Source organism: Panthera onca, chromosome B1 (assembly GCF_046562875.1).
Source record: "Panthera onca isolate mPanOnc1 chromosome B1, mPanOnc1 haplotype 2, whole genome shotgun sequence".
NCBI classification, from domain to species: domain Eukaryota; kingdom Metazoa; phylum Chordata; class Mammalia; order Carnivora; family Felidae; genus Panthera; species Panthera onca.
In genome coordinates this window covers 115,666,042-115,738,130 of record NC_138342.1, presented here as the reverse complement: position 1 = coordinate 115,738,130, position 72,089 = coordinate 115,666,042, and the positions used below count along the sequence as shown (strand labels likewise).

The 72,089-nt window shown below is 35.5% G+C and overlaps 1 long non-coding RNA gene across 1 annotated transcript; it reads right to left on the bottom strand.

Moving 5' to 3' along the window:
- Nucleotides 1–12,327: 12,327 nt before the first annotated feature.
- LOC132693258 (uncharacterized) lies at nucleotides 12,328–61,570 on the bottom strand. The gene is made up of 4 exons (XR_013554887.2): nucleotides 61,499–61,570; nucleotides 60,997–61,050; nucleotides 25,697–25,876; nucleotides 12,328–13,320 (listed from the first exon to the last, which is right to left on the bottom strand). It is a non-coding gene; the product is annotated as an uncharacterized LOC132693258 (long non-coding RNA).
- Between the last annotated feature and the right edge of the window lie 10,519 nt (nucleotides 61,571–72,089).

Here is a 72,089-nt window from a genome sequence, read left to right as displayed (position 1 = left end):
TTCTCCAATTTTCAATCTCTTCAAGTAAAGCAATTATTTTTATATAAATATGTGTTTGTGTATGAGAGTGAGGGAAAAGGATTACTACTTTTGAAACAGCATCTACTTTTAAGAATCAAAATGAAAACTGAAAAGAACTTTACTTTTTAATATTTTATTTCAGTGTTTGAAATCAATACTATTACACAGGTTGAATTACAGATTTGTATTTGAGGATATTTTGCTAAGTTTTATTTGCATCGTGATAACTTTAAATTTATTAGAAACTCTTTTATGCACTGGAGTAGTTTAAGAAGCATATTGATTACCTATTCCTGGCAGTTAAAGATCTATAAAAGATTTGACTATAGAGTCATCTAAAATTAACACTCAATGTATGAAATATTATTAGAAAGCTTTTTAGATATTATGCATTGTTATGTATATTTAACATACATAATATGTGATATACATAATATGTAATATTTATTGGTCTATCCTTCTCCCCCTCCCTAGTTATTCTCTCCCTCTCTCCCCATGTCTTCTTAGAGAATCTAATACTGTCTTTTCAGAACCTGTGCTCTGTTGGTCAAACCATATACCTTGGAATTAAGAATACACACCTTAGTTTCTTTTACACTGAAGACTGTTTTGGAGGCAGAGTGTGTAACAGTAAATGTTTAGAATCTATGTAACCAAGAGTGTAACAGTAAATGTTCAGAATCTATGCTTAAAATAGTATAACTTGAAGGTAAACCTGAGTCACTGAATTTATATCCTTTTAAAATAGAAATTTAGCGCTATCTTCATGGGCAAACAGCGTCAATTCTAGTCCCTTCTCATGTAAAGATAGGAGTGACAGACGAGAGGGAGAAATTTATTTTCTGTGGTTTGATTTGGGTGGTTGGTTGGTTGTTCTTTTAACATTCATTTTAGGGGCGCCTGGGTGGCGCAGTCGGTTGAGCGTCCGACTTCAGCCAGGTCACGATCTCGCGGTCCGTGAGTTCGAGCCCCGCGTCGGGCTCTGGGCTGATGGCTCGGAGCCTGGAGCCTGTTTCCGATTCTGTGTCTCCCTCTCTCTCTGCCCCTCCCCCGTTCATGCTCTGTCTCTCTCTGTCCCAAAAATAAATAAAAAACATTGAAAAAAAAAAACCAAAAAAAAAACATTCATTTTAAAGCTATAGTTTAGTTGTTTCCTCTTTTCATAATTTTCTTTATTAGGGGAAGTCTAACTTCAACTTTTGAGGTAAAGGAAAAAAAATAGAAGAAACTTACATTACTCCTCAGAGCCATAAGCATAGGTCTTTACTCAAAAGCTTTCTGTTAGAAGAAGAAGTTGAGGACTATCTCCTCAAAGCCTTTAAACAACAACTAGGATTACAACCTGGTATCCAGCTAGAGGAAAAGAAGGCAGTGTAGGGGTCGAGAGCAAGCCACCCCAAGGTGGGGCACTTTGGAAAGATGATTATTCTGAGTGGAAGGCAGTGAAGATGCTACAGGGCTCAAGAGAAACTTCTGACCCTCCTTAACCACATAGAAGAATTTAGAAGAGATAACTATTATCTGAGTAGCCCATTTGTATGTCAAGGTGAGCATCTAACTGCCCAACAATTCTTCTTATGGCCCTGTGAGTACATTTTTTTTTTCTTTCTTTCTTTCTTTCTTTCTTTCTTTCTTTCTTTCTTTCTTTCAAGTTTATTTATTCTTGAGAGAGAGAGAGATTGAGAGCACTAGTTGGGGAGGGGCAGAAAGAGGGGAGACAGAGAATCCCCAGCAGGATCTGCCTTGTCAGCACAGAGCCCCACATGGGGCTTGAACTCAGGAACCGTGAGATCATGATCTGACACAAAATCATTACCTGAGCCGAAATCAAGAGTCAGATCTTAACCAACTGATCCATCCAGGCACCCCAAGTGCATTCCTTTCCTCTGAAGTCCCAGACCCTTATCCCCCCGCTCCTTAGTTCAGAATGACATGTATACCTCATTTTGCCTAACTGCCTTTGGAATTCCCATGTCTGTGTGGATTCCCCATACCTATGCTATTAAAGTTGGTTTTCTCCTATTAATGTGTCTCATGTCAGTTTGATTCTTAGTCTAGCTACAAGAACATCACAGGGTACAAGACATTCTTGCTCCCGACAGCAGCAAGTTTGGTAGAATGTGTTCAGTGCCTGCTTTAGTGGCAACAGTTTAATCTCTGTCCCTAGAAGACTGGTGTCTGTTGTGTCTTTCTCCAGTCCCTATGAAGGTACTCAAGGAATTTACACTTTCATACACCAAACTGAGGTGGATAACTCAGATTATTAAGCTGGGAGAATCCTTAAGGATTCCTTAAAGCATAGCCTTGTACAATGCCACACAGCTACTGATTACTGGGAAACCTTAAACAGAGAAAACCAGATGTGCGACAAACACACATGGAGTAGATAATTTAGAATTGGGGCAAGGAATTCTAGTTGATGATTAACTTCATTTTATTCAAAACTCTTTGAATTTGTTTAAATTTCTGTCTCATACCCACTACTGCTTGATTTAAACTGTATTTTACACAATGAATGCTAAAGAACATTTTATTTGAAATGAGCATGTTGAGTAAATTTCCCAGGGAATATGTCTGTGGTGATAATGAGTGCTTGAAATTAGTCTTTTCTACCTACCATTACCTGACAATAATAGAGTACCAGTAATAAAGTTATTCGTTTTATGTTTGTCACCTGCTATTGTCAAAGCAAACAACATTGACATAATGCTTAATACTTATCCTAATCACTGTTTACCTTAAGCTGTCAAACAAGATTCGCTCCATTTCAACATCACTTTCTAGTATATTGTATTGTTTAATGTTCACATTTAAACATTTTATTTACTTTCTATACCCAAAGTCTCAGCTCTTTTAGTTTCAGTACATAAATTATAAATTTGAGTCTTGCCCTTGCTTTTTTCTTCTCTCTCACTCTCCGTTCCCAATCACTGTTCTTAAATTTATCTATTTTGCTCTACCTGTTTAATACTACTGGAGATAATTCTAGGATAAATCGCTTTCAAGTCAAATTTCTATTAATGCCAGAGTCGTCTGATTCCTTTTTCGTGCTTTTAGTTTTGTATTTTTCAAGTCTAGCTATCACACCTACACAAGAGCGATGGATGAATTTTAAAAATCCATTCAAGTGCTTTTTGTTTAGTCATTTGTAATTCAAGACAGGATCATTGACTTGCTATTTTATAGTTTTTGGAAGTATAATTCATTTATCAGGGGGCGGGGAAGATGGGTAATTCGACAAACAAATCAGATTTGATTAAAGCTGCTGACAATATGAAATTCCATTGCATCAAATTGGTCCATATCTTTCTCTTTTTGATTTGGTCTTCAAGATCTCTCCCCAACTTGTTCACCAGTGCCACTCCCAACATACACACAACCACCACCCTGTCCCAGGAAACACACGCACTAGAATTACTGATCTGCTTTATTTCCCTGAGCGCATCTTGTCATTTTTACCCACCATATGTCTGTTCTTGCTGTTCCCTCCTCAGTCTGTAATTCTTTCACTATCCCTCACCAGACTAATGCTTCTTGACTTTTAAGGTTCAGATAGATAGTCTCTGATCCAGAAAGCTTTCCTTAACCACTGGAGAGTATCTATCATTAAGAATGAGATTAAAGGGGCGCCTGGGTGGCTCAGTCGGTTGAGCGTCGGACTTCGGCTCAGGTCATGATCTCACGGTCCGTGAGTTCGAGCCCCATGTCAGGCTCTGTGCTGACAGCTCAGATCCTGGAGCCTGCTTGGGATTCTGTGTCTCCCTCTCTCTCTCTGACCCTCCCCCGTTCATGCTCTGTCTCTCTCTGTCTCAAAAATAAATAAACATTAAAAAAAAAAAAAAAAAAAAAGAATGAGATTAAAAGTCTTTTTTCGGGGTGCCTGGGTGGCTCAGTCGGTGGAACATCTGACTTTGGCTCAGGTCATGATCTCACAGCTCGTGGGTTCAAGCCCTGCATTGGGCTCTGTGCTGACAGCTTGGAGCCTGGAGCCTTGTTCGAATTCTGTGCCTCCCTCTCTCTCTGCCCCAGTCCACTCGCATTCTGTCACTGTCTCTCTCAAAAATAAACATTTTAAAAAAATTAAGTATTTTTCCAGTGTTCAAATAATTGTTAGGGCATTCTCTATCACTGCATTCACCATATATTATGAGTACAGTCCTCATGTGTCATTCCCACTAACTGCAAGCGTTTTGAAGATACAGATGATTACTATTCATCTTGTCTTCCCTGGCATTGGCACTGTGATTGGCACATGGCATATGATTAGGATTGAATAAACTTTCCCAATTAATATGTATATAATACATATTGTATATATATACATGTTGTGTATATATACATATATATTGTATATATATGATGTATATAATATGTTATATATTTGTGTATAATCATGTATATGATTTACATAATGAAAGAAAATGTATAAATTTCTGCAGTATTACTTTATTCCTAACACCTGGTGATAGGAAGACATTTCATACATTTTGAAGGCACTTCTTGACAGATGTATTTCTTTTTCTAAAAATGTTGGTTGATGAATCATCCTTGCTTATTTAACAGTTAAAATACAACATAGAATATTTTAAAGGATTAGGGACAAGGAGAATGATTTCTCAAGTAAATTAATATTGTCTTTGGAATTCTTTCAGACTTGAATGGGTTCCACTTGTCTCCCCACATCTATTTACTAATTTCTAATCAAATGCCTGATTTCTGATTTGTTAAATTCTTTCTGACAGGATTTCACTTCCATTCATCCCTGGTCATACGTTTGTTTGTTCTCAAAAATTAATGCATCTTGCAGCTCACGATAAAGAGTTCCACTCTTGGCAAATTGAGGAGTTTTTGTAACTAACACTCTGATACGTGTATAAATAATCATGATTTTTATATTATCATGATTTTTTTTTCTGGTGTTCCATGGCAAATCAAGCTTTTCTAATTATTTTCACATCCCAACATTATAAAATTCAAGCTTATTTACAGTTATGGATGTGATTTGTGTTTGCTTTTTAGTTCTTCCATATTAGTCTGTGTTTTAGTTTTTAGTTGCTCTATCTTTTGAAAGCAGTGATCGTTTTGTTAAGCCTTTAGTTTACTTTGAAAAATCAGGTTATTACACATTCTTCAGCTTTGTTGCTGTATTTTAATGGTGTATACTCATTCTCTCTTGAACAATTATTTATTTAATCACTTTTCATATCATAATTTATATGATATTAAACAAATTCTTTTAAATTTCCCATGTTTAAATGAGTTGGACATCTTTAGACTATTAGGAAAAGTAGTTAGGAGTATCCTCTTTCGGTTTCTTTGTGGGTTTTTTTTTTCCATGTGTACAATGTAATGATTTCCTTTCCTACTGTGTGTATTAGAAAATGATTGTGGGGTGCCTGGGTGGCTTAGTCAGTTAAACATCCAGCTCTTGGTTTCAGCTCAGATCATGATCTCGTGCTTTGTAGGTTTGAGCTCGGCATCGGGCTCCACACTGACAAATTGGATCCTGCTTGGGATTCTCTCTCTCCCTCTCTCTCTCTGTCCCTCCCCTGCTTGCTCTCTCTGACTCTTAAAATGAATAATCTTAAAAAAAAGTAAAAGAAAAAAAAGAAAGAAAAAACAAGAAAATGATTGCCACAATAAGCCCAGTAGATAAGCATCACTATACATAGTTACAAACTTTTTTTCTTATGAGAGCTTTCAATATCCACTCTCCCAGCAATATTCAAATACACAATATAGCATTATTAATTTTAATTACTATGCTGTACATTACATTCTCATAATTCATTTTATAACTGGAAATCTGTACACTTTGACCCTTTTCACCTGTCACCCCTCACCCACCTCCAGCAACCTCTATTCTCTATATTTATGAGCTTAGGGTTTTTTTTCTTTGTCGTATTTTTTTTTTTAATTTCACATTTAAGTGAGATCATATGGTATTTTATGTGTTTGTTTCAATTCCAGTTAGTTAACACACAGTGTAATATTAGTTTCAAGAGTACATTATAGTGATTCAGCATTTCCATACAGCATCCTGTGCTTATCATAAGTGGCCTTACTTCCCATCGCCTAGTCTACCCATCTTCTCACCCATATCCCTCTGGTAGCCATCAGTTTGTTCTCTGTAGTTAAGAGTGTTTCTTGGTTTGCATCGGTCTGTTTTTCCCCCTTTGTTTGTTTTGTTTCTTAACCACATAAGCATGAAATCGAATGATATTTGTCTTTTCTCTAACTCATTTACTTCACTTAGCATAATACTCTCTAGCTTGTTCCATGTCATTGTAAATGGCAAGATTTCATCCTTTTTTAAGGCTGCATGATATCCCATTGTGTATACATATACCTTCCTTTCTTTATCCATTCATCAGTGGATGGACACTTAGGCTGTTTCCATGATTGGGATAAAGTATATATTGCTGCTATAAACATCAAGGTGTATGTATCCCTTTGAATCAGTATTTTTGTATCCTTCGGATAAATACCCAGTAGTACAATTGCCGGATCGTAGGGTAGCTCCACTTTTAACTTTTTGAGGAGCCTCCATACTGTTCTCTGGAGTCATACAGTATCCACCTTCTGTCTCTGCTTTAAGTGTGGAGTGTTTTCTTGTTTTCTTTCTGTGCAGACTTTCCTCTCTCTGTCAGAAATCTCTGCCTTCCACCCAGTGTTCCAGTGTGATGGCTCTACAGGATTTGTGTTTCAAGATGGCACTCTCAGTGTTACATAATTTTGCTGGTAAAATACTTTATGAAATTGCCTTCCTGTGGATGTTACTGTCCAATATCAAAATATTTTTATTTAATTTTTTTTTGATTCCCAGTGTCCCTGCCCTGTTTATTTTTCTGTTTATGTGCAATGCCTTCAGGGTCATGCATCCTGGTCTGCAAGAATTCACATACCATATATTTCTGATGTTCTCAGAAGCTTACACTGTCAAAATTATACTTTATTTTCCCACAAAGCTCTTCTTTTTTTCAGTTTAGGCAGCACTTGAAGCTCATCAGGATTTTAGTAAGTCTCCACTCAGAATTTGCTTTGCTTTTGGAGTGTGTGTGTGTGTGTGTTTTGCTTTGTTCTGCTTGTTTTGTTTTTGGTTCCCCAGAGTATAGAGTACATTAGTAATTTCCTTTTACTCTTTATCTTGGTTCCATTAAAAATGTCTATTTTATAATGCTACGGCATTGTGCTTAACACCACCTGTACTATCAAGGGAATTCAAGGATGACATATTTAATTAGAATTACATTCCTTACACACTTAATTTTATGCCTTTAAAATTGCAACACAAGTAGCATAATGTCCTTGCCTTGATATCAGAACAGATTTATATGCATTTAATATATCTATTTGTTCCTTAAGTGAAAAGTGATGCGACATAAACATCATTAATATCAATAAGTACAGACTACATATTTATCCTCTGGTTAAAAAATGCTTTATAGTTTCTAAAAATTGTGAGGTGCAAAGAAATAACTAATGTTGTATTTTATTAGGGTAAAGCATTATTTTACAAAGTATGTTCTGTGAAATATCCATTCAGTGAATACCAGTGAAAATTTAAAGTATTTCTTCACATTCAGAGACTAGACAAGGTGTCTTCTATCACTGATTACATTCGACATCGTATGCTGGAGATACTAACCAGTACTAGAAGAACTGTAAAGAATGGAAAGAAAGAACATTGCTTTTTGCAGAAGACAAGACATATACAGAAAATTTAAAAATCCAGACAGACAATGTGAGCTAACAGATTTATTTAACAAGTGTATTGGACCCAAAACCAATATACATATATCAATAGTTTTCCATTATATTAGTTATAAAAATTAGACATGTAATAATATTAGTATGAAATTTTCATTTTTGAAATTAGTAAAAAAACTATAGTGTACCTAAGAAAATATTTAAAGTAAAATGATAGTAGATTCATGGGGAAACCTATTACTTCTTACTTAAGAAAACAAAATTAAGTATGCAAAGATACATACCATATAAAAGAAAAATTAAGTGTCATAAAAAGATCATTCCTTTTTATATTGATTTATAAATATAATGCAATTCAAGTTGTATAAAAATGATTTTTTATATTAATTGTCAAGTTATTCTTGAATTAGCAAGTTAATCAATAATATTTAAGACAATTTTGAAAACAAATTAAGGAAGACTAATCTGCCATACCAGATATTAAGGTTTACAGAACTATAGAACATAAAACTGTTATACACATTGACCACAGTGTTGAAATTTACAGTGGCCTTGTGACCCTGGTTAACGACCATGGTTAAAGAAATTCCCCTACCATTTTGTGTACCAGGAAATAGCTTACTGCAAAGAAACAGACTGCCCTATGAGGACTCATAGACGTCCTCATTGTTAACTCCAACAGGCCAGATCCTGAACCTCCAAATTTCCATTTTGGGCAGTATAAATGATTAATTGAACTGTATTGGCCCCAATCAGTTCAGACTAAATATTTGGTATCAAACTTTGGTTAAGTAACTATTCCTCCTAGACTTTCAACCAACGTGAACCAGTAGATACCTTATTAACAGCTTCTTCTAACAATAGGCTGGATCGCGGTAAAAGATTTTCTAATCTACTATCTGATTATACCACTTCATTCATATCACTTCCCCACCACTTGTTCTAGAAAGTCTTGTTTTATGCCTCATTATAAAAGCAAAACCTTTTTCTGCCTAATCTTTGAGATGCTTACAGAGCTTAAACTCAAAGTGTTCACTCTATTACAATCGTCCTTATTTGTCTATTCTATTAGCTCCTTCTCTGCTCTTGCAACAACTCTTTCAAATAGAATCTCTCCCTATCTACATCTGGAACTGTTTATTATTTAACATTGACCAATAGAACAAAAAGGCAACCCAAAGACAGACTCAAGAATTTATACATTTTTTTTTATTATAAGGAAGAAGGGATTACAAGTCAATGGAGAAAATAATAATTACTTAATAAATTATGATGGGAAAATGGACTAGTTACATGGAAAAAGTAAAATGGAAGCCTAGCTCATTATACATACAAATTACTACCAGATGTGTTGAAAGATGTAAACATGAAATGGAAAATTGTGAAGTCATGAGAAGAAAATACTGAATACATTTATAGCCACAGTTAAAGAAAAATTGCTTTAGACAAGTTCCAAAAAGTACAAATTATATGATAAAGGTATATATCTGACTTCATTAGAATGCATTTTTTTTCTGGGAGACGGGGAAAGATATATTAAAGAAATTTAAAAAGCAAGAACCAGTCTAGGACAAAACATTTGTAATGTATAAAGCAAGAACAGGTGGAATATTCAGAACATATGGAAAATCTACTTATTCTAGTCCTCTTGCCTTCTCCAAAATTTTCTAAATAATCCAGTCTAAAAGTCATTCAATCCTGGGGTGTCTGGATGGCTCAGTCAGTTGATTGTCTGATTCTTGATTTCAGCTGGAGTAATGATCCCAGGGTCATGGTATGACCCAGTTGAGTTGCCTACTGGGCATGGAGCCTGCTTGGAATTTTCTTTCTATTCCTCCGACCCACAGCCCACTTGCACTCTTTCTCTCTTTAAAAAAATAATAGTAATAGTAATAATTAATAATAATAGGGGGACCTGGGTGACTCAGTTGGCTAAGCACCCAACTCTTGATTTTGGTCGGCTCAGGTCATGATCTCACAGTTTGTGAAATCAAGCCCCATGTCAGGCTCTGTGCTGACATTGTAGAGCCTGCTTGACATTCTCTCTCTCTCTCTCTCTCTCTCTCTCTGCCCCACCCCCCTCTCTCTAAATAAATAAACTTAAAAAAATAAAAAAGGAAATAAATTAAAAAAATAATTAAATATATATATGTATATATATGTATGTGTGTACATATATGTATTTTAAAGGCATTCAGTACATAATTAAGGAGGACAGAACCTTGGTGACACAAGTAGAGCATTGGAGCCTGAGCACAAGATGGAAGGAGAATGTCCATGGTGGGGATGGGGAGGGGGGGTATATGGCAGTGGAAAGGAGCTGACAAAGTGGAAATGGGCTAGCAGAAATCAGTCTGGGCATATTGAAGTATGACCCCCAAAAAAGTGAAACCCAAAAGATGGCCTTGGAGGGAACAGACACATTTGTCATTGGGATAGAAGGAAATATGTCCAAAATAATGTAACAATTTAATAATCATGTGTAACAAACCACTTTACAGAAGCTTGCAATAGTACACATTTATTTCTCAATGACAAGTATGTGGGAAGGTTGTGTCTATGCCTCTTCTTCTGGGATTGGCTGAGATTTATTCTAAGCTCTTTGCTGGGCTCAGGTCAAATCCAATCATCTCCTATTGGCTAGTGAGGACAATTTGTATCATGCTGAATGGAATGGCTGAAGAGCAAGAGGCAAAGCAAAACAAGGGAAATTATTTAAAACGCTGCTTAACATGGGTTTGCTATATCATATTGCCCAAAGCAAGTCAGTACCTGGGCCCAAAACAATGGCTTAGAGAATATTACTCCTTTTACTCTACAGGGAGATACAGCAAACTGATACATGTATCAAATGGTGTGGATTTATTCTACTGAAATTTGTTCAGGGGAGAGAATTAGATCAGTAATACAGTCTACCAAAATTAGGTACACACTAAATTTTGACTTTTTAGGTAAGGGGCAAAAAGATGAGCCTTATTTTTTTTTTTTTTATAAAAGGTAAAGATACAAGACTTAGATGTATCTTTATAAAAGATACCTTTTATAAAAGGTAAAGATTACCTTTTATAAGAGGTAAAGATACAAGATTTGTCTGTATTCACTAGAAGTAGTGAGGTAGTGAGGTAAATTATTTGAGGAAAATAGTGAAAGCTTTAAATATATGATGAAAGGAATGAAGACGTGCACATAAAGATGCCCAAGCAATTTTGAGTCCCTGGTAGAGGTTGAAGACCATGCATTTGATAATGCCACCAACTCAACGAGGTTGGGACCATGGCTGTAAGAGTGGTTGCTGAAGGAGAATACAGGTAATGATGACTGCACTTGGAAACAAAAGAGGTTGAAATTAGGGTACTGATGGTAGTGCCTACATAGCAAAACTGGTGACAGTATTTTCATGAGTAAATAGCTTATGACCCAAGTATAAACGTTATGTTGTGAAATGATAATATCAGTGGAAAAAGAAAGCTTGAGAGCTTCAAAATAATGGGTGAATCTTATGAAATTGCCTTTTGTATAGGAGAAGCACAGTTAAATATTTTCTATTTCATATGCTGCAACCTATAGTTAGCTTCTTCCAGACAGGGAGAAATAATGGTTTGGAGCTACAAGAATCCATTACACTTCCATCTCTACTCTTCCTTTCTGATTATGTTAAGTTTGTGGAAAGTGGTGGAGAATGAGGAATTTCCACTAAAGACAAATGGGAAAAAAAGAAAAAAGGAAAGAAAAGAAAAGAAAAGAAAAGAAAAGAAAAGAAAAGGGAAGGGAAGGGAAGGGAAGGGAAGGGAAGGGAAGGGAAGGGAAGGGAAGGGAAAGGAAGAAAAGAATAAAGAAAAGAAAAGAAAAAAGAAAAGAGAAGAAAAGAAAAGAAAAGAGAAAAGAAAAGAAAAGAAAAGAAAGAAAAGAAAAGAAAAGAAAAGAAAAGAAAAGAAAAGAAAAGAAAAGAAAAAAGAAAAGAAAAAAGAAAGAAAAAGATCCTTTGGAGAATTACAGACCTCAAATAAAGAAGCTGCCAGGTTCATCTTTGGGCAGTTTTAATTTTCCACCTAATAGGGGCACCTGGGTGGCTCAGTCTGTAAAGCATCCAACATCAACTCAGGTCATGATCTCATGGCTTGTGAGTTTGAGCCCTGCTTCAGGCTCTGAGCTGACAGCTCAGAGCCAGGATTCTACTTTGGATTCTGTGTCTCCCTCCTTCTCTGCCCCTCCCCTGCTCATGCTCTGTCTCTCTTAAAAATAAATAAACAATAGAAAAAATTTTAATTTTCCATACAATAAAAGCTAAAATTCTTGGTCTGATATGGAACTATATTCAAAAGGTGATATTTCCATAATCTGCATGCCAAGTCTCATGATACCACTTTAAGTGATTTGAAACTGTGCTTGGGCATTGGGAGTGGGAATCTTGTGCTGATTGTCTCTTCACCTACTCCAGAACTCGCATTATCCACTAGTTACATGTATACTGAAGGAATCAATCACTGTATGAATATTTTTTTAATCTTTAATCTTTATTCATTTTTGAGAGCGAGAGGGAGTGAAAGTGAGGAAGGGTCAGGGAGAGAGAGACACGGAATCTGAAACAGGCACCTTGGGGCTCAAACCAATGATCCAAGAGATGGTGACCTGAGCTGCAGTTGGACGCTCAACCAACTGGGCCACACAGTTGCCCCACTGCATGAATATTTAATAACACAAATTAGTTAGCATAACTCACTAATAGTGAGCATATTTAATGACATAAAATAATGAGCATAACTAATTGAGAGAATTACTCCAGAAAAGGTACTTTTACTGAAGTTCTTTTGAGGGATAAGTTTGACAATTATTTGAAAGAGATACATCTACATGGCCGTCAAATTGGAAGAATAGGCCTTAAGAAGAAACTCTTAGTCTCTGTTGTTTTGTTTTCCATTTGAAATGGTATAAGATACAGATTTATCTGGTGCAACTCTGAAAACTGTATCCATTAACTACTGTTTAGAATAAACATTCTTAATACTTCTTACCAAAATATTTGTAGGTGAGAAAAAATAATTTCCCTCTATCCTTCAAAATAGTGGGGCCCAGAGAGACAGATTAACAGGACACACACACACACACGTTTATTAACATGTATGCCTCATGCATGAATGGGAAACACCCAGTGAAAAATGAGTAAATCAAACTGAGGGTTTAGAACTCTGGTTTAGGTAGCATTTTCAACAAAAAAGCAATACATTTTTTGGAAAAATGATGTAACAAAGGAAAGCAGTCTTAGGCTTCTAAGAGCAGGGAACTGCAGGAAGATAAATATGTGCAGAGAAACTAATGGGTGATAAAAGCTAGCTAGTGAAGTTTGTGATTTAGATTCCACGGTGCCTTCTGCAGGCTGACAAGGTCCACAGTTGACTTCGGTGATTGATTAGCTTTTGTCTTTCCTGGTGGAGAGGGGAAGCAGGGCACCTTTGGAAATTTATGTCCTGCTTTTGGGCAAATACGGGAGGGCAGGTTTGCATTTGTCTTCAGCTCAAAAATAATCCTTAGGCCAAAGTCGTATATTTTGGGGTGGCATATTTTACTACACTTCTTGCTGGAACATGAATTCTAAGAAAAAAAAAGAAAAGAAAAGAAAACACTTAGCATAAGACACTCTAGTTCTGTACACGTTGTTGTAAATATCAAAACTTCCTTCTTTTTGATCACCACATAGTATTCCATTGTGTGTGTGTGTGTGTGTGTGTGTGTGTGTGTGTGTGTGTGTGTATACACCACATCTTCTCTATCCATCCATCAGTTAATGGACATTTGGGATCTAGACCGTGTGCTAGAGTGTATTATGCTATGTGAAATATGTCAGTCAGAGAAAGACAAATATCATATGATTTCAGTCATATGTGGAATTTAAGAAACACAACAGATGAACATAGGGGAAGGGAAGCAAAAATAAGAAAAACACAGAGGAAGGCAAACCATAAGAGACTCTTTTTTTAAAATTTTTTTTAACGTTTATTTATTTTTGAGACAGAGAGAGACAGAGCATGAACGGGGGAGGGTCAGAGAGAGGGAGACACAGAATCCGAAACAGGCTCCAGGCTCTGAGCTGTCAGCACACAGCCCGACGCGGGGCTCGAACTCACGGACCGCGAGATCATGACCTGAGCCGAAGTCGGCCGCCCAACCGACTGAGCCACCCAGGCGCCCCAAGAGACTCTTAAATACAGAGAACAAACAGGGTTGCTGGAGGGGAGGTGGGTGGGACGATGGGTTAAATGGGTGATGGGCATTAAGGAGGGCACTTGTTGGGATGAGCACTGGGTGTTACATGTAAGTGATGAATCACTGGGTTCTACTCCTGAAACCAATATTATACTGTATGTTAATTAATGTGAAATTAATTTAATTCATTAAAAATTATAATAAAAATTTTAAAAAGAAAAAAAACAAAACACTTAAAGTACTGTGATATTTGAAACACCATAAAGTGCCTTACCTCCTAAGATTTAAAAGCACTCCACTATTATATTCTTTTTTTTTCTATTTGAAAATTAACTACAATGTTAATGTAATAATTAGAAAAATACCATTAAAGAAATGATAAAAAATTATTCTGAGTTTGCTAATGTAAAATGAAATATTAATGAGTTCAAACCAGATTATGAACTGAAAGGATATCCAACTGAATTTTTTTTATTATTTTGTGACTTTTAATGCATAACAATTCATTCAAAGGCATTATGTATTCACATTTATAAATCATTTTTAATAAAGCAAAAGCTATTTTAGTTTTTTAATTGAACATTTACAAAGTAGACTTTGATGCTTCATGTGATATAATCCCAAATACAAAACGATTGCATGGCTTATACATATATTTGAATGCTAATTTCTTATATCTAATGTCTTTAGCTGGTTTAAAGTTTTGCAGTATCTTTTATCCTGTTAATATGTTTGGTTGATATCTTTAAAACTTCAAAGATAATATTTTGTCGATATTTGTAGAGCATCTCAAATTGTAGTATGATATTTAATGATAGATTTAGATTGATTCTTGACATATTTATGACTCCAATCAGCTTAAATTTTATCTGCTTTTCTGGGATAAAGTCATTTAGCTACAAAATATTCAAGTGGTTTGAAGATTATCAAACAGTATGTGTTCTTTTAGTTATATAGCTTAAAGTATTCCTATTTAGGGGAAAAAATCCTTGAGATGTAACAAGCCATCAAACAAAATACATAAAGTGCCTTATGTTTCATTTATTTTGTTGCATTGGTTTGTATCCTTCTTTAAGTTTTTATTGTAGCCCTTAGCATAAAAAAGTTAATATTAAGAAGGAAGAGATTAAAAATAATTTTGGATCATGATCTTCTCAGTTTCATGATTTCTGAACATCCTTTAAAATTGATATGCTGTGTTATTCTCACGATTTCCATTAAATAAGATATGTAAAGAATAGAAGTAGGTTTTTCAGGTATTTGAGAGGAATTTTTTATATAAATCACTGTGAAAACAACCTGCATTTACACAGGCAAATCATATTCTTTAAAAACTTGTAATAAATATTAAGAAAATTGTGCTCTTTTTTCATACTGAAAATTTTATCACTTTCCAAACATCAGAATTTTACATTCTGAAGGAGAGAGAGAAATGAATATCAAAGATGAGGTTGTGCATGCAAAAGTTTTGTCTGGTGGAACTTGATTCACGTTATTTGAAGTCTTTAAACTCATTGTAGACAGTGGATATAAAAAAAAAGAGCAACATGAAAAGAAAGTCACCTTTGGAAATTCAAGTTTGAGAAAGTAAAATATTTGTAATATTGTAATGTATAAAATAAATTCTTTTTATCAATCCATACACTTCTGGTGGCTTTTTTTTTTTTTCCACTAAAGAATTAGCAAGTTCATGAGTTAGGACTCTCCACATTATGCCACAGGGACATAACAAAAGCTTGCTTTTTTATTCTGCCACATGTCCATTGAAGACAGGCAAGAGGTTCTGCTCCCTCCATCCTCAATATGGGAAAGTAAGTGTGGCCAACCACATGCTGTTGTTTTCAAAGTGTCACTCCATAAGTGACACAAGCCTGTCTCGCTCACATTTCATTGCTCAAAATGAGTCACATGGACACATTCAACTTCAAATGCAATGAAAACACAGTGGCATGGCAGACTAGATGTTAAATACTTGTGAAAGAACATGCATATGCTATTGAATATGAAACTGTGGAAATATATGACAGAATAAATATCAGTGATGTAAGTGATCCATGAAAAAGCTTTAAAAAAAGTAGATAAACAGCATAGAATCTCAAACAGGTAGTTCTTCCACCATAAAGATAGCTTCAAAAAAAAAGGAAATCTTTAAAATAATAAAATTCTATCTTAAATACATGGTTTGGATTGGGCTTCTAGTTTTTGGTCACGGGCTGCACTCTATGAATACAACTGTCATGTGAAAATAGTTTCAACAAAGTTAAACACTAATATACAGCTAAGTTATCATTTAGACATGTACTCTCCTTTGCTAGAATGAGAAGGGAAATTTTGGTTTCTAGGCTTAATACTATAGGGTGTAGGCAGTGGAATCTCTTGTTTGTTAATGTAGATTATTTGAGTCAGCAAAATGAAGTCAGCAAAATACAATGAAGCCAGATGTATTTTGACTTCTAAATAGACTGTAAAATTAAGTCTGGCATGAATTATTGCAAAAACTGTCTTCTCCCACATCAATAAAGGAAACAATCTCAATGTTTTAGTGAAGTCATTCTTATGCTTTCAGTATTTTTAGCATTGATAGAAAAATGCAGTTAATTGCTTTTAAATTATTCAGTTGTTGTCTTTTTAATACTTTATTTAAGAAAATTAAGTTTAGGGTACCTAGGTGGCTCAGTTAGTTAAGCTTGACTTTCAGTTTCGGCTCAGGTCATGATTTTGCAGTTTGTGATTTCCAGCCCCACACTGAGCTCTGCACTGACAGTGGGGAGCCTGATTGGGATTCTCTCTCTCTCTCTCTCTCTCTCTCTCTCACTCTTTCTCTACCCCTCCCCTCCTCGTACTCTCTCTCCCTCTCTCCATCTCTCAAAATAAATAAATAAACTTAAAAAAAACCCAAATGTATAAACAGTCCAACATAAAGCTGTTTTCTTAGAGTTCTTGAATGAAAATTATAAAAGAATGCAGAGCTGAAGAATGTTTGAAGTTTGTTTTCAAATAAAGTCTTAAATACTTTTAGTTATCTCAAACTATCATTATGAGCATTATTTTTGTTTCCAAACATCAAATAAATAGGTTTCTCTCTTTTAAAAATATATATGGCTTAGAATACCTTCACAGGCTTGGCAGGGGTAAATTATGTTATTTTCCCAAAAAAAGTAAACTTTTCTTGGATGTCACTGTGTAGAATTCTGAGCACAGTTGTTCATGCTGGGTTTTCTAAGCTGAAAGATGTCACTGCCGGGTCTTAAACACATGGGGCGCAGTGCCAATAAGAACAACTTGCCCAGTATCTGTCAAGCCAGGCCGAGTATGGGGCAGTGCCCAGAATCCATGAAGAATACTCTGAAGGTCAGGACATCAGCTAACTGAAAAGAGTTCAGAATGAACTTTTAAAGGGTATAAAATGCCTTTATGGTTTTTAACATGCAGAACAAGAATCAGGATTTCTTGGCTATCAGAAATCAAAATGAATATCAATGGCTTGGTTAGAAGTCATACCCTTTAGGTAGTATTATGGCTCAAACATAATGCTACCCATAATTAAAGAAGTAATATAATCAATTGTTTCTTCAGAATGACTGGAAAATTCTTCCAGTATTTAAAATCTAGAAGAATATTATTATTTAAAAATGCAGAGTTAATGAATCTTAGCTTATTGAATACATGGGAGATTACTTATTTAGCATTATAATCAAAAGAGAACAGGTACACCATGATTCAGAACAAGAATTTAAGTAAGGGGAATTTAATTTCCAATCTCTAGAACGGGCAAAGACGTAGTGATCATTTTTTTTTCTTTTTTTCTCTGCAACATAAGCAAGGAATAAATGAGAGATATTTTTAAGCTGCATATTTAAAAGGAAAGTAATAGACACGATTAAAGTGTTTATTTTTGAGTAGGTTTTCTCAACTGGATACTAGCAAACAAGAAACAAGACAAGGAGGCAGCTAACATAAAAAATATATACAGGACAAAGTAAGAAAAGTCAGTAAGGAAATCTCAAATAAATATATCAACTCAAACCAACTGAAATATACCGTCATGTAACACACATTGGGATTTTCTTCTGTTTCTTAATTTTCAATTGTTTTAAGTAACAACTTCTTTATAATAGATCGAGGACTTGGAACCATTTTTTAAATGATATTTCCCCTTTAACAAATTCTCCAACTACTATTATATTTTTAATGCCTGGCTAGCATTTGATTTATCCTCTATTCCCATGGGGACCAAGTTGCAATAAAATGTTGTCCATTGGATTTGCTAACATGTTTGACCTAGAGCATAAACTACTCATATTACACAGTTGAAGGAATATACTGGATAACTATAAATACAGAATGACAAAATCAAGAGATTGTGTCCTTTGATTGAAAAAAGAACATATGTGGTTTATATATTTTCTTATTTGAATTTCTAGAAATTATTAAAAAGTACCTTTATCATGAGAGCAATGGAAGTTGTCAAAAATTAATATATAGCTGAAAAAAGTGTTAAGTGATTAGTGTTCAGATATCTTAAAAATGTTAGCAGTTGCACAACAACCTTATATATGTATTTTTTTCATTAAGAAAAAGGTATGCTCACGTCTAGAGTAGTTGTGAAACTACAACTCTATTCTTGGAGAGGTCTTTAGGTAATTTCTCTGTAAGCTTCTTGTTAATTAAAAATAGTTTCTAATAAATAAATCAGATTTTGTCATATCAGTCAGTAAACAAGATAACATCTTTATTGACTAAGTGACTTACATTTTGTAAATGTGGAGAGGAATTGGCTTCAAATTTTAGAACTAAATTTGAAAATTAAAATTTTATATTGGAAACTTTAAATAACATGACATTAAGATTTGTTCTAATAAAAGATTTCCTTTTTTTAAGATTGCACCTTTTATTTTTTTAAGTTTATTTTTTTATTTTTTTAAATTTACATCCAAATTAGTTAGCATATATTGCAACAATGATTTCAGGAGTAGATCCCTTAGTGCCCCTTACCCACTTAGCCCCCAACTCCACACAAGCCCTCCAGTAACCCTCAGTTTGTTCTCCATATTTATGAGTCTCTTCTGTTTTGTCCCTCTCCCTGTTTTTATATTATTTTTGCTTCCCTTCCCTTATGTTCATCTGTTTTGTCTCTTAAAATCCTCATATGAGTAAAGTCATATGATTTTTGTCTTTCTCTGACTGAATAATTTCACTTAGCATAATACCCTCCAGTTCATCCACGTAGTTGCAAATGACAAGTTTTCATTCTTATTAATTGCCGAGTAATAATCCGTTGTATATAGATACCACAACGTCTTTATTCATTCATCCATCGATGGACATTTGGGTTTTTTCCATACTTTGGCTATTGTTGATAGTGCTGCTATAAACATGGGGGGTGCACGTGTCCCTTCGAAACAGCACACCTGTATCCCGTGGATAAATGCCTAGTAGTGCAATTGCTGGGTCATAGGGTAGTTCTATTTTTAGTTTTTTGATGAACCTCCATACTGTTTTCCAGAGTGGCTGCACCAGCTTGCATTCCAGCAGCGATGCAAAAGAGATCCTCTTTCTCCGCATCCTCACCAACATCTCTTGTTGCCTGAGTTGTTCATGTTAGCCATTCTGACAGGTGTGAGGTGATATATCACTGTGGTTTCGATTTGTATTTCCCTGATGATGAGTGATGTGGAACATTTTTTCATGTGTTGGTTGGCCATCTGGATGTCTTCTTTGGAGAAGTGTCTATTCATGTCTTTTGCCCAATTTTTCACTGGATTATTTGTTTTTTGGGTGTTGAGTTGGATAAGTTCTTTATAGATTTTGGATACTAACCCTTATCTGCTATGTCGTTTGCAAATATCTTCTCCCATTCTGTCGGCTGCCTTTTAGTTTTTCTGATTTTTTCCTTCGCTGTGCAGAAGCTTTTTATTTTGATGAGGTCCTAGTAGTTCATTTTTGCTTTTGTTTCCCATACCTCCGGAGACCTGTTGAGTAAGAAGTTGCTGTGGCCAATAACAAAGAGGTTTTGCGGGCTGTCTCCTCGAGGATTTTGATGGTTTTCTGTCTTATATTTAGGTCTTTCATCCATTTTGAGTTTATTTTTGTGCATGGTGTAAGAAAGTGGTCTAGGTTCGTTCTTCTACATGTCGCTGTCCAGTTTCCCCAGCACCACTTGCTGAAGAGACTGTCTTTATTCCATCGGATAGTCTTTCCTGGTTTGTCAAAGATTAGTTGACGATAGGTTTGTGGGTCCATTTCTGGGTTCTCTATTCTGTTCTATTGATCTGAGTGTCTGTTCTTGTGCCAGTACCATACTGTCTTGATGATTACAGCTTTGTAATATAGCTTGAAGTCCAGGATTGTGATGCCTCCTGCTTTGATTTTCTTTCTCAAGATTGCTTTGGATATTCTGGGTCTTTTCTCATTCCGTACAAATTTTAGGATTATTTGTTCTAGCTCTGTGAAGAATGCTGGTGTTATTTTGATAGGGATTGCATTGAATATGTAGATTGCTTTGGGCAGTATTGACATTTTAACAATATTTGTTCTTCCTATCCAGGAGCATGGAATCTTTTTCCATTGTGTGTGTGTGTGTGTGTGTGTGTGTGTGTGTGTGTGTGTGTGTTCTTCAATTCCTTTCATAAGCTTTCTATAGTTTTCAGTGTATAGATTTTTCACCTCTTTGGTTAGATTTATTCCTAGGTATTTTATGGGTTTTGGCACAACTGAAAATGGGATCGATTCCTTGATTTCTTTTTGTGTCACTTCATTGTTGGTGTATAGGAATGCAACTGATTTCTGTGGATTGATTTTATATCCTGCAATATTGCTGAATTCATGAATCAATTCTAGCACTATTTTGGTCGAATTTTTTGGGTTTTCCATATAGAGTATCATGTCATCTGCGAAGAGTGAAAGTTAGACCTCCTCCTGGCCAGTTTGGAGGCCTTTTATTTCCTTGTGTTGTCTGATGGCAGAGGCTAAAACTTCCAATACTATGCTGAATAACAGTGGCAAGATTGGACATCCCTGTCTTGTTCCTGACCTTAGGGAGAAAGCTCTCAGTTTTTCCCCATTGAGGAGATATTAGCATTGGGTTGCTTATATATGGCTTTTATGATCTCAAGGTATGATAATTCTATCCCTACTTTCTTGAGGGTTTTTATCAAGAAAGGATTCTGTATTTTGTCAAATGCTTTCTCTGCATCTATTGAGAGGATCATATGGTTCTTGTCCTTTCTTTTATTCATGTGATGAATCATGTTAATTGTTTTGCAGATATTGAACCAGCCCTGCATCCCAGGTATAAATCCCACTTGGTCGTGGTGAATAATTTTTTTAATGTATTGTTGGATCCAGTTCACTAATATCTTGTTGAGGATTTTTGCATCCATGTTCATCAGGGAAATTGGTCTGTAGTTCTCCTTTTTAGTGGGGTCTCAGTCTGGTTTTGGAGTCCAGGTAATGCTGGCTTCATGGAAAGAATTTGGAATTTTTCCTTCCATTCCTATTTTTTGGAACAGCTTCAAGAGAATAGGTGTTCACTGTTAAATGTTTGGTAGAATTCCCCTGGAAAGCCATCTGGCCCTGGACTCTTGTTGTTTGGCAGGTTTTTGCTTACTAATTCGATTTCCTTACTGGTTATGGGTCCGTTCAAATTTTCCGTTTCTTCCTGTTTCAGTTTTGGTAGTGTATATGTATCTAGGAGTTTGTCCATTTCTTCTAGATTGCCCATTTTATTGGCATATAATTGCTCAAAATATTCTCTTATCATTGTTTTTATCTCTGCTGTGTTGGTTGGGATCACTCCTCTTTCATTCTTGATTTTGTTTATTTGGGTCATTTACTTTTTCTTCTTGATCAAACTGGCTGGTGGTTTATCAATTTTGTTAATTCTTTCAAAGAACCAGCTTCTGGTTTCATTGATCTGTTCTACTGTTTTTTGTTTTGTTTTGGTTTGGTTTGGTTTGGTTTCGATAGCATTAATTTCTGTTCTAATCTTTATTATTTCCTGTCTTCTTCTCGTTTTGGGTTTTATTTGCTGCTCTTTTTCCAGCTCCTTAAGGCTTATGGTGAGGTTGTGTATCTGAGGTCTTTCTTCCTTCTTTAGGAAGGCCTGGATTGCTATATACTTTCTTCTTATGACCGCCTTTGCTGCATCTCAGAGGTTTGGGGTTGTGGCATTATCATTTTTATTGGCTGCCATATACTTTTTAATTTCCTCTTTAACTTCTTGATTGGCCCATTCATTTTTTAGTAGGATGTTCTTCAGTCTCCAAGTATTTGTTACCTTTCCAAATTTTTTCTTGTGGTTGATTTCAACTTTCATTGCATTGTGGTCTGAAAATATGCATGGTATGATCTAGATTTTTTGTACTTACTTAGGGCTGATTTGTGTCCCAGTATATGGTCTATTCTGGAGAATGTTCCATGTGCACTGGAGAAGAATTTATATTCCACTGCTTTAGATGAAATGTTCTGAATATATCTGTTAAGTCCATCTGGTCCAATGTGTCATTCAAAGCCATTGTTTCTTGTTGATTTTTCTGATTAGATTATCTGTCCATTGCTGTGAGTGGGGTGTTGAAGTCTCCTAATATTATGGTATTACTATCAATGAGTTTCTTTATGTTTCTGATTAATTGATTTATATATTTGTGTACTTTCACATTGGTTCATAAATGTTTACAATTGTTAGGTCTTCTTGATGGATAGACCCCTTGATTATGATATAATGCCCTTCTGCATCTCTTGATACAGTCTTTATTGTAAAGTCTAGATTGTCTGATAAAAATATGGTCCTCTGGCTTTCTTTTGTTGACCGTTAGCATGATAGATGGTTCTCTACCCCCTTATTTTCAATCTGAAAGTGTCTTAGGTATAAAGTGGGTTTCTTATATACAGAATATAGATGGATCTTGTTTTCTTATCCATTCTGTTACCCTATGTTTTTTGATTGGAGCATTGAGTCCATTGACATTTAGAGTGAGTACTGAAAGATATGAATTTATTGCCATTATGATGCTTGTAGAATTGGAGTATCTGGTGGTGTTCTCTGGACCTTTCTAATCTTTGTTTCTTTTTGTCTTTCTTTCTTTCTTTCTTTCATTCATTTTCATCATTTCTCCCCTCAGAGAGTCCCCCTTAAAATTTCTTGCAGGGCTGGTTTAGTGGTCACAAACTCCTTTAGTTTTTCTTTGTCTGGGGAAACTTTTTTTCTCCTATTTTGAATTACAGCCTTGCTGGATAAAGAATTCTTCACTGCATATTTTTCTGATTCAGCACACTGAATATATCCTGACACTCCTTTCTGGCCTGCCAAGTTTCTGTGGATAGGTCTGCTGCAAACCTGATATGTCTTCCCTTGTAGGTTAGGGATTTTTTTTTTTTCCCTTGCTGCTTTCATGATTCTCTCCTTGCCTGAGTATTTTGTGAATTTGACTATGATATGCCTTGTTGATGATTGGTTTTTGTTGAATATACTGGGGGGTCCTCTGTGCTTTCTGGATTTTGATGTCTGTGTCTTTCCTCAGGGTAGGAAAGTTTTCTGCTATGATTTGCTCACATAACCCTTCTACCCCCCTTTCTCTCTCTTCCTCTTCTGGGACCCCTATGATTCTGGTGTTGTTCCTTTCTAATGAGTCACTGATTTCTCTAATTATTAAATCATATTCTTTTGCCTTCATCTCCCTCTCTTTTTTTCTTATTCATTATTCTCCATAAGTTTGTCCTCTATATTTTGTTGATTCTCTGTTCTGCCTCATCCATCCTTGCTGCTGCGGCACCCATCCATGATTGCAGCTCAGTTATAGCATTTTTTATTTCATCCTGACTAGTTTTTACTTCTTTTATCTCAACAGAAAAGGATTCTACTCTATTTTCGACTCCAGCTAGTATTCTTATTATCGTGATTCTAAATTCTGGTTCAGACATCTTGCTTATATCTCTGTTGGTTAAATCCTTGGCTGTTGTTTCTTCGTGCTCTTTCTTTTGGGGTGAATTCCTTCGTTTCATCATTTTGAGGGAAGAAAAAGAATTAATGAGGTAGAAAGATTAAAAAAATAAAATTAAAAAATATTAAAATTAAAAAATTAAACAAACACACACACACACACACACACACACACACACACACAATTGAATAAATGATGCTAGATCCTAGGTGTGTTTTGTTCTGGGTATTGAAAGTGGTTTGATAGATTAGAGAAAAAAAATGGGAAAGAAAAGGAAATCATTTGAAAAAATGAATACACTGAAGTAGAATAAAATGAAATGATGGGAGTAAAATAGAATTTGAAAAAATGTACATGAAAGTAAATAATGTAGTAGAAAAAATTAAATAAAAATATTTTTAATAGAAATTGAAAGTAAAAATGAAATCTTTCTCTTTCTGTATTCAAGAAAAAGAAAAGGAATGAAAAAGAGAAAACAGGGAAAAAAAAGGAAATCATTTGAAAATTTGAAAAAGTGAATACACTGAAGTAGACTGTAATAAAATGATGGACGTAAAATAGAATTTGAAGAAAATTACAAAAAATTAAAAAAATAGTAAAAAAATTAAGAAAAATATTTTTAATAAAAATTTAAAATAAAAAGGAATTTTTTCTTTCGGTATTCAAAAAAAGAAAAGGAGTGAAAAAGAGAAAAAAGGGAAAGAATGAAAATTGAATAGATGGACCGGCTAACAGATTTAAATAGGACTGAAATTACTTCATTTTCCCCTAGAAGTCAGACTATGACGCAATCTATAGTCCACAAACTAATCAAAGGGTGAGACTTGTGTTCTTGAAGAGCGAGGTTGGCCCAGTTGGGTGGGACTCAGTGTAATGTCTCTGTTCTCCACTAGATGGCACTGATAGCCTACTGGGGTGAAGTGTTGCGCTTGTAGGTGCGTATGCACATCAGTGGGAGCTGTGAAAATGGCATCACCCAGCTACCCAGTCTCTAGTATCCAAACTCTGTTCTCCCCCATCAGCAATCACGCTGTCCTGTCCTCTGTCTTCAGCTTTCATCTACTCCCCACTTTTTCACTGTGACCAAGCCCCAGTACCTCTCTCCCAAGTTTTGTCTCAGATGCGGCTGTTTTCCCTGGCCCCTTACTTCTGAAGGACTGTGGCTTTGATCTGCTCTGCCCCTCTGTGGAAGGGTCTCCCTGAGCAATGGCCAAATGTTGGCTGCACCCTGGAATGCTTGCTGGACCCTGCTGCTGCCGGTGCCCCAAGACTGCGGCCAAGTGCCAGCCCACCCCAGAAAAAGTTCATGAGATAATGTAGCAGCAGCGTTTCAGGGATTATGGAAAATCACAACACACATCTGGCACCAGGCATCACCTTTAACGACTCTGTTCCAGCACCAGCAAATGTGCCCATTCTCTGGGGTCTGCTGGGACCAGGTGGCTTCAACAGTCCCTACCAAATATCCTTCCAGCAGTGGAACCACTTTTCCCCGTGAAGCCCAAGAACCTCCTGGACCCCACTCTGCTCCTGGGATTCGCCTTTCCCACCAGAGCACCGCCAGGTATCAAGCTGTGGAGTTGCAGCCTTTACGCTCCCCTTGTTTACAGTCTTAATGGAATATAAACCCTCTCCTTTCTCCTTTCTCCTTTCTCCCTTTTTAGTTCAGTCCCTGTGGCTGTTACCATTGTTCCACTTTCTCTCCAGCTGCTTTTGGGGAGGGGTGCTTTTCCCGTATTCTCCCTGCCCCCACCGTATCCATCCTCTCTCTGTCCGCAAAAATGGCTACCTGCCTGCTGTGGCTTCTCGCTCCCCAAGTTCACCTCTCTGCACTGTGTGCCTCCTGAATTCTGTGATTCAGGTTGTGCAGATTGCTGTGTTAATCCTCCAATCAGTTTTCCAGGTATACAAGATGGTTTAGTGTTGGTCTGGCTGTATTTCATGGATGCAAGACACACAAAAAACCTCCATGCTGTTCCACCATCTTGGCTCCTCCTGTTCTACTAAAAGATTTTTATGGGAGAGAAATGTGCCTGGATCAAACATTACTGCATTAGGCTTTTTTTTTTCCTAAACATATTTAAATGACTTTAAAATCACATTTGTTCATGTCTTCTGGTCATTATTTTCAATGTTAAAAAGAACAATTTCTACATTTAGAATTTCCCCAGAACAAGATTAATAAACTAAAAAGACAGCACCACTTTGTAACATTCAAAGTAGCCTAGTAGTAATAATAGAAATTTACTAATTTCTAGGTTAAATTAGTTTAAGTTTTTAAAAATGCTTACAGTAATTATCCTAATTAATCTGACCATGTTTTCTTTTGGTGAATTTATAAGATTTTAAAACTCCATTTAACCCTAAAGAAAAGCCTTTTTTCTTAAAGCTCTTATTTCTTTTCAATTATACTTCCAATTATGTTAATAAATCAGACTTAGCTTCATAAATTAATACAGCTAAAGAAAATTTTCAGTAATGCATTGACATATTCTCAGTAATTTTAAATAAAAGTAACGTACTATTTAAGGATGATAGATTGAGCTTTGATGATGTAATGAATATACATATATATTAAAAAGAATCACACAAAAGCTTTTTTTTTGTTCTTCTATGGTTACATGTCAATATCAAAATGTTAGTCTGCATTTTTCTAACTACTTTTATTAGAAGTATCAAAATATTTGTGAGGGGTGACATAATCTAATTTCAGTCAGTTGAATGATGAAACTACTTACATGCTTTACATCTTCAGTAAAAAATTTTTTAAAAAAGTCAAAATTGGAAGAAATTGAAACAGGAACACTGCAAACTATAAAATATTCATTTCAGGTTTTACTCATCAAACTACTCATTGTGTATGCTTTTCATGATTTTTCAAAGTATTTGAATTTTTTTAAATTATTTTTAAGCAAAATTTGCATTTATGAACACTTTCAAAATGTACTAAAACAATCAGCTTCCCCTCTCCTGCACAAATAGGTAATCACTGTATTATTCTGGGTATGCGGGAGGCTATCTGTAACATATCACTTAATTTCTCCCTTTTGAATGGTATTCTCTTTGCAGCTCTCTGGTCAAGGAGAATATCTGATTTTACACCATCAGTGTAACAAGAAATTTCCCCATCTCTATTTTTGCTGTTGACTGATGTACGATCACCGTAAATCAACTTGCTGCCTCTAATTGCAGATTGCTCTGTAGTAAAATAAGGAAGTCTGACTAAATCATCTTTAAGATCTATTCAGGAACTCATATTATATATAATCTCCATCCTCTGAAATGAAAACATGTCAGTTTCCATGCTCTTAGTGTCTCACCTTTCTTCCTCTTCATTTAGTTTTATTTATTTTGTTTTCAGTGTCTAGGTCTCTAGTGGAATAGGATATATGGGTATTATATTTTGAATGTGGAAGCCTAGTTTTGGGGCTTTGTCAACCCATATGGTATTATAGTAAATATCTTCTTGTATCCCTATTTTTAGCTAATGTCTAAGATACCATTTGTCAAGTAGTATAAATATGTGGTTTGAAAAATCAAATAGTGCTGTAAATTTATAATAATACGAGCCTTGTCCTATCCTTTTCTTACCTTCCTGGTGTATACCTTCAACTCTTAAGTTGTGTCTTTTGGAATTTAACTCCTAAGTTAATTAATTAACTAATTAAGTAAATATTAACTGAAAAATAGTCATGTATTTATCTTTTCATCTTGGAAAATATCTACCAAATTCCTATTCTCAAAGATAAAAGAGTTTTACTTTCTTACTATTGACCCTTTTTTTTTTCCTATTGAAACATGATTCATGCTAAATTTCAAGTGAGAGGAAGTAATTGTTAACAAAATGTGTGTAATTAAACGAAACTACAAGTCATGTTAAGGCTCCGTCAGTGTCCAGAATAGTGTAAAACTGGAATATGGTGTGCACTAACAACTTAACTGTAGTATGAAGTTTAAAGGACAAAGGCATTAAAATAGCTATAGGTTTAATATGAATATAAAACTGATGATGTTCTGATACCGTTAACAGCAGTCATTTGGCAAGATAAAATATCACCAAATAAGAACAGTAAAAGCCTACTTTAAGGGAATAAAAGACATGTGTAGTATTCTATGTAGCGGAATGAAAATAACAAGGAACATGGATGTAAGAAGTAGAGCACCATGACCATCATCGTAAGCCTGTTCTGAAAAATAGATATGAATTACAGGGGGAGATAGGAGATCGCTGTGCATTTAAGAGATAAGTTCACTGCTAAAGATAAGGTGAGTGCTGGGACGCGTGGGTGGCTCAGTCGGTTAAGTGGTCACCTTCAGCTCAGGTCATGAACTCTCATGGTTCATGAGTTCAAGCCCCGCGTTGGGCTCTGTGCTGACAGCATGGAGCCTGGAGCCTGCTTCCGATTCTGTGTCTCCCTCTTTCTCTGCCCCTTCCCCATTCGCACTCTGTCTCTCTCTGCCTTTCAAAAAAAAAAATGAATAAATGCTAAAAAAAAGATAAGGTGAGTGCTGACTTCTGTCTTATGATCATTTATATCAGAAAAAAATGGTTATTTATAAATATTCCTTTACAAGCTCTAAAATCTGCTTTCATGCTGTTTTTTTAATGCCTACATAAGGTAGGTATGATTTTATTTTTAACACCACCCTGCAGTCTCAGAAAGTATTTATATGAAAACAATCACTACATGTTTGAGACAAATGCTCTTGAAAAGATGAAGTGTTTGGATTAATCAACTCCTTATTCCCTTTAATATTTGTATGGTTACTTTCATTAATTAGGCTGTTTCAAAATATCCCTTCTTTTTTCTTGGTGTAAAGAAATGATAACTATTGACTGAAAGTTTCATGGGAATAGGTCTGCCTGAAACGGTACGCGTATTACCCACAGTCCTTTCTGCAGTGAGCACATGTGGGGCTATTGTTCCCATTTGTGGCCACTGCAGTGTGGCCTCTGAGACGTTGCCTCTTAAATGTGTGGCTTTAATGAATTTTAAATTTAATCTTAGTAGAAAAAATCATACACAAAATAGAAAACAGAGTTCCAAGTAAGATCAACTTTGGTTTGAAAATTAGCTTATAAGTCAAGTTAAAAAATACGTGCAAATCTGATTTCCCTTTTAAATTTTTTTTAACGTTTATTTATTTTTGAGACAGGGAGAGACAGAGCATGAACTGGGGAGGGTCAGAGAGAGGGAGACACAGAATCTGAAACAGGCTCCAGGCTCTGAGATGTCAGCACAGAGCCCGACACGGGGCTCGAACTCACAGACCGCGAGATCATGACCTGAGCCGAAGTCGGCCACTTAACCTACTGAGCCACCCAGGCACCCCTGATTTCCTTTCTAAATAATAAGTATGTATACATAGCTGTCTAATGGTTAGCATGGAATATGTTCATATGAAAGCAATCACATATATTTAAACATGAGAAGTCTTTGTTTTAGCATTTGTTGCATAAAAGAACGCCATGTTTGAGATAATATGCTTTTTGCCCAAAGTGCCTATTTTCTGACTTAGGGTTTTTCTAATTTAGGTTTTTCTCACTTAGGATTTGCATGTGAGTGTGTTGGAAAAGAAAATACAATAGTACACAGAGTGTGTGCATATGATTAATGCACTTTACTTTCATCCTTTAGTGTGTTTATTAATTCCAACCCTCTGTTATGAACACCTGTTACATACGGTTTGTCTTTGGTTAAAGCACTCTGTATATGTGTTGAAGACACAGAGATGATCAAATCTTCATCAAAACACTCAGAGGCTGACGTAGAGACTGACACTTATATGTGCTAATGAGGGAAACACAAGTGAAACAACACTTAACCTCAGGGATTGAGGTGCTGATTACAAATGAGTATACAAATGTCATGAAATCACAACAAAGGAGCAGCAGCTCCCTCGGCACCATCTGTGACTGCTTCTGTCTCTGGTTCTTCGATTCATGGAAAAGCTGCAGTCGTCTATTCACTCCTAACCACTCTTCAGCTGGCCCATTTCTTTCTGTTGCTTAACAGCAGTTCATATTTATATCAGTTAAAGGATAAAATAGAAGTCTGGACTTGAGGCACCTGGGCGGCTCTGTTGGTTACCCATCTGACTTTGGCTCAGGTCATGATCTCACGTTTTGTGAGTTCTAGCCCTGAATTGGTCTCTCTGCTGTCATCGCAGGGCCTACTTCAGATTCTCTCTCTTCCCCTCTCTGCCCCTCTCCCACTAGTGTTATCTCTCTCTCTCTCTCTCTCTCAAAAATAAATAAACTTAAAAAAAAGAAACATCAGTATGATTGATGGAAATAAAGCCCGTTTTTTAAATACATATATATGTTTGAACTCAAAGGCTCAAGGTATTTATGTATAGGAAATACTTAGTCTATCCCAATTTGGCCTGTTAAATTCATCACAGCAGACTTGTGCATGTACTAATTTTTTTTAAAGGATAGATAAAAATAAAAGCAAACTATGCAGGATTCTTGAAATACTTCTTATCTTTCTATTAAAATGCAAGATTAAAAAGCTACTCTTAATAGAGATTTTTATTCAAGAATACTTATGTTGTCAGATTTAAAATTACATTATTTTCTACAATTACTACTAATCATAAATATAAAGTTTTTTGGGGTAAAAATCACATATGCAGAGTTTATATTAATGTCCTAAAATTGTTAAATATAGGTCTATGTTTTGAATAAGGTGTTTAAATATGTTTTTTAGCTAAGTAAAAGAGGTTTTGAATCTTTAAAACACACTTTAAATGTGCATGATTTAGGAATAAGGTTGGAGTTTGGAGCTTAGAAAATAAAAATCTATGAGAAATCATGAGGTCAGTTAATTTAATTAAACTTAATTAATTTTCTGAAAACCCAAAATAAGTATTATAAACATGCTGAAGAAAGTGAATTAGAAGAGGATTAATAACAGGACTTTTAACAGTTGACATTTTCTTCTCATCTTTATTGCATGAAGTGACAAGGATTATGCTTTTGTCTCTGGCTTACATAGCTGGATGGGCAGTACTACCTTTTACTTAGATGTATAACTGGAGAGGGGCAAATTTGGGGGTATGAAATCATGAGTTCAGTTTGGTCAAGCAGAGCGTGAAGTGTTTTGAAGTTCTCAAGAAAGATGTAAAGCACACTGTTGTGGACAGTGGTCTGAATCTGAGAAGAGACATTTCCTATCTTTTTGATGAAGAATCTTCTGCATCAGCTTAGCACTCACATATATCTCCTTTAACCATACTTAATCCCCAGTGACGATAACAAAGCCATACTTCTGCCTAGCAGAAGACAACTATTCAGTGTACAAACAAAAATGCACAAACCCTCCCCCAGTGGAGGATACAAAGTCCTTGGGTGATGTTACTCTTTTTGATATCCTGAAACTTAAATATTACCATGTAAAGTTCATAGGCTGTAAATATTATGATATAAAGTCAACATATCTTATATATCATGTAGGCAGAATTATGACCTTGTTATTATCTTTATTTAGGGATTAAATATAGCTTAAGGAGATGTGTATGGGTACCAAGTTGACAAAAGGGGAGGCTTGTGATAGTGAATTTTGTGAGTCAACTCGGTTAGGGTGTGGTACCCACATATTTAGTCAAATATTTTTCTAGATGTTCTATGAAGGTGTTTTTTTAGATGAGATTAGCATTCAAATCAATAGACTTTGAGTAAAGAATATTACCCACTGTAATGTGGATAAACTTCATCCAATTACTCGAAGACCTTAAGAGAAAAAGTTAACTTCCTCCAAGGAAGAGAGAATTCTGTCTGCAAACTATCTTTGGACTTGAGCTACATTGTAAACTTTTCCCTAGGGTTCCAGCCTGCCAGTGTACCCTGAGGATTTTGGACTTACTAGCCTCCATAATTCTGTGAGCCAATTCCTTAAGATAAATACTGCTCCTCTCCTCTCTGTTTTATATTTTGTATTTCTGTGTGTGGGTATGCATGTGTGTGTGTGTGTGTGTGTGTGTGTGTGTGTGTGTACTTCTGTATATATACATACACATTCTATTTCCTATTCTTTTTCTCTAGGGAACCCTAATCCATCCTTTTCTCATTGATTTGCAACCCCACTTCCTCTATAGATCCTGTGGCATATGTGCTTGGAGGAGTATGAACTTTGAGTTCTATTTCATCTAGCCTAGTTTTAACTACTATGGCTTGATAATAGCCTTTTTTTTTTTTTCAAAAGTGCCCTCACTATTTTTGACTTTTACAGTCCTATTCGGATTATGGTATCAGCTTCTCAAGTTATGCTAAAATTCCTGGGGAGATTTTCATTAGAATGCCAATGGATTTTTTTTACTTGGAGAGGAAACTGTCCCATTTCTTCCATCTGTTAGCTTCTTCTTATTGCAGGTCTCCCCAATGTGGTTTGTAAGCATTGACTATGCCTTCATCCTCAGGGTAGTTTTCATGAGGGACCCAAGTGTCTTGGGCTTGGGAAATATCTATAAAGGAAGGTTTTATGTTTTCCCCAGTATGGGACCTATAGTGCTCTCAGTTTTCAAAATCATAGGTTTGCATACTAATTTCTCAACTTATTCAACAAATATCACAGCGGCTTGAATTTAATACCCATATCTGTCTAAGGTTCCTGGCTTCTCAGGGGTCTTAAAATAGGGATACCTGGGTGGCTCAGTTGGTTGAGCGTCCGACTTCAGCTCAGGTCATGATCTCCAGGTTTGTGAGTTTGAGCCCTGCATCGGGCTCTGTGCTGACAGCTCGGAGCCTGGAGCCTGCTTCAGATTCTGTTTCCTTCTCTCTCTGTCCCTCCCCTGTTCACACTCTGTCTCTCAAAAATAAATAAGCATAAAAAAACTAAAGGGCCTTAAGTAAATAAGTAGGCAAATAAGTAAATGGTCTTTCTTATTTTAACCTAGCCCCATAAAGAAGTGCAAGATTCCTGTAGTTTCCTAAACCAGTGACCAGATTTATTTCAGATTCCTTTTAACATATTCTCTCTGACGTCTGATTTTTTTGTAGGTAGCTCAGCTTCAAATTCCTTTTTATTTGGCTTCTGATTCTTAGAATCCCTGGTCTATGTATATACCAAAAACATAGCTTCCTGCCATTACCTGGTTCTGACAGTCTCCAAATACATCCAGCATACTAGATTTCCTTATTTTTTCTTTGATTTCACTGATCATAATTACTAACGATATACTTACCTTTTCAGTTTTGATTTTCCAAAATCAAGTTGGTTATTGGATTAATTATCAATTCCAAGGCTTTTGGAGCAGTAACTTGGCAGTGAAATGATCACGTGGACTACATAAAATGTCTGCACTCTAGTGAGGGAATATTATGCTATATCGTTGACCTGCATTTTTTTCATTCATGAAACAAATAATGAAATAACAACAGTTATGAGCATTGTTTTAGATACCATTTGTGGTACCTTCCAACTATTTATAATACAAACTTAACAAACAGGAAGCATTATAATATTTTACTTAATTCAACTATATATGCATGCAAGAGGGGAAGAGAACAGAAAAAATTAAAAATAATAAAGAGTACAGGTAATTTTGCTGACGTTTCAATCATGGTGCTCATTCCCAAAATGTAGTTGAGATGACAGACATGAATCAAGTAAGCTCTTCTAAAGTAAACACACAGACATTCACACGCGCACACACACACACACACACACACACACACACACACACACAGAAAATGGCAACTAAAAGCAAATCACACGTGTTTTTTTTTTCTCATACTTAGCTGAGAATACTGATTTCTTACAATGCCAGAAAAAAAGAACAAAAAGAAAAGAGAAAAAAAGAAAACAACAGAGAAACTGTTGCGTCAGCACATGTCTATGGGAAGTTCAGATATATTTTAAACATGTCTGATATTCCCTTTATGTTATTCCACTTCGAACAGGTTATTCCATTTTCAAAAACCCAAAACTGAGGCCCTACATCTTTACCTATAAGCATTAATTCTTTCTGAAAATTTGAATAGTTCATTCTATTTGATAAGTTCATTCTAAATAAACACTGAGATGATTAGATTAGATACATACAAAATTTGGACTATTGTGTCAACTGTGCTTTATTTTCTTTTTGTGTGTGTTATTTAAATCAGTTTTCTCTCCATAAATTACTAAGAAGAGGATTCTATGAATCCAAGGATTTCTTTCTTCCCCTCTCCCTCTCTCTTGTTCTCTTTGACTTTTTCTCTCACTTCATTTTGAATATCAGATAGTATCAAATACAGGTATATCTATATCTCTTTTTTTATGTATGTTGGCACTTTATTCAGTTTATAGTTTTTTGTTTTTTTTTTTTACTTTTAAGTTTCTAACTTGATGAGTTTATTTATTTCTTTATTTATTCATTTCTTTATTTGTACATTTATTTATTTTTGAGAGACAGAGAAAGACACAGCACTAGTTGGAGAGGGATAGAGAGAGAGGGAGACACAGAATCTGAGGCTGGCTTCAGGCTCTGAGCCATCAGCTCAGAGCCTGACGTGAGGCTTGAACTCATGAACTGTGAAATCGTGACCTGAGCCGAAGCAGAAGCTTAACTGACTGAGCCACCCAGGCACCCCTCTAACTAGATGAGTTTAAATCTTACATCTTTTTTTTTTTTCTTTAAACAAATAGCCATGTAAAACTACTGAATACAAATTCATCTATATTATAAAGTTTGGAAATTTTGTGATTTTATGATTTTTATTTTGCTAATAGTTAATAAAATTCATTTCTTATTTTAATCACAAATTGTGTTTAAAACAATATTTTCTCTTGGTTTGGTTGTTGTCGTTGTTATTTCTTTATTTTTAATAATGATATCTTTTTATATTTTTATCAAGTACTTTGCTTCTTTTTCAATCTCAACTTGAGAAAATAACTGTCTCGTGTCTCTATGCCACCTTTTTAAAAACTAGCTTGTGAAGTGATCCATAAACTTATAAAATAATAAGATACATTCTCTCTTTGTAATGCTCAATTTTCAATATGTAGTAATAAAATCAGTCATATAATACCTTCTTATCAACTTTTCTATGTTCCTAACAGTAGATTCATAGATCTAAGGTGGTTGTTAAAGATGGAAATTACTGATCCCTCTTATATTCCTACTAAATTAAAATCCATAAATGCTAGTATGCTGTTTGTTCAGCTATTTTGTTTTTTGAATTCCACATAAGTAAAATATATAGAACACATCTTTCTCTGTCTAACTTATTTTACTTATTATAGTACCCTGTAGGTCCATCCAAATTGTCACAAATGGCCAGATTTGATTCTTTTTGGTGGCCAAGGAACATTCCATTATATTGGAATGTGTGTGTGTGTGTGTGTGTGTGTGTGTGTGTGTGTGTATTCTCTATATATACCACATTTTCTCTATATATACCACATCTATTGGTGGACACTTAGGTTGTTTCCATATCTTGGGTATTATAATTAATGCTGAAATCAATGTAACAGTGCATATTATCTTTTCAAATTACTGTTTTCATTTTCCTTGGATAAATACCTCTAAGTAGAATTACTGGATCATATGGTAGTTCTATTTTTAACTTCTTGAGGAACTTCCACACTATTTTCCATAGTGACTGTACCATTTTGCATTCCCATCAACAGTGCATGAGGGCTTTCTTTTTTCTGTATTCTCACCAACACTTTGTATTTCCTGTCTTTTTGATGATAGCTATTCTGACAGGTATGAGGTGATGGTAGTTCTCATTTTCCTGATCATTAGTGATTTTGAGCACCTTCTCATGCATCTGTTGGCCATCTGTACATCTTCTTTGGATACATATCTATTCAGGTTCTCTGCCAATTTTAATTTCATTGTTTTTTTTTTTTTTGAGAGTTTTGTTTTTTTTTTTTTTTTTTGGCTGAGTTCTGTGAGATTTTCTCTCTATTTTGGATATTATCCCCTTATTCGATATATCATTTGCAACTATCTTCTGTCATTCAGTGGGTTGACTTTTCATTTTGTTGGTCTTTTCCTTCACTGTAGAAAGCTTTTTAGTTTGAGGTAGTCCCATTTGCTTATTTTTTTGCTTTTGTTGCCCTTGTCTGAGGTTCTGAGGTGACAGATTAAAATATATATATATATATATATATATATATATATATATATAGTTAAAACCAAAGTCCAAGAATTTACCACCTACGTGCCTATGTTTTCTTCTAGCTTTAGGGTTCTTACACTTATGTCTGATTTCCTTTTGAGTTTGTTTTTGTACATGCTGTAAGAAAGTGGTCCAGTTTCATTCTTTTATATGTAGTTGTTCAATTTCACAACACCGTTTATTGAAGAGATTGAAGAGACTGCCTTTTTCCCCATTGTATATTCTTGCCTCCTTTGTCAAAGATTAATTAGGGGCGCCTGGGTGGCTCAGTCGGCTAAGCGTCCGACTTCAGCTCAGGTAATGATCTCGCAGTCCATGAGTTCGAGCCCCGCGTCGGGCTCTCTGCTGACCGCTCAGAGCCTGGAGCCTGTTTCAGAGTCTGTGTCTCCCTCTCTCTCTGACCCTCCCCCGTTCATGCTTTGTCTCTGTCTCAAAAATAAATAAACGTTAAAAAAATTTAAAAAAAAAGATTAATTCACCATATAAGTGCAGGTTTGTTTCTGGACTCTATTCTGTTCCATCAACTATGTGTCTACTTTTATGCTAGTACCATACTGTTTTGATTACTGTAGCTTTGTAGTATAGTTTGAAATCAGGACATGTGATACCTAGAGCTTTGTTATTCTTTCTCAAGATTGCTTTGGCTATTTGGGGTCTTTTGTGGTTCCATATAAATTTTAGGATTATTTGCCTTACTTTTGTGAAAAATGTCATCGGCATTTTGAAAAGGATTGCATTGAATTTGTGGATTGCTCTGGGTAGTATGAGCATGCAGCAATATTCATTTTTCCAATCCATGAGTATGGTATATGTTTCCATATAATTTGTGTTATCTTCTGTTCCATTCATCAATAATTTCAGAATACATGTCTTTTACCTCCTTGATTAAATTTAGTCCTAGACTAAAATTTTAGACAAAATTTAGTATTTATGATGCAATGGAATTGTTTACCTAATTTCTTTTTCTCATAGTTCATTATTGGCATATAAAATGATTATATTAGCATATAAAAACAGGATTTTGCATATAAATCTTATATCTTACAAATATACTGAACTCATTTACTGAAAATTCTGGTTCTTTATATCTCTTTTATATTTTACAATCAATCAATCAATCTGTTATTTAAACCCTAATAATTAAACAAGACCAAGGCAGTAGTAGACACAGTAGATGTATTTTATTCAGTTTCCACAATAATCCTATTGTGGTATTGTTATTAAGAATTAGGGTGCTGAAGGGGCGCCTGAGTGTCTCAGTTGGTTAAGTGTCTAACTTCAGCTCAGGTCACCATCTTATGGTTCATGAGTTTGAGTCCTGCATCAGGCTCTGTGCTGATAGCTCATAGCCTGGAGCCTGTTGCAGATTCTGTGTCTCCTTCTCCCTCTGTCTCTCTCTCTCTCTCTCTCTCAAAAATAAATAAACATTAAAAAAAAAAAAACAAACAAACAAAAAGAATTAGGGTGCTGAAGCAATTTACATATGGTCATAATTTCAGTAAACTGAAGGTTCAGTTGAATCTCAGGTCATCCGGCTCCGGCACCCTTGATCTTAACCACTATGTGTAAGACTCCCATTTGAATAGAGGCACATTAACCATGCCTCTAGTAAAATTGCATAGAGAGCTATGAATTTGTCCTATGAAGATGTTCCTAATTTTAAAACAGATATAGAAGCTCACGACTACAAAATATTCATTGTTAAGTGTGTGCTCAATTAAAATAACATAATCTCTTTTGCTCCATTTTATTCATTCCACACTATAGTGAGTATTTTATGTTACAATTTCTGCTATTTTGCCATTTGCTTTTGACTGATCTATATTCGCTCAAATTTCATTTGAGGATTTTTATTTCACTGTCTTGTAAAAAGAATATTTCAGTTTGGCTTCCTTTCCTGTGGTTTGCCAAAAAATGCATACTTTTAGGTATTTACATCTAGAGATTAGATTAGTGGAGAAAATAGAAAGTATCTTAGTTTCTTTCGTACGGAATTTTCTAGAGTTTTGCCTTCAAGATTGAAGTACAATTTGAACGTGTCCTATTGTATCCAAGAGATGATTAGTCAATAACTTTTGTTAACAATACTCTTGAAATTTTATCTCTTTAGTGTTTGGGCTTTCATGACTTTATTAACAGGAAAATGAGAGAGAATAAATCAGAAACACAAATAGTATTATTTAAAGTGGTCTTAATAGATAGCTGAAAGTTTAATTTTGTCTGTTTTTAGCATAAAAATCACAATAGAGATTTAGTATTGGAGGGATATTTTACTAAGTAATAAATTTCCATCTCAAAATAAATTTAATTTTGAATGTAAGGGGGAGAGGGAATAGCTACTTCCAGTTCATAGGTAATGTAGAAACAATATGTAAATTGGGGAGTGAAGCAATAACAAGTTCAATTTTTAAATTATAGTATAAGGGGAAGCAGATCTCACTTCTCTGATGTAACATTATTGTCACCATTTCAGAAAAGTGAACCAAACTGACTGTGGAGGTTTCCTTTTTGTATGTATAGCCCTTTAGCTGATTAGGCAGATCCAGTACATTGTTAAAGTCTTTTAAGTAGAGATGTTTGCATTTTGGGAGCTTGTTCCTTTTTTTCATAAAAGCTTAGATAATATAAACACGAAATTCTTCATGTATTGATTTTTTTATCTATACCACAGAAGGTCATGTATACATTTTCTCTTTCCTGGCAGATTTAAATGACCTGGTTCCATTTGGTGTATGTAGCTTTCAAGTTACATCATGCGTCAACACAGAGCTGGATTTTAAGTCCAAAATCAGAATTTTAAACAATTGATTCAAATCAACTGCAAAACCACGAGCCAATTATTTTACCTCTATCTGGCTCTTATTGACGGAATTCTTCCTGTTCAGTGTTTAAAGCTACGTACTTCAGCCTCACCCATTTGATATCAGGAACACCAGCGTAAATACCATTCCATAACCTAGCTTTTAGAAAAGCTACTAAGATAATACACTCTGTTATTCCATTAGAAAGACATTTATTTTTTTCAAACAAGTATATTTTGTTTATTTATTTTTATTTGAGAGAGAGAAAGAGTGTATACGTGAGCAGGGGAGGGGCGGAGAGAGACAGAGAGAGCCCCAGCACAGAGCCCAGTGAGGGGCTCCATTTCACAAACCATGAGATCATGACCTGAGCCGAGATCAAGAGCTGCTCAACCAACTGAGCCACCCAGGAGCCCCTAGAAATACATTTCTATCATCTTACTGCATTTTATTCATGAGGTAAGAAGTCAGTTCTGTCATTTAATAGATGCACACAAAATAATTTTATCCCATAACATCTCACCATTTCTTTAATTTTAATTTTAACCATCTTCCACACCTCTGTGAATTCTCAGACCACTAAATGAGACCAAAAAGAAAAAAAAAAAAGGTCCCAACCTTATAGTTGGTATTATTTTATACATAAAATAACATGTTTTCTTTAGTACAGCTGCAAACTAGTATTAATCTGCCATTTGCAAGCACAGTGAACTCTCTGAGTAACAACAAATGTAACAAGTTAGATTGGGTCCTAATCTTTTCACTCTGATGAAGTGAAGATCTATTAAAAATAATGACACTATGATAACACTAATTTGGCTGGTACCGCTGTCCCAAATCAGAGCTGTAGCTGGAGGCAGCTGGAGGTATTTTATTGAAAGCCAAAGTAAATTGGGGCAGTTCCCCTAGCAGTATAAATTAGTCAGAACCTTGGAGACATAGGTATATTTTCGGAGTGAAGTACTGAACTCTTTTTCTGAGAATTATGTCACCTTAATTCAGTAATTTGGTATGCCTCAGGGTTTGCATGTATTTTAGAGATACTGTAATGAAGCGTGTGAGTATTCATTTAAACACAGAAGTCCCCCAAGAATAAAAGGCATGCCTAATTCACTGGAAATGCTATCATTCTCAGAATGTTTCCAGGAGTAATGCAAACTTGTACTAGCTAGGTTAGATAAGTTATTAGGAGCATATGGGGATGAAATGGGTAAAATGTGCTAAAGAGATCATTGAAAATTAGGTCATCCTCAAATGAATTAATAAAAACTCAGAGTTTACAAACTGAAAGACTATTGAGGGGTTTGCCTCTTTTTCTTTTCTTTTTTTTCCTTAATTTCTCCCCTATCTTTTACCTTCTGGCCTCTGGTTTGGATGGACTTACATTCACCATTTCATTGACTTCAAACCTTTTGTTTTTAGGAACCCAACTTAAGTGCTATGCAGAAAAATGGAATTTTACAATTCAAAGTAATTTTTTGTCTTATATAGTGGATTTGAGAATTAGCAAAAATACTGTATGTTACAAAATTAAAACTGAATAAGCAGAGAACTATTGGTATAGAACAAAATATTTTTTCTTTTTCTTTTTTTTTTTTTTTTGTAACTACATTTTACTGGAAAACAGTGCCAGATGGATTTTAAAAACTCTATAAGTTGCTTGAGTTACCTTTGCTCATTCTAGGATATGCTTCTTTTTATCCTTCACGTGACCCTTACACCACTCCAAGTGTTAAAATAATTGCATATAACTTTGGATTTTTCTTCTGCTTATTAAAATTTAAAGTAACAAATAGAAATGTGATGTAACTGAAAATCGTAAGTTTGGGAATTAGATGGCTCTATATTGAAACCTTGGCTTGTCTTTTTGTGTTGTTGTTGTGTAGACCTGGATATTTTTCTTTTTTTTTTTAATTTTTTTAATATGTATTTATTTTTGAGAGAGAGAGAGAGAGAGGAGCAGACAGAGCATGAGAGGGGAGGGGCAGAGCTCAGAGAGGGAGACACAGATTCTGAAGCAGGCTGTGAGCACAGAGCCCAATGGATATTTTTCTTAATCTTCATGAGCTTTATTTTTCTCCTTTCAGACATAAATATTACACATATTATTACTATATATTTTTATAAATTAAATCTGGAAAATAAAATCTCTTCTAATAATGTATACCAGCATATTTAATGAGAGAAAAACATATTTTTGTCTCATTCTCATTATTTATATTTATGCTAAATACACATAGGTCCATCCTTTATAAACAATGTATACACTTTCCTCATCAGTTTTCTAAGTATGTTTTTATTAGAATCCAAACCTCATATTATCAAATGGATGTTAAATTGTGCTTTTGAAGCTCAGCTCAAAATGATTCCCGTTCTATGGTTTAGACAATAAAGATGAGGAAAAACATAATTTTGGGAAGAAAATCAATGACCATGTGTGTCACATTTACACATAGAAAACTGTCAACAGCAAGCATTTGCATCAGTGCCAAAATGATCCCTGATAGTCTGATATTTATGCTGGAAAGAAATGTATAATGCTGCTGGTAGAGAAACTTCAGTCTACATCCATACAATATAAACATTTAAGTAGTTGAAGTGCAAGAATATAAGACTAGCATTTTGATTTCCACTTAAATGACATGATAGTTGATTAATATACTTTCACTAATGTCATTGCTATTTGCATTATGTAGACACAGCATAAGCTAGGCAGGAAAAAATAATCAGAGGGTTTTACTAGAAGCTTCTTCCATCCATTTTAATATGTTAGTTGGTTATAGAATATTTTTTCCTATGAGAATATATTATTAAACAGTACTAGAATGAGATCAGAAAAAATTTACATTTCTTAGGAACTTCTCCAAATAATACAGTGGCCATGAATAAATTAATTACGGTAGAGAGATGTTATTATGTTGGCCTCAAGTGACACAATCAAGGTCATGGTTTTATTGTAGAAGGCAAATAGTAATCTGTGTTCATTGGAATACAGTGATCCATCAAAATCTTGATAGATTGGTGTGAGGAAGAATATCTCAAGTGTTTGAGTACAACTCTGTTTATCTAAATTGTTTAGTACATATTTCTACAATCTAAAATTATATTTTATAAACTAAAGTTTAGCCAGTTATTTGTATAAACCAAATGTTCTACAGTGACACTTTTTAAACTAAAAAGACACATGCATATGTTAATATGATAAAATATATTTTTCAACATTATCATTATTATTATTATTATTATTATCATTATTTCTTATTCTACCAGAGTTTCCTCTTGCTGTACATAGTAGGACATTTGTGATATGCTGATGTTATTATTCTTCAATGATGGGAACAAAAACATGAAAATAAAAATACGCCACTGGAGAGAAAATTATTTTCAATCTCAGTGAATGACACAAAATATTAATAAATAATCCTTAAAAACCATTTCAGTTTTCTTTAATCATGTATATGTATTCAAAGGCAAATAAAGATTAGATTTATAAATATAATGCCATGTCCTCAGAGTAGGAAAATAATACATTCACATTTTTTTTAGTTCATGTACATGAATCTTAATCAATTTATTTAGGAAATGATCTTTGAACAAATGAAGAGAATTTTAGTTACTTTTAACTGCATATGTAATTACATGAAATTATGGGGAATTTATTTGGAATAAAATCCAATTTGGAATATCCTTTGTTGCCGCAAATAGTTTCATAGACTGAACTATTAAAAATCAATATCACTAAATGCAGGTATTTCAAAGGCATCACATTAAAACAAGCTCACTATATTCTATCAGTATGCTTTTAAACATGAGTTTAATTCTGATTATTTCAAAAGTTCTGAATCATATCCTGTGTATGTTAGGAGTAAGATTACTAAAATAAAGTAAAGGGAAATAAAACTATATCTATGCCTATGATTGTTCATTTAAACACATTTTTACTCCAATTCTTTGATAAACATTGCAACCAAGATGTCCCTCAGTTGGTTAGTGGATAGCAAAACTGTGATGCATCCATTCAATGCAAAATTCTTCAATTACAAAAACAAATGCACAACCAAGCCACAAAATGATATGGAGGGACCTTGGATCATATTGCTAAGTGAAATAAGCCAGTCTGAAGAAACTATATGATGTATGATTCTAATTTTCTGACATTCAGGAAAAGGCAAAACTATAACAACTGTATAAGGGTCAGTGGTTGCTAGGAGTAGTGGGGGCTGGTTGAATGGGTGAAACACACAAGATTTGCTTAGAGCAATGAGACTATTCTGTATGATATCACAATGTTGGATACACGCCATCATGCATTTGTCAAAATTCGTAGTACTTTATAGCACAAAGTATGAACCTTAATATTTGCAAATTTTAGAAATATCACTTAGGAGGTCAGGGGATCCCAGGATGCCAGGATGGAATGAAGAAAACTGGTAATACTATCTAACCTCGTGAAACAACCTCACTAAAGGGTGAGGGATAAAATACTGACCTACCTAATTTTGTAAATGAAGTCTGTATGACGAAAGCAAAGGCACTGTACATAAACGCTGTACTCTAGTTGACAGAGTGGTTTCCTATAAGGGTATAGGTTAACAGTACTGATACTACTTTATATGTATAGTAGAATTGAACAATTAAGTAAATGGAAGATGGACGGGATGAGCCAGGTTTCCCACTGTTGGAGAGGGAGTCTGTAAAGAAACAAGGAAAGGAAGCTAGAATGATCCACATGGTAATAATGGACTAGAGTTGGAGACATCAACAAGAACTCTTATTTAGTTCAAAATAGATACAGATCGTTAGACGTAGAAATATTTATGCATATGTGTACCTTATATGAATTAGTATGCACACATATATTTCCTTGTTTAGTCAGCTGAGAGAACCTAGAAACAATGGTACTCCAGTAGTGATGAGCACATGTGGCATCAAGATCTAGATTTCTTTTTTTTTAATATTTTTTCATTTATTTATGAGAGAGAGCAAAGACAGAGCGTGATCAGGAGAGGGACCAAAAGAGAGGGTGACACAGAATCCGAACAGGCTCCAGGCTCTAGGCTGTCAGCACAGAGCCCAACACAGGGCTTGAACCTACAGACCGTGAGATCATGACCTGAGCTGAAGTCAGACACCTAACCAACTGAGCCACGCAGGCACCCCTAGACTTCTAACACCATTCTCCAATAGCATGGAAAAAGGCTTCTCAGAGAAATAGTTGATGTTAGGTTTGGAGCAGAGAGGATGCAAAATGAACCTGGAGCATCTAATAGTGCTAACACACACACACACACACACACACACACACACACACACACACACACCGGTGGGTCTATGTCAAAGGGACATTGTAGTCAACAGAAAAAGTTCCCAGTAGCCAAAGCTGGAAAAAAAATTGAGCAACACGTTGAATAAAGAAATACTGGGGCACCTGGGTGGCTCAGTCGGTTAAGCGTCCGACTTCGGCTCAGGTCACGATCTCGTGGTCCGCGGGTTCGAGCCCCGCGTCGGGCTCTGGGCTGATGGCTCAGAGCCTGGAGCCTGCTTCCGATTCTGTGTTTCCCTCTATCTCTGCCCCTCCCCCGTTCATGCTGTGTCTCTCTCTGTCTGAAAAATAAATAAACGTTAAAAAAAATAAAAAAGAAAAAAAGAAATACTGCATTATAGCACAAAGTAAAGAATAAATATCCATGAGCTCATACTAACCTAAATGAGTTTTTAATATATAAATGAGGGAGAATAGATAAATCTTGCATGCAGAATAATTCTAAATCATTTATATAAACATTAAGGAGTGAGAACATAAATTCCCTCTCCTTAAATATGGGCTACACATGTGAATTTCCTTGCAAAGAGTACACTGTAGAGGGGCAAAGAGAGTAACTTTACAGTGGAGTAACCTGACAAACACTACCTCAGCCAAATGATTGTGTCAACATCAATAGTGTAGTTCATGTTGATAGTATGTGCTGTTGATAGTAGGTAATGATACTCATCATAAAGTTCTACTGTGTCTCTGTCATCTACAGAAAAGCCCCAAAGCCCATATTTAACCCCGAGGAAAAGAAAAAGATCAGACAAATCCCAACGGAGGGGCATTCTACAAAAACCCTGACTAGTATTGCTCAAAACTGGCATGGTCATCCATAATGAGGAAAATCTGAGAAATTCTCACAGCCAAGAGAAGCCTAAGAGATATGGTGACTAAACATTGTGTGGATAGAATACTAGAACAGGAAAAAGGGGATAGATAAAATCTATGAAGATCCAAATAAATAATAGGCTTCAGTTAATGGTCTAGTATCGATATTGATTAATTGTAATACATATGCCATATTGTGTGAGATGTTGATAATAGGGGAGACAGGATCAGGAGTGTGTGGGAACTCTGTAATATCTGAAAGTTTTCTATAGATCTGAACTGTTTTAAAATAAAAAAGTTTATTTAAAAAACGTAGCCTATCCTTTCTGCTTAATTTGTGACAACAATGAAATAGACTGAACAGGTAAATGTTTGGATTCTTTCCTTAATAATATGATTAAATAAAAATTTAAAGTAATATGCACCCATTTCCTTTCCTTTCTTCTTCTTCTTTTTTGTACAGACATAACATGTTGCCAGTTGACCTAATTACTATTAGAAATTGAGCCAGCTTTTCTTTGGTGCTAAATTCATTTTCCTTCAAGGAAAGCTTTTAAGAGAAGCTCATTAACAATTTCATTTCACTAAGTTTGTAGCACATGTGTAAGTTTCTCTTGCTTGCATATGCAAGCTCACTGGAGCAATAAAAAAGAAGAAAATATCTGGACTTGTGCTGTTTATCACCTGTGATATGACAACAACCCATCCACCTGAGGAGATGCAGTGGTTAAAGCATAAACAAATGATTCTGATACAATGGGATTGAGTCACTATTTTGTCTATCTATCTATCTATCTATCTATCTATCTATCTATCATCTATCTATTTAACTTTATTTATTTATTTTGAGAGAGACAGAGACAACACGAGTGGGGGAGGGGAAGAGAGAGAGGGAGACAGAGAATCCCAAGTAGGGTCTGCCCTCTAAGTGTAGAGCCTGACACGAGGCTTGAACCCACAAAATGGTGAGATCATGCCCTGAGTTGAAACCAAGAGTCACATGGCTTAACCAACTAAACCAGCCAGGTGCCCATGAAACAATGGAATTGAATCATTATTTTAATATATTTTATTAAGTACCTAAAAGATATCCAGGCATTCTTCTTTCTAGAAGAGTAACCCGGCTATAAATATAGGTTCCAAACATTGCCCATAAATGTAGTATATGTATATTATGAATTTATTCAACACATTAGTTGAACACCTAATGTGTGTCAGACAATTCCAGTCCTAGAGATGTATCAGTGAGTAAAACTCATACATATCACCATCTTTGTACTCATAGCACTGTGTATTCTTTATTATGGACTATTTATATATGGGTCTTAAATTCTAGAAGTTAAGGAAAACAATAGCATTTTAAGTTCTTGTATAGCTCCACTTCTAGGCTTCCTTGAGTCCTACCAATAAAGGAAATAAGTAATCAAAACTCCTTCCTCTAGGATGTAATGTGTTAAAATCTTAAACCAGAAGAATTTAGACACAAGAAAAAGTAGCTATAGGTTTGTTCGTGGTCTGTAGAGACTCAAAACTTTGAAAAAAGAAATTTTTAAAAAGAATACTTTACCTCCACCTGCCCCATACCTCTGTTTTCCTCTCTCTCCAAAATTTGCAACATTTTTTTTTAAAGTTCTTTCAAGGAGTATTTATTAAACACCAACATCAGTTCAGTTTTTGCAACAGAATCTGGGAATAAAAGACTAACTCTAAAGATACTATTTCTACATGAGAAATTTTATGGACTAGATCATACCTATTTTCTCCTATTGCAGACTTTAAAATGCACTAAATTTTATTGGCTTTAAAGTCCATCCTAAATATTTTGAGGACCAAGAAAATAGGACAGACTGAGTCCCACATACCGCATGTCTAAAATTTGGAAGTTACAGTTACATAAATTAGCAGACTTAAATTGCAAAGTTGCATTCCTTTACCTCTACAAATATAACGTCAAAACAAGAAGCTAAAAAATATGTTACTATAGGTTGAATTGTGTTTCTGTCCCCAAAATTGAGATGTTAATGTCCTAACCGCCAGTACCTGTGGACCTTATTTGTAAATAGGGTCTTAGTCAAGATAAATTGAGGTCATAGGGTGGTCGTTAATCCAGATGACTGGTGTCCTCATAAGAAGAGGGGAATCTAACAGAGATACACAAGGAGAGCACTATGTGAAGACACAGGTACATGCAGACCTAAAAGGAAGATAGCTATCTGAACAGAGAGCCATTCGAACACTGGAGAAATGCTGTCACAAGCCAAGGAGCACGTGGAGTTACTAGAAATTTAGAAGAGGCCAGGAAGGATCTTCCCCTAGAAGCTTTGGAGGAAGTAAGGCCCAGCTGACACTTTGATTTTGGTCTTCTAGCCTCTAGAACTGTGAAAACAAATTCCTGTTGTTTTAAGCCATCTAGTTTGTGGTCCTTTGTAACAACAGCCTTAGGAAATTGATAAACATGTGAATAACTGCCATTTTTGTGAAATGAGAAAAATTTAGCCACTTATCAAAGATAATATAATTATTATTGTACAAGTTCAGCTGTTATGTTGATAGATAGGCAATGTTTATGTGAAAAAAATACTTTCATGATTCAACAACTACATATTTTTCCAGTTATGTATTATTAAAAATTATGTTTTTATCATACAATTTATATTTCTTGCCTTCATCTTGACAAAAATCACTATTTTTCATGGTCAATATTTTACTCGATTTGTCTTCTGTTGGCAATAATTACTGGCATATACTTTTAAAATGATAAAAATATCTTTAAAATATTTAGATGTAAAGAATTATAAACAATAAGTAAATTTATTTCCAGATTACAATATTTAAATATAGTTTCACAAACATGTAATTTAAATATATATATTAAAATATAATTACCAGGGACACCTGGGTGGCTCAGTTGGTTAAGCGACTGATTTTGGCTCAGGTCGTGATCTCACAGCTTGTGGGTTCGAGCCACGCATCGGGGTATGTGCTGACAGCTCAGAGCCTGGAGCCTGCTTCAGATTCTGTGTCTCCCTCTCTCTCTGCCCTTCCCCTGCTTGTGCTCTGTCTCTCTCTCAAAAATAAATAAACATTAATTTTTTTTAAAAAGAAATAATTACATTTAAAGAAATATTTTTATGAAATTTGTTATTTTAAAATTATTTCTTAATGTTTATTTATTTTTGAGAGAGGGAGAGAGAGAAACACACAGAGAGTGTGAGTGGGGGAGGAGCAGAGAGAGAGAGAGAGGAGACAGAGAATCCAAAGCAGGCTCCAGGTTCTGAGCTGTCAGCACAGAGCTTGATGTAGGGATAGAACTTGCAAACTATGAAATCGTGACCTGAGCCAAATTCAGCATTTAACAAATTGAGCCACCCTGGCACCCCTTCTCATTTTTAATTCTAATGTTCAAGGTGAATCTAACGTGCTAATGCAAACAATCAGATTCAAGATAATATTGTTCTGCATGAATTGAAAAAGAGAAGGTTCGGCACATTTAAATAGAAATGTGTCTTTTGTTTTGGACCAGGGTTAACAATGTTTGTGAAGCTTTTAGATGGTGCCATTAAATAAAAGATTAACTTATGACTACTATCAGGTAAATGGTTGGACTCTGTGTTAAGTGATCTGATGCATGGATTTACAGGGGCTGTCAAGGAGCATTCACAAGTTTCTCTTTCCCTATCCCTGTTACACAGTCTTCTAAATTAACGATTACCTGGTTTTAAATCTTGTAATGTTCAATATTTCATGATCCAGAATATGCTGGAAATCATTAACAATTCACCAATTTTGATCCTCTAAACATTTTAAAGGTTTGTCTTAGAATTTAAAAATTTTTACATTTTCTTTATTTTTACCTTGGGAGGAATTGATAAATTTCCTTAATAACATAGCTCAAATCATACAAAGAAAATCATTGTGGAATAGAATAAATATAGAAATCGACTTTATATGAAACTTCAAATATTTCTTTACTTTAAGCAGCGGTTTCTAAACAATACCTATGATAAACCAAATGGAAGAAATACTCTTTAAAGCAAATTTTTAACTTATCAGAAGAAACTATTTGAAAGCAGGCTAAATTTGGGCATTCTATAAGGTACACAGTTTTACAATGCAGCATTGTTCTAAATCTATTTCACACATAAAAGGAAAAAAATACATGGTATTATCTGGAGAGAAAGGGAATGACTAAGAACTTTTTAAAATGCTGTCTATTCAACTCTTGTCACTTTCAGAGCAACGAATAGTGAGCAATGATGCCAAAATCTTTAATTCATGGGTCTCCATTGGCTCAGCTTACACAGTAGAAAATATATCCCAAGTTCCTATAATATAGATATAATAATGGAAATGCATTTGTTATAAGTTCCTTGAAACTTCAATTGCCCTTATTTTTGCTTTCAAACTCATTGTGTGTCAGATATAAGAAAACAACAACAGTAACTACTGTATAGCCTGAAATGTGTTTACCTACATCTACACAGATAGGTGGGTAAGTAAGTAGGTAGATAAAAATGTAGATAAATCTTTATAGGAAAACCCATTTTGGAGGGCTCATGAGCATTTTTCTCAAATACTTTAACATGCTGTTGATTTTGTTTAATAAAACAATTGACACTCTATCTATTTTTAACTGACACAATTAGAGATCACCCTGGGCAGGTAATGGCAGTGAGTCCTTAACTTAGGACAGTATGTTTAGACAACGGTTGAAGGTTATGGATGAGTACAAACATTTCCAATGTATTTACTACAGCTACATATGATGCCTGCCAAATACTACTTTAACTCTTATTCTTAAAATTATAATGATTCCAAGAATTTATTTTGTTCAATGGTTTGTTTATGGAAGTGGTACTGTCTGGCAAATGAAACCATTTCTAGGAAGAGTGCTCACTTATCTTTCTTGGATTTCAACCAAACACATTTCAGAGACAATGACATAATGTATCTACAGAAGTTTAACTTGGCTGGCATAAGGTTTAAGTAGAAATATTCCATCCAAATATCTATCTATATCTATTAGGCATGCTGCCCATTTTTAAAGACTCATGACTTACGATAGTGGATCTCAACTTTGCACATTGGAATCACTTGGGAGCTTAGAAGATACTGATATCTGGGTTCCATCATCAGAAGTTCAGATTTAATTGGTCATGGGCATTGGTTCCTGGGCATTGAAATTTTTAAATCTCTCCAGGTGATTCTAATGTCTAGTGAAATAGTAGAACCACTGTGGTCTTAGGATTTTAAGAAGGCTTGGGTGAGAAAGGTAATATTTTAGGTTTTATAAATGTTCCTTTGAAATGATCATGCCTAAGCCCAAAGTACTGACTTCTTTGAATATATTTTAACTCATATGTGGAATTTAAGAAACAAAACAAATGAGCAAAGGAAAAGAGAGGGAGAGAGAAGCCAAGAAACAGACTCTTAACTACAGAGAACAAATTGATAATTACCAGCGGGGAGGTGGATGGGGGAAATGTATGAAATAGGTGATGGGGACTAAAGAGTGCAGTTGTCATGATGAGCACTGAGTGATATATAGTATGCTTAAATCACTACATTGTGTACCTGAAATTAATATACCACTGTATGTTGGGGTGCCTGGGTGGCTCAGTTGGTTAAATGACTGACTTCGGCTCAGGTCATGATCTTACAGTTTGTGGGATTGAGCCCCTCATTGTGCTCTGTGCTGACAGCTTGGAACATGGAGCCTGCTTCCGATTCTGTGTCTCCCTCTCCCTCTGTCTCTCCCCACTTATGTTCTGTCTCTTTCTCAAAAATAAACATTAAAAATATTAAAAATATATATGCCATTGTATGTTAACTATACTGGAATTAAAAATGTCACAAAAATGAATTAATTAAAAAATAGCAGTTTTGATGGCACAAGTAGGTTATTGCAAATACAAGATTAAATAAAATATGATTTAAAACCATGTCCTTAATATTCTTTTGGTTCCCAATCCATGGTGTTTTTACTGTTAAATTTTCTATGTCTGCATAATGTACTCTTCGTAGTAGGGCATTATTTATTTATTTATTTATTTATTTATTTATGTTTATTTTATTTATTTATTTTTTATTTTATTTTTTAATATATGAAATTTACTGTCAAATTGGTTTCCATACAACACCCAGTGCTCATCCCAAAAGGTGCCCTCCTCAATACCCATCACCCACCCTGCCCTCCCTCCCACCCCCCATCAACCCTCAGTTTGTTCTCAGTTTTTAACAGTCTCTAATGCTTTGGCTCTCTCCCACTCTAACCTCTTTTTTTTTTTTTTTTTTTCCTTCCCCTCCCCCATGGGTTTCTGTTATGTTTCTCAGGATCCACATAAGAGTGAAACCATATGGTATCTGTCTTTCTCTGTATGGCTTATTTCACTTAGCATCACACTCTCCAGTTCCATCCATGTTGCTACAAAAGGCCATATTTCATTTTTTCTCATTGCCACGTACTATTCCATTGTGTATATAAACCACAATTTCTTTATCCATTCATCAGTTGATGGACATTTAGGCTCTTTCCATAATTTGGCTATTGTTGAGAGTGCCGCTATAAACATTGGGGTACAGGTGCCCCTATGCATCAGTACTCCTGTATCCCTTGGATAAATTCCTAGCAGTGCTATTGCTGGGTCATAGGGTAGGTCTATTTTTAATTTTCTGAGGAACCTCCACACTGCTTTCCAGAGCGGCTGCACCAATTTGCATTCCCACCAACAGTGCAAGAGGGTTCCTGTTTCTCCACATCCTCTCCAGCATCTATAGTCTCCTGATTTCTTCATTTTGGCCACTCTGACTGGCGTGAGGTGGTATCTGAGTGTGGTTTTGATTTGTATTTCCCTGATAAGGAGCGACGTTGAACATCTTTTCATGTGCCTGTTGGCCATCCGGATGTCTTCTTTAGAGAAGTGTCTATTCATGTTTTCTGCCCATTTCTTCACTGGGTTATTTGTTTTTCGGGTGTGGAGTTTAATGAGCTCTTTATAGATTTTGGATACTAGCCCTTTGTCCGATGTGTCATTTGCAAATATCTTTTCCCATTCCGTTGGTTGCCTTTTAGTTTTGTTGGTTGTTTCCTTTGCTGTGCAGAAGCTTTTTATCTTCATAAGGTCCCAGTAATTCACTTTTGCTTTTAATTCCCTTGCCTTTGGGGATGTGCCGAGTAAGAGATTGCTACGGCTGAGGTCAGAGAGGTCTTTTCCTGCTTTCTCCTCTAAGGTTTTGATGGTTTCCTGTCTCACATTCAGGTCCTTTATCCATTTTGAGTTTATTTTTGTGAATGGTGTGAGAAAGTGGTCTAGTTTCAACCTTCTGCATGTTGCTGTCCAGTTCTCCCAGCACCATTTGTTAAATAGACTGTCTTTTTTCCATTGGATATTCTTTCCTGCTTTGTCAAAGATGAGTTGGCCATACGTTTGTGGGTCTAGTTCTGGGGTTTCTATTCTATTCCATTGGTCTATGTGTCTGTTTTTATGCCAATACCATGCTGTCTTGATGATGACAGCTTTGTAGTAGAGGCTAAAGTCTGGGATTGTGATGCCTCCTGCTTTGGTCTTCTTCTTCAAAATTACTTTGGCTATTCGGGGCCTTTTGTGGTTCCATATGAATTTTAGGATTGCTTGTTCTAGTTTCGAGAAGAATGCTGGTGCAATTTTGATTGGGATTGCATTGAATGTGTAGATAGCTTTGGGTAGTATTGACATTTTGACAATATTTATTCTTCCAATCCATGAGCAGGGAATGTCTTTCCATCTCTTTATATCTTCTTCAATTACCTGCATAAGCTTTCTATAGTTTTCAGCATACAGATCTTTTACATCTTTGGTTAGATTTATTCCTAGGTATTTTATGCTTCTTGGTGCAATTGTGAATGGGATCAGTTTCTTCATTTGTCTTTCTGTTGCTTCATTGTTAGTGTATAAGAATGCAACTGATTTCTGCACATTGATTTTGTATCCTGCAACTTTGCTGAATTCATGTATCAGTTCTAGCAGACTTTTGGTGGAGTCTATCGGATTTTCCATGTATAATATCATGTCATCTGCAAAAAGCGAAAGCTTGACTTCATCTTTGCCAGTTTTGATGCCTTTGATTTCCTTTTGTTGTCTGATTGCTGATGCTAGAACTTCCAGCACTATATTAAACAGCAGCGGTGACAGTGGGCATCCCTGTCGTGTTCCTGATCTCAGGGAAAAAGCTCTCAGTTTTTCCCCGTTGAGGATGATGTTAGCTGTGGGCTTTTCATAAATGGCCTTTATGATCTTTAAGTATGTTCCTTCTATCCCGACTTTCTCAAGGGTTTTTATTAAGAAAGGGTGCTGGATTTTGTCAAAGGCCTTTTCTGCATCGATTGACAGGATCATATGGTTCTTCTCTTTTTTTTTGTTAATGTGATGTATCACGTTGATCGATTTGCGAATGTTGAACCAGCCCTGCATCCCAGGAATGAATCCCACTTGATCATGGTGAGTAATTCTTTTTATATGCTGTTGAATTCGATTTGCTAGTATCTTATTAAGAATTTTTGCATCCATATTCATCAGGGATATTGGCCTGTAGTTCTCTTTTTTTACTGGGTCTCTGTCTGGTTTAGGAATCAAAGTAATACTGGCTTCATAGAATGAGTCTGGAAGTTTTCCTTCCCTTTCTATTTCTTGGAATAGCTTGAGAAGGATAGGTATTATCTCTGCTTTAAATGTCTGGTAGAACTCCCCTGGGAAGCCATCTGGTCCTGGACTCTTATTTGTTGGGAGATTTTTGATAACCGATTCAATTTCTTCGCTGGTTATGGGTCTGTTCAAGCTTTCTATTTCCTCCTGATTGAGTTTTGGAAGAGTGTGGGTGTTTAGAAATTTGTCCATTTCTTCCAGGTTGTCCAATTTGCTGGCATATAATTTTTCATAGTATTCCCTGATAATTGTTTGTATCTCTGAGGGATTGGTTGTAATCATTCCATTTTCATTCATGATTTTATCTATTTGGGTCATCTCCCTTTTCTTTTTGAGAAGCCTGGCTAGAGGTTTGTCAATTTTGTTTATTTTTTCAAAAAACCAACTCTTGGTTTCGTTGATCTGCTCTACAGTTTTTTTAGATTCTATATTGTTTATTTCTGCTCTGATCTTTATGATTTCTCTTCTTCTGCTGGGTTTAGGCTGCCTTTGCTGTTCTGCTTCTATTTCCTTTAGGTGTGCTGTTAGATTTTGTATTTGGGATTTTTCTTGTTTCTTGAGATAGGCCTGGATTGCAATGTATTTTCCTCTCTGGACTGCCTTCGCTGCATCCCAGAGCGTTTGGATTGTTGTATTTTCATTTTCGTTTGTTTCCATATATGTTTTAATTTCTTCTCTAATTGCCTGGTTGACCCACTCATTCGTTAGTAGGGTGTTCTTTAACCTCCATGCTTTTGGAGGTTTTCCAGACTTTTTCCTGTGGTTGATTTCAAGCTTCATAGCATTGTGGTCTGAAAGTATGCATGGTATAATTTCAATTCTTGTAAACTTATGAAGGGCTGTTTTGTGACCCAGTATATGATCTATCTTGGAGAATGTTCCATGTGCACTCGAGAAGAAAGTATATTCTGTTGCTTTGGGATGCAGAGTTCTAAATATATCTGTCAAGTCCATCTGATCCAATGTATCATTCAGGGCCCTTGTTTCTTTATTGACTGTGTGTCTAGATGATCTATCCATTTCTGTAAGTGGGGTGTTAAAGTCCCCTGCAATGACCACATTCTTATCAATGAGGTTGCTTATGTTTATGAGTAATTGTTTTATATATCTGGGGGCTCGGGTATTTGGCGCATAGACATTTATAATAGTTAGCTCTTCCTGGTGGATAGACCCTGTGATTATTATATAATGCCCTTCTTCATCTCTTGTTACAGCCTTTAATTTAAAGTCTAGTTTGTCTGATATAAGTATGGCTACTCCAGCTTTCTTTTGGCTTCCAGGAGCATGATAAATAGTTCTCCATCCCCTCACTCTCAATCTAAAGGTGTCCTCAGATCTAAAATGAGTCTCTTGTAGACAGCAAATAGATGGGTCTTGTTTTTTTATCCATTCTGATACCCTATGTCTTTTAGTTGGCGCATTTAATCCATTTACATTCAGTGTTATTATAGAAAGATATGGGTTTAGAGTCATTGTGATGTCTGTATGTTTTATGCTTGTAGTGATGTCTCTGGTACTTTGTCTCACAGGATCCCCCTTAGGATCTCTTGTAGGGCTGGTTTCGTGGTGACAAATTCCTTCAGTTTTTGTTTGTTTGGGAAGACCTTTATCTCTCCTTCTATTCTAAATGACAGACTTGCTGGATAAAGGATTCTCGGCTGCATATTTTTTCTGTTTAGCACACTGTAGATATCGTGCCAAGCCTTTCTGGCCTGCCAAGTTTCAAAGGAGAGATCAGTCACGAGTCTTATAGGTCTCCCTTTATATGTGAGGGCACGTTTATCCCTTGCTGCTTTCAGAATTTTCTCTTTATCCTTGTATTTTGCCAGTTTCACTATGATATGTCGTGCAGAAGATCGATTCAAGTTACGTCTGAAGGGAGTTCTCTGTGCCTCTTGGATTTCAATGCCTTTTTCCTTCCCCAGTTCAGGGAAGTTCTCAGCTATAATTTGTTCAAGTACCCCTTCAGCACCCTTCCCTCTCTCTTCCTCCTCTGGGATACCAATTATGCGTATATTATTTTTTTTTAGTGTATCACTTAGTTCTCTAATTTTCCCCTCATACTCCTGGATTTTTTTATCTCTCTTTCTTTCAGCTTCCTCTTTCTCCATAACTTTATCTTCTAGTTCACCTATTCTCTCCTCTGCCTCTTCAAGCCGAGCCATCGTGGTTTCCATTTTGTTTTGCATTTCGTTTAAAGCGTTTTTCAACTCCTCGTGACTGTTCCTTAGTCCCTCGATCTTTGTGGCAAGAGATTCTCTGCTGTCCTGTATACTGTTTTCAAGCCCAGCGATTAATTTTATGACTATTATTCTAAATTCACTTTCTGTTATATTATTTAAATCCTTTTTGATCAGTTCATTAGCTGTTGTTATTTCCTGGAGATTCTTCTGAGGGGAATTCTTCCGTTTGGTCATTTTGGAGAGTCCCTGGCGTGGTGAGGACCTGCAGTGCACTTCCCCTGTGCTGTGGTGTATAACTGGCGTTAGTGGGCGGGGCCGCAGTCCAACCCGATGTCTGCCCCCAGCCCACTGCTGGGGCCACAGTCAGACTGGTGTGTGCCTTCTCTTCCCCTCTCCTAGGGGCGGGATTCACTGTGGGGTGGCGTGTCCCGTCTGGGCTACTTGCACACTGCCAGGCTTGTGTTGCTGGGGATCTGGCGTATTAGCTGGGGTGGGTAGGCAAGGTGCACGGGGGCTGGAGGGGCAGGCTTAGCTCGCTTCTCCTTAGGTGATCCACTTCAGGAGGAGCCCTGTGGCAGCGGGAGGGAGTCAGATCCGCTGCCGGAGGTTTGGCTCCGCAGAAGCACAGAGTTGGGTGTTTGCGCGGAGCGAGCAAGTTCCCTGGCAGGAACTGGTTCCCTTTGGGAATTTTGGCTGGGGGATGGGCGGGGGAGATGGCGCTGGCGCCTTTGTTCCCCGCCAAGCTGAGCTCTGCCGTCAGGGGGCTCAGCAGCTCTCCCTCCCTTTGTCCTCCAGCCTTCCTGCTTTCCGCGCAGAGCTGTTAACTTATGACCTCCCAGACGCTAAGTCGCGCTTGCTGTGGGAACACAGTCTGTCCGGCCCCTCCGCTTTTGCCAGCCAGACTCGGGGGCTCTGCTTGGCCGGCGAGCCGCCCCTCCGCCCCGGCTCCCTCCCGCCAGTCCGTGGAGCGCGCACCGCCTCGCCGCCCTTCCTACCCTCTTCCGTGGGCCTCTAGTCTGCGCTTGACTCCGGAGACTCCGTTCTGCTAATCCTCTGGCGGTTTTCTGGGTTCTTTAGGCAGGTGTAGGTGGAATCTAAGTGATCGGCAGGACGCGCTGTGAGCCCCGCGTCCTCCTACGCCGCCATCTTCCGGCACTCCCTATTTATGTTTATTTTTGACAGAAAGAGAGACAGCATGAGTGGGGGAGGGGCAGAGAGAGACGGGGAGACACAGAATCTGAAAAATTCAGATCATGATCTGAGCCGGAAGTCAGATGCTTAACCAAATGAGCCACCCAGGCACCCCTAAGAGGCATATTTATTAATGTAGATTGGAATTCAGTGATGTGCCGGTAAATGTTTAACAAGCGTATCTTTGAAGACAAATGACCCTGATTTATAGTATTTTCTGCTCTCCATGATATATTCACTTGTACGGTGGCCACTCTCAACTTACAACAGCTGACAAAGTTTCTGAAAATTGACTAGGTGTTGCACATTTAGAGCTGGGTGCAATATCCCATTGCAACTCACCACCTGCACATGTTGAGCCTTTTGTATAACACTGGATACTCTTACGCAAAATGTCAGTTAATCCTCAAATCTACACAGTAATAGACTAACAGTGCAGTTTGTTCCAAATCAAAGGAAGGAAATAAGAGGCTTAAAGAAGATTTAAGTTGCTCAAATCAAGTCAGGCTGTAGCCATCAACATAAAATTTTGAACATCTGCCATGAATCAGGTGCTATACTTCCATCTGTAGATTCATGACAATATCCCTACCCTCAAAGGGCCTATATTCTACTCTGAAAAGACAGAAAAATCAATAAATCAATATTTAGGATAATCTTACTAGTTGATAAGAGCTAAGAGGAAAAAGAGATTGATGCCGAGGGTGAGAATGACTGTTTTAGGATTTTTTTAGGTTAGACCACAGATAAATTTTCTTAGGAATTGCCACTTGAATTAAGTTTTATATGAAAACTTATATAGGTAGTACAGCTCTGGGGGAAGTGCTATATGGAAAAGGAACAAATGAAAAATGTGCTAAAACTAAGATAAGCCAGAAGTTTCTAAGGCACAACTAAAGATGGAGCAGGTACCTAGCAAAGGTAGTAGAGATAAGAAGCTGGGAAGGGTTATGACTAGTCTTATAGTTTGGATTCTATTCTGTGATGGAAAACCACTTACGAGTTTTAGGCCCGAGAATGATGAGATCTAAAGCATGATGTATATGGTAACCCCACCTGCTCTGACCAGGGGATGAGTGGGGGCTGGGAGACCAACTCAAGGTTCTTGATGTAGTTCAGACTTTGAATAATGGTTACGTAGAATAGAGCAGAGTTTCCCAAGTTACGTGCAGAATATCAGCTTCTAAGATCCGAAAGTGCAGTTTTGTGGATCTAAGCATACTTGTCTTGATTGACCTATGACTTCAGCTCTGAGCCAGTGTTGATACAACATCAATGTCCCTCTGCCATGGCATATCAGAGAAAGCACTGGAAAGTGTTTAGAAGTGAATATGGTAAGATCAATTCAGATTATGGATAATTTGAAGGTAGGGATGTTTACATTTGCTGATCACTTCACTGTGGGACTTAGAAGGAAAAATCAAAGACTATTAATCTGTCAGATAGGAAACGGATGGAACACTCAAAAGAGTAGACAAAACAAACTTTAATAAATGGACTCTTTACAAGGCAAAGGACAATTAAGGTGATACCAAAAGGAATGATGAATTACCCTGGGGTTCTCAGAAGCAGGAAGGTGTTTCAAACCTTAGCCCTAAAAGTGCAATGGAATGGTTGTTTTCACGTTAAAATACTACTTAGAAAAGTTACAGAAACTTGTACATGGAAATACAGAAAACCAAAAATGCTTTGGATCTTATTTACAGTGAGGGAAAAAGTAATCTTATCACTAGTAACACAGCTTTTTTTCCTGTTTTCCTCATCCTCTTCCTAGGATTAACTAGGGTATGGAATATTTGGCACAATAATACATTGATGTCTTTATAGTAAAAGTAATCCATAATAGCAAGAGAAAATTTTCTTGTAGATTATTCACCCGAAGTATCTTAGAACCCTAAGTATACTTCTAGAACCCTAGAAGCAACCCTACTTCTAGAAAGTACCATAAGTATCTACTTTTTCTCTCCCTGATATGGAAGTTTAAGATTTCAACATCTTGAAAATCCTCAGTCAACTTTTTTTTATTCTGTGAATTAATTTTTGTTGTTATTGTCGATTTATTATTATTATTATTATTATTATTTAATTTACATCCAAATTAGTTAGCATATACTGCAACAATGATTTCAGGAGTAGTCAACTCCTTTTAATGTAGTATTTGGATTTCAATTGTTAATTACCCAAATCATGATCTTTCATTCTACATCTGGCATTTGTGTTCTGTTCATTTCCTTGCTCATTAGTGTAACTGTTTCTTTCCCAATGCCTCTCTCTTAAATAGAGGTTTAGGTAAAGGAGCTATCAGCTAATCTGAAATTACAGCCTGGTTAGAGATCAGTGGATTCTTCAGTGTAATGATGATTATCATGATGTTTTCAGTCCAAGAGTTACAGTAGGAAGACTTTGAGAATCGTTTTTTTCCCCGATTCTCACCTTCTTATAGGTTTATATGTGTTTCTTATCTTCCAATTTTTAATTGAACTTTCAGTGAACTAAATTTAGTTGTGAACATATCAATACATCATATCAAATATCTCAAACATAAAGTATTCAAAATTTCCTTGCGTTTTTTGTCTTAATGTTAAGAAGATAGATTAATATATATACTAATATATAACATATATATATATATATATATATATATATATATATATATAAACAGTATATATAACTAAACAAAAGGAATTCACATTATGTCAGGCATTAAGAAAAATAAAAATGTTAGAATTACAAACTTGCAAATTTAAGCATGGGCTAGACAGGTTTCACAGATGGTTGAGAGAGAAAGAGACAGAGGAAAGATAGAGGGAGAGGCAGAGAGAGAGAAATCCTTTGAATTAATATTACTATCTTCAAAATAGAATGGTGAAAATAATGCAGACATTAATGGGTATGCTATTAGTGAAGCTTCCAGGTTCATATCATGGCCAGAATACCTAAATCTTACTTTTCCTTAGGTATTAAGGGTAATTGACTGTGGAGTCAAGGTTTATTGTAGCTAGACTATCATGTGTGTTATATAGATATTTCTGAGTTTAGGGTATTAATATTGTCGTGCATGAGATTAGCACACATATATGATAGCCTTGGGCTTTTACTATAAAATGAATAGATGATTGGCTAATTACAAAATAATCTTTCTTGGGGCACCTGGGTGGCTCAGTTGGTGAAGCGTCTGACTTTGGCTCAGGTCGTGATCTCCCGGTTTGTGGGTTCGAGTGCCGTGTCACGCTCTGTGCTGACAGCTTGCTCAGATCCTGGAGCCTGCTTCGGATTCTGTCTCCCTTTCTCTCTGCCCCTGTCCCACTCACACTCTGTCTCTGTCTCTCTCAAAAATAAATAAACATTAAAAATTTTTTTTAAATAAAAAAAACAAAATAATCTTTCTTTTAATATAGTAATTTTGAGGGCTGCCTGGGTGGCTCAGTCAGTTAAGCGTCCGACTTCGGCTCAGGTCATGATCTCACGGCTGTGAGTTCGAGCCCCGCGTAGGGCTCTGTGCTGACAGTTCAGAGCCTGGAGTCTGTTTCAGATTCTGTGTCTCCCTCTCTCTCTGACCCTGCCCCACTCATGCTCTGGCTCTCTCTGTCTCAAAAATAAATAAATTTAAAAAAAAATTAAAATAGTAATTTTGAAATTGCTGGCTTAATTTAATTTATTCTTCTTAGGCTCTATTATGTGTTAACTATTTATATGTTATATCCGCTTTTCTTAGTTTTCTGATAAAAATATGACCACAACAGACATATAAGTTGGTAGTTAAATTACTTAGAAATTAAAATAATGATTTTAATGTCTATTATTAATTATTTGTAATGATAAACCCACTGCAAAGAGCCTCAGGGAACTTGTCAATTAAGTATTTCTAAGCCATAACAATAAAAATAGCCATGGCATGAGAATTTTAATTATCAACAAATATCTCTTGGCCTAAAAATTTAAGGGCTACAATATGCCCTCAAAGTCAAAAGTAGCATTTCTGGAAAATAAGTACACAAGTAATCAACAGCACTTACTGATTTCTCCTTCTGGGTGGAAGCTGAAGCCATGAACCTGGTGAGCTTTGATTCCTGAAAATGAGATTTTTGGTTCCTAAATCTTTCATGGAATGGATATTGGAAACTCATATAGGAGAAATGCCACATATCACTGTGAAATGTGGCATGTATCTGTACAGACAGGCATAGTTTTCCTTCCTATTGAATCCTATGATTTTTTTTTCCATTGCTTGGATGGTATCTGGTACCACTAAAAACATACATCTCCACAATTCTTACTAATTTATTTAGTAGTTATTTGCAAAAATGACTAGTTGATCACAGTTGCTGAAACAGTATAACTAACTACGAATGTATGTCTAATGTCTTATATTTTCCTTGGACAGCTTTAGCTAGGGGGATTCCAAATGGGGTTTTAGTTTCCTCACATAGGAGCAAAAAATCCGAATCTAACTAAGTTAAGCAAAAATCAGTTTAAAAAAAAAGAATTGAAATATATAATTAGAGAGCTACCACTCACCAAATCAAAGAAATGCCTAAAAATTAGGCTTTGAGGAGGACAGAAAACCAAGTGAGCTCATCAATCTCAGCAGGAGAACTCAGTACTTCTTTTTCAGGGCACTGACATCATAATTAACCAGAATTAGCTGTTCATAACATTCTTTCCTTGTATTTTTCCATGTAAGATTTTTATGCCTAGGGATATAGTTTGATTATCATGGTTGGTGCACATGCCAAACATTTAATTGGGGCATGACATTGGAACAGGTCTGCTGATACTGTTCCCACAAGAACCATGTCTAAGTGGCAAATTTGCAATGCAAACTTCACCAAGCAAAGTCAAAGACAAGTGCTTCTACTAAAGAATAATAGAAGAAAAAATTTAGATATCCTCAGAATATATTATTTTTTTATCAGTATCATTTTCTTTCCATCAAAAACTGGAGTGACATAATATTTCTCTCAAGAGAAAAAATTTGCCATTTACTATGAATAGGCTGCCCGTGTTGAACATATTGTCAGTGTGGTTTATAGGATTAGAAAAACTAAAAACAATGAATCAATTCATCATTGTTTCTGAATAAATATGGATCATCCTTATTTATATTATTTTAAATAATATATTTGTGTATTTATTAGTTTCAGTTTAACCTCATGAAGCAGAGACTTAATTTTCTCTTCTTAATAGGCCTAGAGCTGGACTATATTTCCCAGCCTCCCTTGCAGTTAGGTGGGTCAAGTGATTGTATTTCAGTCAAGGGAACTTGAGTACAAGTGGTTGGAGCCACTGTCCGATTGACCTGTTTAAACCCTCCATATCTCCTCCATCTATACTCTTTCTTCTGCTAATGGACGAAATGAAGAGCTCACAGAGCAATTATGGAAAAACTACATACTGAAGATGGCATAGCTGCCAATCACCAGGATCCCTTAAACACTGTGTGGAAGGGATGCCCCGGTTGGCTTAGTAGGGTGAGCATCCAGCTCTTGGTTTTGGCTCAGGTCATGATCTTGCAGCTTTGTGGGTTCGAGCCCCACATGGGGCTCTGTGCTGGCAGCGTGAAGCCTGCTTGGTATTCCCTCTCTCTCTCTCTCTCTCTCTCTCTCTCTCTCTCTCTCTCTCCCTCCCCCACTCATGCTGTCTCTGTTTCTCTCACAATAAATAAATTAAAAAAAAAAAAAAAAAAAAAAGACTACATTGAACAACAAACTACCCTCCCACCACCACCTCCTTGGATTACTGTGTGAATAAGAAATTCCTAATACTTTTGTGCCTTTGTAGGAATATTCATTTCAACAGCTATAGTTAATCTACTAATTAGTCTCCATAGGATTTACTTTACACTGTAAATTTAGCCTTTTCCTAAATACTTAGTTTACTGTTGTATAGACTTCTAAAAATCAGAACCTTGTGAGTTGTGGATTAAATCCAGTGAAACCAACTGATGCCCACACTGTAGTGCCCAGCAAGTACTTCTTGCAGGTTTCCTGAATGATGCTCATACTAGTGAGAAGGATGTATTACACATGAGTGAACAGATAAAATTTCTTATGAGCAGCTTTCAGTTAAATTTCCAGAACCCCTCTATAGTCAACAGAATCTCTTCAGTAATGTTAGATTCAATTATATCTCACAACTAGAATTCACTCATAAGGCAGAGTAAGAGAGCGAGAGGGAGAGACGCTCACACTGTATCTTGCAAACAAATGATTAGTTCTCTTACCCCTTTGTCCCTTCCACCCTGTAACACTTCCCCAATGGAAATAAGAAAACGCCCCCTTAGAATTACTACCTAGCTACATTGCAGTATAATATTATAAAGGCTAACTACACCATTTCTTATATTTCTTCTTCCTTCCTGTCCTACCTTCATCCCAATTGGTGTTAACAAAATGAGTAGGCCAAACATAAAACCTAGTAGGATAAAAGAGTTTGCACATATATTTTTTTAACTGACTGGAATATTATTTATTTGACTATCTAAGGGTATACAATGTTTATAAATAATCATATTTCATTACCTTATTTGAGTAGTAAGGTTTACTGGGAGAGAGACTCTGGGCAAAACATAAATCCTTAAAAACCATACCCTTTCCTTCTATATCTTGGCTTCCTCTTTGGGATAAGACAATAGCATTCTTAATACAAAAACTAGAGAGGGCATTTGAGGAACATGGCTCTTTCCAGATCCCCTAAAGCACAGGACTTCTTTGTGCTGAGCCAAGGAACAAAACAGGATAACCTAATAACCAGTGATGGCTCAGCATTGAGATACTCAAGGATCCATACCAGCCAGCTCACATTCACTCTTGAGAAGACATGCTTGGTCTTTCTGGATTTGTCAAGGAGCTACCAAATTGAGGTAGCTGAGACTAGGAGAGGCCTAACAAATGTAGCTGGTGAGACTTGGAAGCAAAAAATCATTTTACTCTGGCCTCAGGAAACAACTGGCAGTTAAGAGATGGTCTTCTGGTTTATCACATGCATAGAAAGAGCTGTGCCTTCTGGTGATCATTCCTTTGCCCAATCTGCTCTAATGACAATCTGATCACTAAGCATATGGAAGGAAAAAAAAATCATACTATCCTTAAAAGCACATGGAACCAAATGAGAGACTAACAAACACAACCCAGAGATTGAGGTGCTCACTTTGAAATATAGCCATTGAAATCATCAGCAGACAACAACCTTAACAAAATGACAGTATGAGCCCTTGAGGAGCACAATTGAGTTATTAAAATCATGATATTAGCATTGCGAAACTCATTTAAACATTCGAAAGACTAGGTCATCAGTATTCAGCACCAAGTTAGTGGCTTGGCAGATCATGTGAAATTAATAGCTCAGAACTCACAGGAAAAAGAAAAAAGAAAAAAAAATAAAGATGACATGTAATGGAAATAATTACGAAGTTTTTAGGATAGTTGCCAGAGATATAATATGAAAATAATATGTTTTAGAAAGGGAAAAAGAATATATGATATAGAAGAAATGATTACATAAATCAAAGGGGACAATTCATCTGATCCAAAGAATTAAAAATCTCATCAAGTCCCAGACAGAATTAATCAAAAAATCCCTTTACCATCAGAGTGAATACCTTGAATTCCAAGGATAAAGATAATAATCCACAGACTCCAGTAAATTATAGTAAATTATTTCTGAAAGAAAATGAAAACATACTAACATCAGTTTCTCGCTGGTAGTAATATGTGGTAGAAGTCAATGGGATAGAGAAAAATACTTAATTTGGCAATAATATACTTGCATAAGGTATAATTTTTCTTTTAGGCCAAAAGGAAAATATCTAAACAAAGGAATTTGTGTGTGTGTGTGAATGTTTATTTATTTACTTTGAGAGAGAGAGACAGTGCAAGTAGGGGAGGAGCAGAGAGAGAGAGGCACACCCAGCACAGAGCCGATTGATGGACATGGGGTTCAATCTCACAACTGGGAGATTACAATCTAAGCATAAATCAAGAGTCAGATGCTTAACTGACTGAACCACCTAGGTGCCCAGAAAAGGAAATTATTTTAGAGAGTATGTTAATGGCATATACCATCAGAGGAAAATAGTTGAAAACTAATTTGACCACTGGCAATGGAACAAAACCAGAAATACAAAGTAGGGAAAAGAGGGAGACAAAATAATTATGACCAATCAATTTCCACACATGTTTATCCTAGTATATGTTAATGAAAGTACAATTAGGCATTTAAAAACATATTCAGTGCTATGACTGTATACTAAAGGAAAAACCTAATAATGACTTACACCAATTATTAAGCAAGATAACAACACCTAGAAGCTGGGTTGGGGTTTGAGGTGAGGAAATAAAAACTCTCTATAGGTCCTTTGTGAAAAGTGGGCTAAAGAGTGGGTCAGAGACAAAAGGCAAATAGAGTATTTAGTGGAGATAAATAAATAACAGAAAGTTGCCACTTTTTGCCATGAAGAGCAGTAAATATTAAATGGAGAGCAACAATTCATGTTAGAAAGGATCTTGGAGAGGCTGTCATTACCATTGGAAATAGGAATTATCCAATTTATTGACAAGTGGTCTAGCAATAGCAATCACATTTAACAATGCCCAGTTTTTAGATTCACTAACATTCATTTTGTGGTTATCTATTCTTTAAAAAAATAAAAGATTAAGAAGAAAAATATGAGTGCAGAGTTTTTTCAGCTGTGTTCATAGGAATAAATAATACCTGGAAATAATCTAAATGCCCAGGAAGAAGGAAATGGCTAAAATCATTGTGAAATCACCAAATTTTATTTTCATATGAAGTTCCTAAAATGATTAAATTATTTACCTGATGATATGTACCAGATACACGTTTTCATGGAGGTAAATCAAATATCAGAAGAAGGTATGAATAAGATTAAACAGGAACTGGGACTCCCAGATGTTTAAGTCAGTTAAGCGTCCAACTCTTGGTATCTGCTCTGTCCTGATCTCATGGTTCGTAAGTTTGAGCTACACATTGGACTTTGTGCTGACAGTGCAGAGCCTGCTTGGGATTCTCTCTTTCTCCCTCTCTCTGCTCCTCCCTGACTCATGCTGTCTCTGTCTCTCTCAAAATAACTAAACTTAAAAAAAAGGCTATTAAAAAAAAGATTAAACAGGACCCAAAATGTGTAAAACACGTTTGCATATACTGTGTGTTTTGCTATCAAGGTATCTGAGTTCTATAAAAGGAAACTGATTCTGGAATGGTTTTCTGGCTTGCATACTTCTGGAATTTTCTGAAACATTATTCTGCTGCATTCCTACACAAATTTAGCACTAATAATGTGAAAAAAAGATTTTCAGATGGTTTTATGTTATCTGATTTTCAACTAAATTCTTAGTTATTGATTTCTTATTGTTTTGTTAAATGTGTATTTTTTTAATCCACACACAACCAGGTTGTACAATTGATTTGGAATAGGTAAATTTATTTATCAGTATTCAGCAGGGTAAAGAGTATGTTTAATGTATGTGTTTATATACATGTATGTATGTTTATATGTTTGTATGTTTGTATAAAATAACAAAAACAACTAAAATTACTGTTGTACTAATAGTAATACAAGATTGGATTAGACTCAAAGTCTTGGATAGCCCATTAAAATGACCAAGAATTCGTTAAATTAGCAGGTAATTAATTACTATTGTGATTTTTTTCTTTCACATTTACATTTTTCAGCTGCTAAAAATTTTCAATAGACTCAATTACACTAATATTATTTGAGGTTAACCAAATGATCTGGAGCTGTTCTTAGGTTTCCAGGTGAAGGATTAATTAAAGTCTGTATTTCAATTGATAAAGTGTAATCTACACAATTCCACTTTCCATGTATAAGAGTAGCCCAAAGTAACCATTTCTAAATTTCAGTAACAATGACACATGCTTTAGCATATTGAATCAAATTGATTGGGCATGCAATTCAATTTTATGAAATACTATGCATTGAATTCAGTAGAATTAGTTGTTATAAAATTTTCTGACAGGAAGTATTAGCTTTCTTAAACTCTTTATTTTATTGTCTCAAAATTAATTCATATTTTCCCACAAATCTTTTACAGCCTTTCTGTCTTCCTCCCTTTCATTCTGGAAGCATTTCATTAGATTTTGCAAATGAGTGAGCCTGTGAACAGTGAACTGAAATAAATGTGGTTTGATTCACTACTTCCCTTTCATTAAGCTAACATGTATTAGATTACTTCTGTTAATCCAAGTGTATAGAATTTAAAAAAGAAAAGGCTTCTTTTTAAAAAGGTGGCAAAATTAAACATAGATTTGAGCCAAATATCCATTAGTATTTTTAAAAAATTAATGCAAGTATATAAAAGTGGTCTTTTCCAAAAATGTTTAGTAACATGTATTATGAGATCAAATATTTAAACTCCACTTGTTGGTTTAATGTTTGGTTGCATATTAATAAAAGACAGCTAAAATCAAATCTCTCTTATTAGCAGAAACAATTTTTACATGTTAACTTAATTGCGGCAATAAATGACTATTTTAAGGCACATGTGAACATATATAATGTTTAGATATAATTAGGAGCAAATAAACCTTTGAAAGGGCAAAAGTGATTTTGCAATTTTTGAAAATGATTTAGCAATTGTGTTCAAGATAGAATATAAATCTATTCACAATATTGTGAATCACTATTCACAATAGTGATCTCAAAGTTAACTGAAGAAAGTTGAGTTTAGTGATTTTAGTATTTTTTTCCTGTTTACCTGGTATTTCCCTCAATATTTTAGTGTTTAGGAATCATACCAGAAGGGTAGATGATTGGTTTCTAGAACTCTCTAGTTTGAGATAAATTGAGATATTCGTTGGTTATTTATTTTACTTTGAAAGTATTTTATGAATGTTAGCACATAATTTTATGTAAATTTATAGTGATACATATATTTAAGTTCAGTATCTTTCGTTTTTAGTTCATTATATTTCCCAATATTGGCAATATAATATTTAGAATTATGTAATTTTTTATAATGTTTATTTATTTATTTTTTGGGGGGGCACACAGAGAGAGAAGGAGAGCAAGAGGATCCCAAGTAGGCTCACGCTGTTAGCACAAAACCCGATGCAGGGCTCAAACCCACCAACCTGAGCTAAATCAAGAATCTGGCACTTAACCAACTGAGCCACACAGGTGTCCCTAGAATTATGTAATTTTTTAATTCCATGTAATTTATAAAAACATTTATAGTATAATTGATATTTACACTATTATATCATGTTCACTTATTCTGAATATATGGCTTATTATTTTTACATTACAAAAATGCTACCTCACTATCTATATTTGTACATTTCAACTTTCTTTTATAAAATGGACATTTATTAAAGAAAACTAGTATATCTATGGCTACATGGTGTTTCATGGCATAGATATACTTTTATTTTCCCATGATTACATACATGTTTGTCTTTGTTCTCTGCTATAAACACTGCTATTGTAAACATCATTGCATATATGTCCTTGCACACTACATTTTTTCCTGAGTAAAAGGCTTTCAATTTTTTAGTTAAATGTATAAAATTATAGTATTCTTAATTTCATATTGTCAGATTACATGTAAAGTAGCTATAACACATTGCATTACCTATATTAAGTGAGAGTATTCCCTTCTTCAGTCTCTGACAGTAAGAGATGTTATAGCTCATTTTAACTTTTACCTTTCTGCTGAATGTTAAGTTATATGTCATCACCCTGTAAGTGGTATGTCATTATCAAATAGTCATTCTCTGACTAGTTGTGAGTTTAGTCTATTTTGTGCATTTATAGGAACCCTTACCTTTGTCAGAAATGTAAAATGGTACTAGTTTTGGAAAACATTTTGACAGTTTCTTTAAAAACGAGCTGTAAACCCACCATATGTTTCAGCCATTTCTTTCCTATGTATTTACCACCACTCCCCAATGAAAGTATACCTCTAACGAACACTTGAACAGGAATGTTCAGTGCAGCTTTATATTTAATACTCCAAAACCTGAAATAACACCAAACTCCCTCATAAGTGAATGGATATGGGGCGCCTGCGTGGCTCAGTCGGTTGAGCATCCGACTTCAGCTCAGGTCACGATCTCGCGGTCCGCGAGTTCGAGCCCCGCGTCGGGCTCTGGGCTGATGGCTCAGAGCCTGGAGCCTGCTTCCGATTCTGTGTCTCCCTCTCTCTCTGCCCCTCCCCCGTTCATGCTCTGTCTCTCTCTGTCCCAAAAATAAATAAACGTTAAAAAAAATATATATATATATAAGTGAATGGATATATTTTTGTATACTCATACAATGAAACACTGCCCAGAAATAACAAGAATGAACTACTGACACACACACAATATGAATGAATCCCAGACTCACTGTATTGAGTGAAAGAAGCCAGACAATTAAAAAAAAAAAAAAAGCACATACTAAGTGATTCCATTCATATAAAGTTCTAGAAAATGTAAACAAATCTATAATAACATAAAGTGGACTAGAGTTTGCCTGAGAACTGTGCAAGAGTCAGGGCCAGTGTAGATGGATTACAGTGAGGCAGCAGTTAATCTTTTGAGAGTGAGGAATATGCTTATCATCATGATTTTGGTGATATGTCAAAATTATCAGATTACACAACTTAAACAACACAATTACAATTACACCATTACAATTATACAATTATTATAGCTCAATAAATCTGTTTTTAAGAACTTAAAAAAAATATAGGGGCATCTGGGTAGCTCAGTCAGTTGAGTGTCAACTCTTGATCTCAGTTCAGGTCATGATCTCAAAGCTCATGAGACCAAGCCCCACCTTGGGCTCTGCAATGACAGCACTGAGTCTGCTCGGGGTTTTCTCTCTCTCTCCCTCTTTCTCTATCCCTACCCTGTCACATTCTATCTGTCCCTCAAAATAAATAAATAAGCTTAAAAAAATAAAAATAAAAGCAAAAAAAGAAAAACTATCTCTTTCAGTTTGTATGCTCAGTGTTGTAATATTCAATCATTATGAAATAGTTTATATTTGAAAAATGCAAGTTTATATATTTACATACAAAAATGTGCAGACTTTGAGCTTGAATGGATTAAACATTCAAAAAATATGTAAAATTTCAAATTATCTAAATTCAAAGTAAATTCATAAAACAATAAATGTATTAAGTACAATAAATTCATTACTATTTGAGTTATCTTGGCTTTGCAATCAGAGTCTTAGGACTAAAATCTCAGCTGTATCATTTCTTAGTAGTTAAAACATATATAGTCATTTAATTTTTCTGTGGCTCTTTGTAAAATGGGAATAACAAAAATATATACCATACATAATTATTGTAAAGATTAAATGAACAAATATATGTAAATATTATTAGTCATTCCAATAAACAATAAATCAGTGCAATAAATATATAATTATTATTTTATTAGAACCTTTGATGGAAGCGTATCAAGTTAAAGAACTGCTTTGTTCTTTACCTTACTTGTTTTAAATGATTCTCTAACTTGAGAAGTTGGCTTTGGTCACCTCAAATTGTGTCTTATTGTGTACCTTGAGAGGAAAGTAAAATGAAGATATGTAACTTTAATGATAGGTTTATATATTGTCTCCTTTTGTTGTCCCAGCACAGTACAATGCAACATCTAGTAGAAAAAGGGAATATAGTTTTTATGTATAATTTAATGTACTTAATTGTCCTTAAGTACCTTAAATCAACTGAAAAGCTATATAAAACATTTAATTTAAATACTTTGTTAATTAAACTGCACAAACTATTAACTGTTATATGAAGAGATGCTTTTTTCTAACAACAACAAGAAAAAAGAATGGTGATTCAGGAAATGTAATTTTTCCAAATCATGAATGACAAGGAGCAGAAATCAAGACAAAGTATAGAATATTTGTAAGAATAAAAAAAACACACACGTATATATAGATCTTTTCAGGGATGATGGAGTTAACAACTCAGGAAACAGCAGACATTGGCGAGGATGCAGAGAAAGGGGAAACACTCTTGCACTGCTGGTGGGAATGCTAACTGGTGCAGCTACCCTGGAAAATAGTATGGAAGTTACTCAAAAAATTAAAAATAGAACTACCCTACCACCCAGAAATTGCACTACTAGGTATTCAAAGGATACAAAAATGTTGATTCAATGGGGCACATTCACCCCAATATTTATAGCAGCACTATCAACAATAGTCAAATTATGGAAAGAGCCCAAATGTCCATCAACTGATAAATGGATAAAGAAGATACACACACACACACACACACACACACACACACACACACACACACACACATTTACAGTAGAATAGTACTCAGCAACCAAAAAGAATGGAATCTTGCCATTTAACAACATGGATGGGACTGGAGGGTGTTATGCTAAGTGAAATTAGTCAGAGAAAGATAAATATCATATGATTTCACTAATATGTGGAATTTAAGGAGCAAAACATATAAACATAGGGGAAGGGAAGGAAAAATAAGATAAAACAAGATAGGGAGTCAAATCATAAGAGACTAAAATATAGAGAATAAACTGAGGGTTGTGGAGGGGTGTTGGTGGGGCGTGGATAGGCTAAATGGATGATGGGCATAAAGGAGGACACTTGTTGAGATGAACACTGGGCATTATATTTAAGTGATTAAAAACTAAATTCTACTCCTGAAATCATTATTAAACTGTATATTAACTAACTTGGATTTAAATAAAATTAAAAATTAAATAAATAAATAAAGGATGATGGAGACCATCACAAGAGAATTAATGTATTTTCTTATTCCATGCATGTGGCCATAACTTTCCTTTGGAAATATCAGCAGTATCTTCAAATGAGACAACATCAATTTATCAAAATATTCATGAATTTATTAAGCTATATTTATAAAATATTAAATATAATGACATTAATTTCACCTTTCTCAAATTCTCTATAATAGTCAAATCATTCCAAGAGGCCAAAAGAGTTACTTGGGAAACTTTTTTAACTTTAAAAATTTCCATTTGTACTTTGAAGACAGTTAAGGCTAGTTTTACTTATGGAAATGGTTTATTATGAAGACACTCTAAAGTATAGCCCTATATGAATATCTATGAAATTACCCAGAAAATAATTCCATCA